At 42.0% G+C, this 60,948-nt stretch overlaps 4 protein-coding genes and 3 long non-coding RNA genes across 11 annotated transcripts; 3 read left to right on the forward strand and 4 right to left on the reverse strand.

Moving 5' to 3' along the window:
- The first annotated feature begins 6,780 nt into the window (after window positions 1–6,780).
- LOC106587941 (C-C motif chemokine 13) lies at window positions 6,781–8,402 on the forward strand. Its single transcript, XM_014176601.3, has 3 exons — window positions 6,781–7,051; window positions 7,311–7,428; window positions 7,671–8,402. Exons 1-3 carry the CDS (start codon window positions 6,988–6,990, stop codon window positions 7,768–7,770), a joined length of 282 nt encoding a protein of 93 aa, XP_014032076.3. The 5' UTR covers window positions 6,781–6,987; the 3' UTR covers window positions 7,771–8,402.
- Window positions 8,403–17,347: 8,945 nt separating this feature from the next.
- On the reverse strand, window positions 17,348–22,174 carry LOC145864284 (uncharacterized). Of its 3 annotated transcripts, XR_014382862.1 has the most exons (6): window positions 22,031–22,163; window positions 21,190–21,233; window positions 20,533–20,643; window positions 20,209–20,313; window positions 18,133–18,217; window positions 17,348–17,827 (listed from the first exon to the last, which is right to left on the reverse strand). It is a non-coding gene; the product is annotated as an uncharacterized LOC145864284 (long non-coding RNA). The 3 variants fall into 3 exon arrangements; XR_014382861.1 differs by having other exon boundaries at window positions 20,533–21,233; window positions 22,031–22,174; XR_014382863.1 differs by lacking the exon at window positions 21,190–21,233 and having other exon boundaries at window positions 22,031–22,153.
- Window positions 22,175–27,427: 5,253 nt separating this feature from the next.
- LOC106593851 (C-C motif chemokine 2) lies at window positions 27,428–28,879 on the reverse strand. Its single transcript, XM_014185237.3, has 3 exons — window positions 28,496–28,879; window positions 28,241–28,367; window positions 27,428–27,687 (listed from the first exon to the last, which is right to left on the reverse strand). Exons 1-3 carry the CDS (start codon window positions 28,560–28,562, stop codon window positions 27,567–27,569), a joined length of 315 nt encoding a protein of 104 aa, XP_014040712.2. The 5' UTR covers window positions 28,563–28,879; the 3' UTR covers window positions 27,428–27,566.
- A 6,007-nt stretch (window positions 28,880–34,886) lies between these two features.
- On the forward strand, window positions 34,887–36,504 carry LOC145864309 (C-C motif chemokine 13-like). Its single transcript, XM_082969915.1, has 3 exons — window positions 34,887–35,143; window positions 35,360–35,477; window positions 35,720–36,504. Exons 1-3 carry the CDS (start codon window positions 35,080–35,082, stop codon window positions 35,835–35,837), a joined length of 300 nt encoding a protein of 99 aa, XP_082826041.1. The 5' UTR covers window positions 34,887–35,079; the 3' UTR covers window positions 35,838–36,504.
- A 5,003-nt stretch (window positions 36,505–41,507) lies between these two features.
- LOC106587976 (uncharacterized) lies at window positions 41,508–46,305 on the reverse strand. 3 transcript variants are annotated; one of them, XR_014382866.1, is made up of 7 exons: window positions 46,159–46,305; window positions 45,318–45,361; window positions 44,661–44,771; window positions 44,337–44,441; window positions 43,061–43,144; window positions 42,293–42,377; window positions 41,508–41,987 (listed from the first exon to the last, which is right to left on the reverse strand). It is a non-coding gene; the product is annotated as an uncharacterized LOC106587976 (long non-coding RNA). The 3 variants fall into 3 exon arrangements; XR_014382864.1 differs by lacking the exon at window positions 43,061–43,144; XR_014382865.1 differs by lacking the exons at window positions 43,061–43,144; window positions 45,318–45,361.
- A 5,056-nt stretch (window positions 46,306–51,361) lies between these two features.
- On the reverse strand, window positions 51,362–52,821 carry LOC123724003 (C-C motif chemokine 2). The gene is made up of 3 exons (XM_045708833.2): window positions 52,438–52,821; window positions 52,183–52,309; window positions 51,362–51,621 (listed from the first exon to the last, which is right to left on the reverse strand). The coding sequence occupies exons 1-3, from the start codon at window positions 52,502–52,504 to the stop codon at window positions 51,501–51,503; spliced, it is 315 nt and encodes a 104-aa protein (XP_045564789.2). The 5' UTR covers window positions 52,505–52,821; the 3' UTR covers window positions 51,362–51,500.
- A 6,007-nt stretch (window positions 52,822–58,828) lies between these two features.
- Window positions 58,829–60,451, forward strand: LOC145864285 (uncharacterized). Its single transcript, XR_014382867.1, has 3 exons — window positions 58,829–59,085; window positions 59,307–59,424; window positions 59,667–60,451. It is a non-coding gene; the product is annotated as an uncharacterized LOC145864285 (long non-coding RNA).
- Window positions 60,452–60,948: the final 497 nt, after the last annotated feature.

Below are 60,948 nucleotides of genomic sequence, written 5' to 3' on the forward strand. Positions count from 1 at the left end.
TGATATTGATATTAATGGGTTGTAACTAGGTCTATTCTACTGATATAGATATTGATGGGTTGTAACTACGTCAATTCTACTTTACTAATATAGATTTTAATGGGTTATAACTAGGTCTATTCTGCTATACTGATATAATTATTAATGGGTTGTAACTAGGTCTATTCTACTGATATAGATATTGATGGGTTGTAACTAGGTCAATTCTACTTTACTGATATAGATATTAATGGGTTGTAACTAGGTCTGTTCTAATGATTAAGATATTAATGGGAGGTAACTAGGTCTATTCTACTGATATAGATGTTAATTTGTTGTAACTAGGTCTATTCTACTGATACAGATATTAATGGGTTGCAACTAGGTCAATTCTACTGATGTAGATATTAATGGGTTGTAACTAGGTCTATTCTACCGATATAGATATTAATGGGCTGTAACTAGGTCTATTCTACTGATATAGATATTCATGGGTTGTAACTAGGCCTATTCTACTGATACAGATATTGATTGGTTGTAACTAAGTCTATTCTACTATACTGATATAGATATTGATGTATTGTAACTAGGTCTATTCTACTATAGTGATATAGATATTGATGGGTTGCAACTAGGTCTATTCTACTGATATAGATATTAATGGGTTGTAACTAGGTCTATTCTACTGATATAGATATTAATGGGTTGTAACTAGGTCTATTCTACTGATATAGACATTAATGGGTTGTAACTAGATCTATTCTACTATAGTGATATAGATATTGATGGGTTGTAACTAGGTCTATTCTACTGATATAGATATTAATGGGTTGTAACTAAGTCAATTCTACTAACACAGATATTGTATTTTTCTACTCTACTTTCAACTGTTGTGCATCAGTCGTTTTTTTAGTAAATGAAGGCTTCTGAAGAATTCTATGATATTCATTTTAGCATTCGATTTTAGTGCCTCTGAACGGGGTATGGTAGTAGGTGCCAAGCCCCCCGGTTAGAGTGTGTCAAGAACTGCCACTCTGCTTGATTTTCCATGCTCAACAGTTTCCAGTGTGTCATGAATGGTCCACTACACAAAGGACATCCAGCCAACTTGACACAACTGTGGGAAGCATTGGACTCAACATGTGGAGGCGTTGTGGTGCCTTCTTCACGACTGTGTTGGTGGGTTTGGACCATGACAGGTCCTTAGCGATGTGGACAGCGAGGGATTTGAACCTCTTGACCCGCTCCACTACAGCTCCTTCCATGTAAATTGGGGGCGTGTTAGGCCCCCTGTTTCCTGTAGTCCACAATCCGCTCCATGATAAACCCTGCTGGGTTTTTCATGCTCAACAGTTTCTCGTGTGAATAAAGAATGGTCCACCACCCAAATGACACAACTGGAGGAAGCATTGGAGTCAACATGGTCCAGTATCCCTGTGGAACGCTATTGACACCTTGTTGAGTTCATGCCCTGTCGAATTAAGGCTGTTCTTAAGGCAGTTCAATATTAGAAAGGTGTTCTTAATGTTTTGTACACTCAGTTGATTGTTTTAAGCCTTAGATTTTTCAACTTTGCCAAAAAGAACACCAAGAAGCACTCAGTTCTATTCCAGAACCCAGATAAAGAACACCAAGAAGCACTCAGTTCTATTCCAGAACCCAGATAAAGAACACCAAGAAGCACTCAGTTCTATTCCAGAACCCAGATAAAGAACACCAAGAAGCACTCAGTTCTATTCCAGAACCCAGATAAAGAACACCAAGGAGCACTCAGTTCTATTCCAGAACCCAGATAAAGAACACCAAGAAGCACTCAGTTCTATTCCAGAACCCAGGTAAAGAACACCAAGGAGCACTCAGTTCTACTCCAGAACACAGGAAAACAACACCAAGGAGCACTCAGTTCTATTCCAGAACCCAGGTAAACAACACCAAGGACCACTCAGTTCTACTCCAGAACACAGATAAAGAACACCAAGGAGCACTCAGTTCTATTCCAGAACCCAGGTAAAGAACATCAAGGAGCACTCAGTTCTATTCCAGAACACAGGTAAAGAACACCAAGGAGCACTCAGTTCTACTCCAGAACACAGGAAAACAACACCAAGGAGCACTCAGTTCTATTCCAGAACCCAGATAAAGAACACCAAGGAGCACTCAGTTCTACTCCAGAACACAGGAAAACAACACCAAGGAGCACTCAGTTCTATTCCAGAACCCAGATAAAGAACACCAAGGAGCACTCAGTTCTACTCCAGAACACAGGAAAACAACACCAAGGAGCACTCAGTTCTATTCCAGAACACAGGTAAAGAACACCAAGGACCACTCAGTTCTATTCCAGAACACAGGTAAAGAACACCAAGGACCACTCAGTTTATTCCAGAACCCAGGTAAACAACACCAAGGACCACTCAGTTCTATTCCAGTACCCAGGTAAAGAACACCAAGGAGCACTCAGTTCTGTTCCAGAACACAGGTAAAGAACACCAAGGACCACTCAGTTCTATTCCAGAACACAGGTAAAGAACACCAAGGAGCACTCAGTTCTATTCCAGAACGCAGGTAAAGAACACCAAGGAGCACTCAGTTCTATTCCAGAACACAGGAGAACAACACCAAGGAATAATTTTCCAGAACCCAGGTAAAGAAGACTAAAACTATCGAGTGCCGATAGACATTCTGACTGGTCTGGATGTTAAAATAAATCTTCCCTGGGATTAGTTTTTACCACTATTTTACAACACATGTATCTTATTGTGTGGTTAAATCAGACCCAGTTCTGATTGTTATTTTGTTGTGTTGAGCGAGAGCTCCCTTGGTGGGCTTCAAGCTCCCTTGATATCAGCGCTACTGTATTAATGTGATGTGACTGAGCTGAAGGCCTGAGCTTCCCTTGCCTCCGCCTCACGTGGGATCTTTTGCCTTCTATGCCAGGTTCATGGACGTTATAGGCCACGTTCCCCTGCTCAGACGTTGCTTGCATCAACCAATGGTTGCGTGCCACGTCATTGACTGTGCCGTTGGGCACCAGACTGCTATAACATGTGGTTAGCTGATAGGTAAAACACCTATCCAGGCGTTGTAAGATCTGCCATGCGTCAGCAACGTCTGGCCAGAGGAACACACCCTTACATAAAGGACAGGCCGCTGAGATAATATGCTACCATGGCAACCTTAATACGTACCATCAGGCAGCCAAAGCTGACCAATCACAGCAGCTTCCTCCTTTCCTATGTTTGACATGGCACATGCGTGATTGGCTGTAGAGGACCAAGGTGGTGTTGTGGGCGTGCCTTAGATGGGTTTTGATTAGAACTCACCTGGGCTGCGTTCAGTTGGGCACCACATTGTGGAATTGTGTCAGCTCTGTTCAAAGCATTTTTATTTGCGGTGTTCAGTGTATTACAACCTGCTGAATGCAGCCCTGCTGAAGGTAGACTTCTGTAGACACACACACACATATGAATGTTGCATAATTTATGTTCTGAAAATAATCTGGGAATTGCAGATTATTTATTAAAACAACACATTAAAACTGACGTCGTCTATAACTTTCTATCATTTACATTTTGGAATGTATTAGATACTGATCTGAGAATTGTTCATATTTTGATATTTAGGTATTTAGATTTCTACTCATCAATCAATCAGAAATCAATACATCAAAAACAAACATGAACAAAAACATTTAAATAAAAATGGTTTATTCTCTTTAATATAGTATTTGTTCTATCCATAGCAGAAAAGAGCCTCCATGCCACTCAGTGCTATTATAGCTCTGACCCCAGGCCAGTGCAGCTCCATACTGACCAACACACATCTCACAGCACAACACCAGTGCCAAACTGACCTGGAGTCAGTCTCTGTATCACATCTGACATCAGGGGATGTCAGAAAACAGGGGAGTTGAGGTGGGTGGGGTGGGGAGCGGGCAGGGATTTCGGGGGGCAGTTCTAGGAGGGAATATCACACCTCATAGCTTGGATCCGATACATTGTGTGTGACTGGGGCCAAGCAACGCTAGTACCCACGTTGTGAAAGATTTAGGTTTTATCCAAGAGTGTTGTGTGTGTTGCAAGTTGACTTCTTGCTCCAGTATGGCTGTAGACTTGGAGGCAGATCGTTTCTGCCACGAAAGGGTCACAAGTTGAGGTAACAAAGGTTTTCCTGGACGGCAAGAAGGAACAGAGACACAATCAAAAGAATGGAAGACTGGGCTTGTTACAATCTGGCTGTTTCTGTGCAGGTATGTGTGTGTGGATAGGTGTGAGAATGTGTACATGTCAGGGTTCTCCTCAGGATTATTTAACAAGGTGGTGCTGCTGAGCAGGTGTTTTCAACACCTGTAAATGACATTTCTTGCAATCTACTCATAAATATTTAAGGATTTTATTTGACATAATGGCGCTGCCAGTCCAGCAGGTGGCGCCCCTCTAACATTCTTTGCAGAGAACTCTGTGTGTCCCCAAAGAAACATAAAAATAGTATCTGCAAGTTCAACTGACTATGGGGAAGTACAGTGCCTTCAAAATTATTCATCCCCCTTGGCATTATTACTATTTTGTTGCATTACAATCTGCAATTTAAATTGATTTTTATTTGGATTTCATGTAATGGACATACACAAAATAGTCCAAATTGGTCTAGTGAAAGCCCCTAAATCAGATCTGGTGCAACCAATTACCTTCAGAAGTCACATAATTAGTTAAGTAAAGTCCACCTGTGCGCAATCTAAGTGTCACATGATCCGTCACATGATCTCAGTATATATATATATATATATATATATATATATATATATATATATATATATATATATACACCTGTTCTGAAAGGCCCCAGAGTCTGCAACACCACTAAGAAAGCAGTAACACCATGCAAGCGGCACCATGAAGATCAAGGAGCACTTCAAACAGGTCAGGGACAGAGTTATGGAGAAGTACAGATCAGTGTTAAAAAAAATATCAGGGACTTTGAACATCCCACAGAACACCATTAAATCTATTATTAAAAAATGGAAAGAATATTTCACCAGAACAAACCTGCCAAAAGAGTGGGCCTCCCACCAAAACTCACGGACCAGGCAAGGAGGGCATTAATCAGAGAGGCAACAAAGAGACCAAAGATAACCCTGAAGGAGCTGCAAAGCTCCACAGTGGAGATTGGTCTATCTGTCCATAGGACCACTAAGCCACACACTCCCCTGTGCTGGACTTTACAGGAGAATGGCCAGAAAAAAAGCCGTTGCTTAAAGAAAAAAATAAGCAAACATGTTTGGTGTTCCCCAAAAGACATTTGTGAGACTCCCCAAACATATGGAAGAAGGTACTCTGGTCAGATGAGACTAAAATTGAATTTCTTGACCATCAAGGAAAACACTATGTTTGGCGCAAACCCAACACCTCTCATCACCCCAAGAACACCATCCCCACAGTGAAGCATGGTGGTGGCAGCATCATACTGTGGGGATGTGGGAAACTGGTCAGAATTGAAGGAATGATGGACGGAGCTAAATTCTTGAGGGATATCTGTTTCAGTCTTCCAGAAATTTGAGACTGGGACGAAGGTTCGCCTTCCAGCAGGACAATGACCCTAAGCATACAGCTACAGCAACACGTGAGTGGTTTAAGGGGAAACATTTAAATGTCTTGGAATGGCATGGTCAAAGCCCGGACCTCAATCCAATTGAGAATCTGTGGTATGACTTAAAGATTGCTGTACAATAGCGGAACCCATCCAACTTGAAGGAGCTGGAGCAGTTTTGCCTTGAAGAATGGGAAAAAATCCCAGTGGCTAGATGTGCCAAGCTTATAGATACATACCCCAAGTGACTTTCAGCTGAAATTGCTGCAAAAGGTGGCTCTACGTATTGACTTTGGAGGGGTGAATAGTTATGCACGCTCAAGTTTTCTGTTTTATTGTCATATTTCTTGTTTGTTTCACAATAAAAAATATTTTGCATCTTCAAAGTGGTAGGCATGTTGTATAAATCAAATGATACAAACACCCCAAAAATAAATTTTATTTCCAGGTTGTAAGGCAACAAAATTGTAAAAATGCCAGGGGGACTGAATACTTTTACAAGCCATTGTACATCAAGGGCTTCATTGCGAAAATCCCGAAGTATCCCTTTAATTGGCAAAATCTGGAACCATCACTTTACGCACTGGGTTTGTGTAACGGCTGTCTGTGGAAGTAGACCAAGGTGCAGCGGAGTTAGTGTTCATCTTTGAATTTTAATAAACGTAAGAGAACACTTTACAAAAATAAACAAAAACGACAGCCAAACAGTCCTTTCAGGAAAAACTCTAAACAGAAACAATCCCCCACAAAACCCAAAGGAAAAACAGGCTCCTTATGTGTGACTCCCAATCAGCAACAACGAACTACAGCTGTGCCTGATTGGGAGCCACACACGGCCCAAAACAAAGAAATACAAAAATATAGAAAAATGAACATAGAACGCCCACCCAATGTAACACCCTGGCCTAACCAAAATAAAGAACAAAAACCCCTCTCTATGGCCAGGGCGTTACAGTTTGAACAACCTAGCAGGTCAATAACTCTTTTAGCTTTAGCCAGCAACCTAACAGGTCTATAACTCTGAAATCTAACCAACAACCTAACAGGCCTATAACTCTGAACTTTAACCAACAAACTATTTTGACAAACTATTTTGATGTCTTGCAAGAATGTTAGAACCAATGCATAATGTACATATGAATGCTGAACAAGCAATTCTCCACCAAAGTTGTTATTGTCAGCAGTGCAGAAGTGAGTCCTACCAGGGAAGAGGAACATAAATTGAGGGAAGGCCACTGGCTGGCAAAGTTGTCTTTTCATGGTTGAGTTGTTATATAATAGCTCTTACTATATAATGAGAGATCAGAACAGAACTCACACACAGAACCAGACCACATCCTCAGAGACCAGAGCATCAGAGACCAGAGCATCAGAGACCATCTCAGACAATACAATCTTCAGCATCTCAACCATCTCTTAACCATGAAGACCCTGACTGCTCTACTCCTCCTGGGACTGCTCTGCTCCCTCCATAAGACGTCTGCCGGTGTGTGTTTGTGTGTGCATGTGTGTGCATGTGCGTGTGAGTGCGTGTGTGTGCGTGTGTGTGCGTGTGTGTGTGTGTGTGTGTGTGTGTGTGTGTGTGTGTGTGTGTGTGTGTGTGTGTGTGTGTGTGTGTGTGTGTGTGTGTGTGTGTGTGTGTGTGTGTGTGTGTGTGTGTGTAGAAGCCATGCTGTGTAATATGCTGTTGGAGACACACCAGGAGATCTTTATGTTAACTGTGGTTTATGCTCCTTGGTTTACAGGTGTCATTGAGTTGGACATGGCACCTTACTGCTGTATGAAATTCAGCGCGAGGATCCCTCTTCAACAAGTGGTTTCTCTCAGACCAACTGCCAGTAGCTGCCCTCGCAAAGCACTGATGTAAGTAACATAGTCTACTGTAAACTGGAAACATCTAGGCTAGCCTGGTCCCAGATCTGTTTGTGCTATCACGTCAACTCCTTGTCATGCCAAATATGACCAGGATTGACAAGGAGTTGGTATGATAGCACAAACACATCTGGACCCAGGCTACATCCAGGCTACACTGTACAAGACAAGATGGAGCATTCATATTATAGACTGGATGTTCTGAGAGACAATGTGTTGTGTATCTGTTGCAGTTTCACCACAAAGAAAGGGAAGACATTTTGTGTTGACCCTTCTGAAGCCTGGGTCCAGAGTCATGTGACCAAGATTGAGAGCAGATCGACTGCTGCCTAGTCGACGATGATGTCATAAACCACCATCACCCCCTAATACCCTAACCCATTGTTGTGCAGTATGCAGGGAATAGGTTGCCATTAGTGACGCAGACCTTGTCAGGCATGTCAATACCCTATCTGAGATTGGCATAGAGTAGGTTCAATGTAATGTGCTGTATGTAATATAGTGTAATGTAGGATATACAAATTGTTTATTTTTCAATAATTGTAAACATATTTGACATATCCTGTGAAAGAGTGGTTCAAATTATTCAATTAATGAATTTAACGATATTAATGGTTCGTAACTAGGTCTATTCTACTGATATAGATATTGATGGGTTGTAACTAGGTCTATTCTACTGATATAGATATTAATGGGTTGTAACTAGGTCTATTCTACTATAGTGATATAGATATTGATGGGTTGTAACTAGGTCTATTCTACTGATATAGATATTAATGTGTTGTAACTAGGTCTGTTCTACTGATATAGATATTGATGGGTTGTAACTAGGTCTATTCTACTGATATAGATATTGATGGGTTGTAACTAGGTCTATTCTATTAACACAGATATTGTATTTTTCTACTATACTTTCAACTGTTGTGCATCAGTCGTTTTTTTAATAAATGAAGGTTTCTGAAGAATTCTCTGATATTCATTTTAGCATTCGATTTTAGTGCCTCTAAACGGGGTATGGTAGAAGGTGCCAAGCGCACCGGTTAGAGTGTGTCAAGAGCTGCCACTCTGCTTGATTTTCCGTGTTCAACAGTTTCCAGTGTGTCATGAATGGTCCACTACACAAAGGACATCCAGCCAACTTGACACAACTGTGGGAAGCATTGGACTCAACATCTGGAGGCGTTGTGGGGCCTTCTTCACGACTGTGTTGGTGGGTTTGGACCATGACAGGTCCTTAGCGATGTGGACAGCGAGGGATTTGAACCTCTTGACCCGCTCCACTACAGCCCCTTCCATGTAAATTGGGGGCGTGTTCGGCCCTCTGTTTCCTGTAGTCCACAATCCGCTCCATGATAAGCTCCAACACTGCTGGGTTTTTTACCTTCAACAGTTTCCCGTGTGTATCAAGAATGGTCCACCACCCAAATGACACAACTGGAGGAAGCATTGGAGTCAACATGGACCAGTATCCCTGTGGAACGCTATCGACACCTTGTTGAGTTCATGCCCTGTCGAATTAAGACTGTTCTTAAGGCAATTCAATATTAGAAAGGTGTTCTTAATGTTTTGTGCTCTCAGTTGATCGTTTTAAGCCTTAGATTTTTCAACTTTGCCAAAAAGAACACCAAGGACCACTCAGTTCTACTCAAGAACACAGGTAAAGAACACCAAGGAATTATTTTCAGAGACCAGGTAAAGAAGACTAAAACTATAGAGTGCAAATAGACTCAATCTGACTGGATGAACAGTATTAAAATAAATCTTTCCTGGGATTAGTTTTTACCACTATTTTACGATGCCCTTTATGAAGCCCTTTATCTACAGCAGGCATGCTAGCAAATACCTATAGACTTCCAGTCATTGTGCTAACGCTAGTTAGCATTGGCTTTCAAAACTACCTCTAACTTCCTTCATACTGGACACAGAAACATAAAAATAGTATCTACAAGTTTAACTGACTATGGGGAAGTACAGTGCCTTGCAAAATTATTCATCCCTGTCACGTCCTGACCATAGAAAGATGTTATTTTCTATGGTAGACTAGGTCAGGGCGTGACAGGGTTTTTTTCCCTATGTTTTCTATTTCTATGTTCAGGTTCTAGTTTTGATTTTCTATGTTGGGGTTTTGTTTGGGATGATCTCCGTTGTCTCTAATTGGAGATCATACTTAAGTAGGGTTTTTATCCACATGGGTTTGTGGGAGATTAATTTTGAGTAGTGCATGTTTTACCTCTGCGTCACAGTTTGTTGTTTTGTCATTCAGTTTATTTATGTATTGCATAGTTTCACAGTATAAATAAAATGTGGAACGACAAACGTTGCACTTTGGTCCGCTCCGCCTTTCGACATCCGTGACAGAATCTCCCACCACAAAAGGACCAAGCAGCGTGCCCAGGAGGAGCAGGGATCCTGGGCCCGGGAGAGGAAAGAGTGGAGGACGTCCTGGACCTGGGTGGAGGTAATGGCAGGGAACAAGACCCTGCCATGGAAGCAGGTGGAGACAGCGAGGGAGATACGGCAATGTTACGAGGAACTAGCACGGCAACGACGGAAGCACGAGAGGGGGCACACGGGGAGATTGGCAGAGTCAGGGTGGAGACCTAAGCCAACTCCCCGTGCTTACTGTGGGGAGCGAGTGAAGAAGCAAGCACCGTGTTATGTGGAGCTGCGCACTGTGTTGCCAGTGCGCCTGCACAGCCCAGTTCGTCCTGTGCCCGCGCCCCGTACTTGCCCGGCTAAAGCAAGCATCAAGCCAGGACGGGTTGTGCCAGCCCTAAGCTCCAGACCTCCAGTGCGCCTCCATGTTCCAGTATATCCTGTGCCTGCTCCACGTACCCGGCCTCCAGTGAGTCTACCCAGCCTGGTACGCCCTGTGCCTGCTCCTCGCACTTGCCCTGAGGTGCATGTTACTAGTCTGGTGCCACCTGTGCCAGCCCCACGCATCAGGCTTCCAGTGCGCCTGCCCAGTCCGGGGTGTCCTGTTCCTACTCCCCGCACTCGCCCTGAGGAGCGTGTTACCAGTCTGGCAACACATGTGCCAGCCCCACGCATCAGGCCTCCAGTGTGCATTCCCAGTCCAGAGCTTCCGGCGACAGTTCCCAGTCCAGAGCTTCCGGCGACAGTTCCCAGTCCAGAGCTTCCGGCGACGGCCCACAGTCCGGACCCTCCAGCGACGTTTCACAGTCCGGACCCTCCAGTGACGTTCCACAGTCCGGACCCTCCAGCGACGTTCCCCAGTCCGGACCCTCCAGCGACGGTCTGCAGCCCAGAGTCTCCAGCGACGTTCTGCAGCCCAGAGTCTCCAGCGACGGTCTGCAGCCCAGATTCTCCAGCGACGGTCTGCAGCCCAGAGTCTCCAGCGACGGTCTGCAGCCCAGGGTCTGCAGCCCAGAGTCTCCAGCAGCAGTCTGCAGTCCGGTTCCCCCTCCGACGGTCCGGTGGCACAGAAGCAGAGGGATCAGCGGGCGGAGCGGGGGTTACGCCCCGAACCGGAACCGCCTCCTCTGTGGGAGGATCCGCAGGATGAGAAGGTTATGTGTACTGCACCAGAGCCACCATAGACAATAGTTACCCACCTTGCCCTCCCTTCGTTTTTTTTTGGGGGGGGGGGTGGGGGGGTTTGTTGTTGCTTTGTTTAGGTGCGGTTGGAGTCCGCACCTTTGGTGGGGGGTACTGTCACATCCTGATCATAGAAATATGTTATTTTCTACGGTAGAGTAGGTCAGGGCGTGAAAGGGTTCTTTTCTCTCTATGTTTTCTATTTCTATGTTCAGGTTCTACTTTTTTATATCTATGTTGGGGTTTTGTTTGGGATGATCTCCAATTAGAGGCAGCTGGTCCTCGTTGTCTCTAATTGGCGATCATACTTATGTAGTAGATTTTTTCACCTGGGTTTGTGGGAGACTAATTTTGAGTAGTGCATGTTTTACCTCTGCGTCACGGTTTGTTGTTTTGTCATTCAGTTTATTTATGATTTGCATAGATTCACAGCATAAATAAAATGTGGAACGACACACGCTGCACTTTGGTCCACTCCTCCTTTCGACATCCGTGACAATCCCCCTTGGCATTTTTACTATTTTGTTGCATAACAACCTGCAATTTAAATGAATTTTATTTGGATTTCATGTAATGGACATACACAAAATAGTCCAAATTGGTGTAGTGAAAGCCTCTAAATAAGATCTGGTGCAACCATTTACCTTCAGAAGTCACATAATTAGTTAGATTGCGCACAGGTGGACTTTATTTAAGTGTCACATGATCTGTCACATGATCTCAGTATATATACACCTGTTCTGAAAGGCCCCAGAGTCTGCAACACCACTAAGCAAGGGGCACCACGAAGCAAGTGGCACCATGAAGATCAAGGAGCACTCCAAACAGGTCAGGGACAAAGTTATGGAGAAGTTCAGATCAGGGTTGGGTTAAAAAAAATATCAGAAACTTTGAACATCCCACAGAACATCATTAAATCTATTATTAAAAAATGGAAAGAATATTTCACCAGAACAAACCTGCCAAAAGAGTGGGCCTCCCACCAAAACTCACGGACCAGGCAAGGAGGGCATTAATCAGAGAGGCAACAAAGAGACCAAAGATAACCCTGAAGGAGCTGCAAAGCTCCACAGTGGAGTTTGGTCAATCTGTCCATAGGACCACTAAGCCGCACACTCCACTGTGCTGGACTTTACAGAAGAGTGGCCAGAAAAAAGCCATTGCTTAAAGAAAAAATAAGCTACAATGATTGGTGTTCGGCAAAAGACATTTGTGAGACTCCCCAAACATATGGAAGAAGGTTCTCTGGTCAGATGAGACTAAAATTGAACTTTTTGACCATCAAGGAAAACACTATGTTTGGCGCAAACCCAACACCTCTCATCACCCCAAGAACACCATCCCCACAGTGAAGCATGATGGTGGCAGCATCATACTGTGGGGATGTGGGAAACTGGTCAGAATTGAAGGAATGATGGACGGAGCTAAATTCTTGAGGGAAATCTGTTTTAGTCTTCCAGAGATTTGAGACTGGGACGAAGGTTTGCCTTCCAGCAGGACAATGACCCTAAGCATACTGCTACAGCAACACGCGAGTGGTTTAAGGGGAAACATTTAAATGTCTTGGAATGGCCTGGTCAAAGCCCGGACTTCAATCCAATTGAGAATCTGTGGTATGACTTAAAGATTGCAGTATACCAGCGGAACCCATCCAACTTGAAGGAGCTGGAGCAGTTTTGCCTTGAAGAATGGGAAAAAATCCCAGTGACTAGATGTGCCAAGCTTATAGAGACATACCCCAAGAGACTTTCAGCTGAAATTGCTGCAAAAGGTGTCTCTAAAAAGTATTGACTTTGGAGGGGTGAAGAGTTATGCAAGTTTTCAGTTTTATTGTCGTATTTCTTGTTTGTTTCACAATAAAAAATATTTTGCATCTTCAAAGTGGTAGGCATGTTGTATAAATCAAATGATACAAATACCCCAAAAAATTAATTTTATTTCCAGGTTGTAAGGCAACAAAATTGTAAAAATGCCAGGGGGACTGAATACTTTTACAAGCCATTGTACATCAAGGGCTTCATTGCGAAAATCCCGAAGTATCCCTTTAATTGGCAAAATCTGGAACCATCACTTTAAGCACTGGGTTTGAACAACCTAGCAGGTCTATAACTCTTTTAGCTTTAGCCAGCAACCTAACAGGTCTATAACTCTGTGAACTTTAACCAACAACCTAACAGGTCTATAACTCTGTGAACTTTAACCAACAACCTAACAGGTCTATAACTCTGTGAACTTTATCCAACAACCTAACAGGTCTATAACTCTGTGAACTTTATCCAACAACCTAACAGGTCTATAACTCTGTGAACTTTATCCAACAACCTAACAGGTCTATAACTCTGTGAACTTTATCCAACAACCTAACAGGTCTATAACTCTGTGAACTTTATCCAACAACCTAACAGGTCTATAACTCTGTGAACTTTAACCAACAACCTAACAGGTCTATAACTCTGTGAACTTTAACCAACAACCTAACAGGTCTATAACTCTGAACTTTATCCAACAACCTAACAGGTCTATAACTCTGTGAACTTTATCCAACAACCTAACAGGTCTATAACTCTGTGAACTTTATCCAACAACCTAACAGGTCTATAACTCTGAACTTTATCCAACAACCTAACAGGTCTATAACTCTGTGAACTTTATCCAACAACCTAACAGGTCTATAACTCTGTGAACTTTATCCAACAACCTAACAGGTCTATAACTCTGAACTTTATCCAACAACCTAACAGGTCTATAACTCTGTGAACTTTATCCAACAACCTAACAGGTCTATAACTCTGAACTTTAGCCAACAAACTATTTTGACAAACTATTTTGATGTCTTGCAAGAATGTTAGAACCAATGCATAATGTACATATGAATGCTGAACAAGCAATTCTCCACCAAAGTTGTTATTGTCAGCAGTGCAGAAGTGAGTCCTACTTTTGACCAGGGAAGAGGAACAGAAATTGAGGGAAGGGCTCTGGCTGGCAAAGTTGTCTTTTCATGGTTGAGTTGTTATATAATAGCTGTTTCTATATAATGAGAGATCAGAACAGAACTCACACACAGAACCAGACCACATCCTCAGACACCAGAGCATCAGAGACCAGAACATCAGAGAACATCTCAGACAATACAATCTTCAGCATCTCAACCATCTCTGAACCATGAAGACCCTGACTGCTCTACTCCTTCTGGGACTGCTCTGCTCTGCTCCCTCCATACGACTTCTGCAGGGGGTGTGTGTGTGTGTGTGTGTGTGTGTGTGTGTGTGTGTGTGTGTAGGTGTGTGTGTGTGTGTGTGTGTGTGTGTGTGTGTGTGTGTGTGTGTGTGTGTGTGTGTGTGTGTGTGTGTGTGTGTGTGTGTGTGTGTGTGTGTGTGTGTGGGTGTGAGTGTGAGTGTGAGTGTGTGTGTGTGTGTGTGTGTGTGTGTGTGTGTGTGTGTGTGTGTGTGTGTAGAAGCCATGCTGTGTAATATGCTGTTGGAGACACACCAGGAGATCTTTATGTTAACTGTGGTTTATGCTCCTTGGTTTACAGATGTCATTGAGTTGGACATGGCACCTTACTGCTGTTTGAAATTCAGCGCGAGGATCCCTCTTCAACAAGTGGTTTCTCTCAGACCAACTGCCAGTAGCTGCCCTCGCAAAGCACTGATGTAAGTAACATAGTCTACTGTAAACTGTAAACATCTAGGCTAGCCTGGTCCCAGATCTGTTTGTGCTATCACGTCAACTCCTTGTCATGCCAAATATGACCAGGATTGACAAGGAGTTGGTATGATAGCACAAACACATCTGGACCCAGGCTACATCCAGGCTACACTGTACAAGACAAGATGGAGCATTCATATTATAGACTGGATGTTCTGAGAGACAATGTGTTGTGTATCTGTTGCAGTTTCACCACAATGAGAGGGAAGACATTTTGTGTTGACCCTTCTAAAGCCTGGGTCCAGAGTCATGTGACCAAGATTGAGAGCAGATCGACTGCTGCCTAGTCGACGATGATGTCATAAACCACCATCACCCCCTAATACCCTAACCCATTGTTGTGCAGTATGCAGGGAATAGGTTGCCATTAGTGACGCAGACCTTGTCAGGCATGTTAATACCCTATCTGAGATTGGCATAGAGTAGGTTCAGTGTAATGTGCTGTGTGTAATATAGTGTAATTTAGGATATACAAATAATAATTGTAAACATATTTGACATATCCTGTGAAAGAGTGGTTCAAATTATTCAATTAATGAATTTATAGATATTAATGGCTTGTAACTAGGTCTATTCTACTATTCTGATATAGATATTGATGTATTGTAACTAGGTCTATTCTACTGATATAGATATTAATGGGTTGTAACTAGGTCTATTCTACTCTACTGATATAGATATTAATGGGTTGTAACTAGGTCTATTCTACTGATATAGATATTGATGGGTTGTAACTAGGTCTATTCTACTGATATAGATATTAATGTGTTGTAACAAGGTCTATTCTACTGATATAGATATCGATGGGTTGTAACTAGGTCTATTCTACTGATATAGATATTAATGGGTTGTAACTAGGTCTATTCTATTAACACAGATATTGTATTTTTCTACTATACTTTCAACTGTTGTGCATCTGTCGTTTTTTTAATAAATGAAGGTTTCTGAAGAATTCTCTGATATTCATTTTAGCATTCGATTTTAGTGCCTCTGAACGGGGTATGGTAGTAGGTGCCAAGCGCCCAGGTTAGTGTGTCAAGAACTGCCACTGCTGGATTTTCCATGCTCAACAGTTTCCAGTGTGTCATGAATGGTCCACTACACAAAGGACATCCAGCCAACTTGACACAACTGTGGGAAGCATTGGACTCAACATGTGGAGGCGTTGTGGTGCCTTCTTCACGACTGTGTTGGTGGGTTTGGACCATGACAGGTCCATAGCGATGTGGACAGCGAGGGATTTGAACCTCTTGACCCGCTCCACTACAGCCCCTTCCATGTAAATTGGGGGCGTGTTCGGCCCTCTGTTTCCTGTAGTCCACAATCCGCTCCATGATAAGCTCCAACACTGCTGGGTTTTTTACCTTCAACAGTTTCCCGTGTGTATCAAGAATGGTCCACCACCCAAATGACACAACTGGAGGAAGCATTGGAGTCAACATGGACCAGTATCCCTGTGGAACGCTATTGACACCTTGTTGAGTTCATGCCCTGTTGAATTAAGACTGTTCTTAATGCAATTCAATATTAGAAAGGTGTTCTTAATGTTTTGTGCACTCAGTTGATTGTTTTAAGCCTTAGATTTTTCAACTTTGCCAAAAAGAACACCAAGGACCACTCAGTTCTATTCCAGAACCCAGATAAAGAACACCAAGGGCCACTCAGTTCTACTCCAGAACCCAGGTAAAGAACACCAAGGGCCACTCAGTTCTACTCCAGAACCCAGGTAAAGAACACCAAGGAGCCCTCAGATCTACTCCAGAACCCAGGTAAAGAACACCAAGGAGCCCTCAGTTCTACTCCAGAACACAGGTAAAGAACACCAAGGAGCACTCAGTTCTACTCCAGAACCCAGGTAAAGAACACCAAGGAGCACTCAGTTCTACTCCAGAACCCAGGTAAAGAACACCAAGGAGCACTCAGTTCTATTCCAGAACACAGGAGAAGGTCACCAAGGACCACTCAGTTCTACTCCAGAACCCAGATAAAGAAAACCAAGGACCACTCAGTTCTATTCCAGAACACAGGAATAGTACACCAAGGAGCACTCAGTTCTATTCCAGAACACAGGTAAAGAACACCAAGGAATCATTTTCCAGAACCCAGGTAAAGAAGACTAAAACTATCGAGTGCCGATAGACATTCTGACTGGTCTGGATGTTAAAAGAAATCTTCCCTGGGATTAGTTTTTACCACTATTTTACAACACATGTATCTTATTGTGTGGTTAAATCAGACCCAGTTCTGATTGTTATTTTGTTGTGTTGAGCGAGAGCTCCCTTGGTGGGCTTCAAGCTCCCTTGGTGGGCTTCAAGCTCCCTTGATATCAGCGCTACTGTATTAATGTGATGTGACTGAGCTGAAGGCCTGAGCTTCCCTTGCCTCCGCCTCACGTGGGATCTTTTGCCTTCTATGCCAGGTTCATGGACGTTATAGGCCACGTTCCCCTGCTCTGGGAATTGCAGATTATTTATTAAAACAACACATTAATACTGACGTCGTCTGTAACTTTCTATAATTTACATTTTGGAATGTATTAGATACTGATCTGAGAATTGTTCATATTTTGATATTTAGGTATTTCAATTTCTACTGATCAATCAATCAGAAATCAATACATCAAAAACAAACATGAACAAAAACATTTAAATAAAAATGGTTTATTCTCTTTAATATAGTATTTGTTCTATCCATAGCAGAAAAGAGCCTCCATGCCACTCAGTGCTATTATAGCTCTGACCCCAGGCCAGTGCAGCTCCATACTGACCAACACACATCTCACAGCACAACACCAGTGCCAAACTGACCTGGAGTCAGTCTCTGTATCACATCTGACATCAGGGGATGTCAGAAAACAGGGGAGTTGAGGTGGGTGGGGTGGGGAGCGGGCAGGGATTTCGGGGGGCAGTTTTAGGAGGGAATATCACACCTCATAGCTTGGATCCGATACATTGTGTGTGACTGGGGCCAAGCAACGCTAGTACCCACGTTGTGAAAGATTTAGGTTTTATCCAAGAGTGTTGTGTGTGTTGCAAGTTGACTTCTTGCTCCAGTATGGCTGTAGACTTGGAGGCAGATCGTTTCTGCCACGAAAGGGTCACAAGATGAGGTAACAAAGGTTTTCCTGGACGGCAAGAAGGAACAGAGACACGATCAAAAGAATGGAAGACTGGGCTTGTTACAATCTGGCTGTTTCTGTGCAGGTATGTGTGTGTGGATAGGTGTGATAATGTGTACATGTCAGGGTTCTCCCCAGGATTATTTAACAAGGTGGTGCTGCTGAGCAGGTGTTTTCAACACCTGTAAATAACATTTCTTGCAATCTACTCATAAATATTTAAGAATTTTATTTTACATAATGGCACTGCCAGTCCACCAGGTGGCGCCGCTCTAACATTCTTTGGGGAGAACTCTGTGTTTGTATGTTACCTCCTCTCTGTCCATCATGTTGCATAGGATCCACTTATTGCCTTGGTGTCTGTGTTGGAGATGGTCTGTTCATTCAGCACTGGATCTGAGGGACACAGAACATGGTAGTCAAGAGATCATCTCTTTCCAATTCACTCTTCATCAGTACAGTTCAAAGTTTAAAGAGATGGTGAGAGATTCACTCTTTATCTGTACAGTCCAAAGTTTAAAGGGATGGTGAGAGATTCAATCTTCATCAGTACAGGTCAAAGTTTAAAGGTACAGAGAGAGAGACAGGGAGGACAGACAGACAGACAGACAGACAGACAGACAGACAGACAGACAGACAGACAGACAGACAGACAGACAGACAGACAGACAGACAGACAGACAGACAGACAGACAGACAGACAGACAGACAGACAGACAGACAGACAGACAGACAGACAGACAGACAGACCAGGGGCGAAAATCTGATATCAACTTTGGAGGGGACAATTACATTACATTTTCTCAAGAGAAATTCCTGAGGGGGACACCAAAAGTAGTGCTGTAACACATAGCCTACATTGTAATATGGTAAATGTATATTGAGGAACCAAAGAAATAAGGTGTTTGCCGTACTCCTAACTACCGGTACCCAAAACTACACAACTAATCACAACAGCAATACCATTGCCTTTAACAAATCTTAGTTCAGTCACCAGTTTAAGTTGAGAGTGGGGGTATCCATGGCATTTTCCAATTATGTTCCTATTTTACAAGTCAAAAAAATTGAGAACCTTTCATAATGTTGCCAAACAAAGACTCAACAAACTTACCTGAGACTCCCTGTCTCTGCCAGTCTGTCCCTGCATATCTGTCCCCAACTCTGCTGTCTGTGTGCCATCTGTTGCCTGCTCTGCCTAATGACATCATTGTGAAACATTTCCATTAGAATTTCATTTCTTTCTTATGAACATTTTATCAACTAGTCTTTGAGATATTAGGCTACTAGGGTTCTTACTATGCGTTTTGGTGTATTGAAAAATACTCTGATGTCCGTCTTTTATTTTTCTGCCATTTTTCTACCTGGCTGGCTGGCTGGCTGGCTGGCTGGCTGTCTGGCTGGCTGGCTGGCTACACACACACACAGTGTGTAGGTTATTTACAGTAGGAGATGGGCTTCTATCATCCTCTATCATTCTATTTGGGCTTCGATCTAAAAGGTAGCTAGCAAATGTGAAACGGATTAAAATGACAAGAGTTGACAGCTGTATGAGTTCACCATTTACACAACATATGCTGCAACCTTTTGTAATTTTAATAGTTTGTTTCATATTGGCTGGCTTCCAACAATAGCTGAATTTGCAAAGCTAGCGAGCACCAATTCAGTTTCAGTGGTGTTTGCTATAATCTTTGCTACCCTGGTTAAATAAAGGTGAAATAAAATAAATAAATAAAAGTTCCCTTGCGACAATTTAGCTTTTGCAACGAGACCATTAAATATATTTAAGACAATGGTAGAAGAGAGTGTAGTTCTGTTCAGTTTGGACTTCAGTTTATTGCTAACCTTATCACAGGGACTTTGAAGCACTAACTTACATCATCTGCATGCTGACCTTGGAATAAATTGACGATAGCAAAGATTCCATCTTTGACGACGCCACATAAATGGAATAGGTACTAGCTAGCTTAATAGTTAATATTTGCGCGCTAGCTCTGCATATTCAGCTAGTGTGTGTGCGCGATTGACTAGATTAACCTCACGTCAGTTACGTTCATTGAGTGCCTTTCAGACAGTAGACACGACCCCTCTGTTACCTTGCCAACTAAGGAACTGGCAGTGGATCAAACCATTGTGAGGCAAAGGGTGGGGGGGTCGCAATCTTTTGAAACTTAAAAACGTGCTATTAAGTGTCTATAATCAGCACAATTGCTTTCATTGCGTATTATTAATATTATTTAAATTCCATAGTTATGTTTCAGTGATATATTGGGGGGGACAAATCATATTTTTCCCAGGATGGGGGGGGGTCGTGTCCCCCCCGTCCCCCCCGGGATTTCCGCCCCTGAGACAGACAGACAGAGAGACAGACATACAGGTGTGTATCTTACAGAAGTATGGATGCTGCATGGCCTCAGCAGCGGTCAGTCTCTGCTGGTGGTCGTAGCGTAGCAGCTTGTCCAGCAGGTCCAGGGACTCAGGGGTCACCAGGTGCTCTACAAATGATTTTAAAATCACAACATGGTTCATTGAACAATATCCATTTATTGATACATCTGTAAACATACTACTGTTGAACATACTAATGTTAGCAGACATATAAATGTGTTGATGTAACAAGGATTAAACCAATATGTGCATCATGATGTATTACAGTGTATGTGGATGTTCACATTGTGTAAGCAGTGTGATGTGTGTTAATAACTAGTGTGTACCTGATAGTCCACTAGCAGCTCTGGTCCTTTAAAATAACGGGAGGCCACCCTGACGTTGTATTCCTGAGCTGGGTGGTAGAACTCAGCCAGACCCCAGGCTATGAGACGCAGCTGAGACACACAGACAGCAGAGAGAGAGAGAGAGATGGGGAGACAGAGGGAGACAAAGATGAGAGAGAGAGAGCGAGAGAGAGAGAGAGAGACAGCAAGAGACAGAGAGATGGAAAGAGAGAGTTCACACTGCCCACAAAATGAGATGAGAACTGAGCTGCACTTCCTAACCTCCTGCCCAATGTATGACCATATTAGAGACACATATTTCCCTCAGATTACACAGATCTACAAAGAATTAGAAAACAAATCCAAATGTGATAAACTCCCATATCTACTGGGTGAAATTCCACAAAGTGCCATCACAGCAGCAAGATTTGTGACCTGTTGCCACAAGAAAAGGTCAAGCAGTGAAGAACAAACACCGTTGTAAATACAACCCATATTTATGTTTATTTATTTTCCCTTTTGTACTTTAACTATTTGTACATCATTTCAACACTGTGTATTGACATAATATTACATTTGAAATGTCTTTATTCTATTGGAACTTTAGTGAGTGTAATGTTTACTGTTGATTTCACTTTTGTTTATTATCTTTCTCACTTGCTTTGGCAATGTAATCATATGTTTCCCATGTCAATAAAGACCTTTGAATTGAATTGAGAAAGAGAGAGAGAGAGAGAGAGAGAGAGAGAGAGAGAGAGAGAGAGAGAAAAAAAGAGAGGGAGAGAGAGAGAACGTGTTAAGGCTTGGTAATTGTGGAGGAGGAATGAGGCGCAGGAAGCAGCGAACACAGGGTAGTGGTGTTTTTAATATACACTCACAAAAAACAAATGTTCCCACACACAGGGGAGAAAATACATGCGGCGTACAACAACGTCGACATGAACACAAGCCGTCACACAAGAAACAATCATTAATCCCGCACGAACAGGAGCGGGCCAGCTAAACTAAATAGCCCCTCTAATGGCTAATTGACCACAGGTGTCACAAAATAAAAAAAGGGAAAAGCAAAAGGGAATCGGTGGCAGCTAATAGGCCGGTGACGACGACCGCCGAGCGCCACCCGAGCAGGAGGGGGCGCCACCGTCGGTGGGAATCGTGACAGAACGAGAGAGAAAGAGAGAAAGAGAGAGAGAGGAAGAGCATTAGACAGATAAATTGTATCATTATTATTCAGCCAAAACCTTTTATTGTATCAGAAAGTCAAGCAAGTTGTTACTATCATAGGTATATATTTTACAATAGAAATAGTTATGTTTCTCACATGCACTCATTTAAAGACTTCATACTGGCAGTGTTCAAGATAAAACTATTATGGCGTCACACAACAGAACACTACAACTGGAACGACACTCTCAGAAACGGAGGCACAAAAAGAAATGTTCAAACCACATTTTAAAATTCTTCTGTTTTTTAATGAACATTTTTGATATTTGCTTACCTGTGCAGTTACTGTCAGTCCCTCCCAGGTTCTACCAGTAACTCTGTGCAGTACTGTGAACTCTGGCTTCAAGTTATTACAAACATTTTGAGAATGACAATGGAGAGAAAACTGCTGCCAATATTTGTTCTTAGAAAACCTGCAGTCATTTGCATCACACGAGGTTCTCATGACAGAATGGGGAAGTGAGAGTTATTTTAAAAAGAGACGTCTCTCATTGCTGAACTGAAACAGGATACTTGGTCCAGTGCGTGTGTCAGCAAAATATGCATCTTCTACTGAAACCTATTAAATTATATAGATAGAGAGACATGGGTCAGTCAGTATGATTGTATAACCAGGTTGGTCAGTCAGTATGATTGTATAACCAGGTGGGTCAGTCAGTATGATTGTATAATCAGATGGGTCAGTCAGTATGATTGTATAATAGATGGGTCAGTCAGTATGATTGTATAATCAGATGGGTCAGTCAGTATGATTGTACAACCAGTCAGTATGATTGTATAACAGATGGGTCAGTCAGTATGATTGTATAATCAGATGGGTCAGTCAGTATGATTGTACAACCAGTCAGTATGATTGTATAACAGATGGGTCAGTCAGTATGATTGTATAATAGATGGGTCAGTCAGTATGATTGTATAATAGATGGGTCAGTCAGTATGATTGTATAGACAGATGGGTCAGTCAGTATGATTGTATAATAGATGGGTCAGTCAGTATGATTGTATAACCAGATGGGTCAGTCAGTATGATTGTATAATAGATGGGTCAGTCAGTATGATTGTATAACAGATGGGTCAGTCAGTATGATTGTATAACAGATGGGTCAGTCAGTATGATTGTATAGACAGATGGGTCAGTCAGTATGATTGTATAATAGGTGGGTCAGTCAGTATGATTGTATAGACAGATGGGTCAGTCAGTATGATTGTATAATAGATGGGTCAGTCAGTATGATTGTATAGACAGATGGGTCAGTCAGTATGATTGTATAACCAGATGGGTCAGTCAGTATGATTGTATAACCAGATGGGTCAGTCAGTATGATTGTGACATCACTGTGACATCACAGCAGCAAGGTTTGTGACCTGTTGCCACAAGAAAAGGGCAACCAGTGAAGAACAAACACCGTTATAAATACAACCCATATTTATGTTTATTTATTTTCCCTTTTGTACTTCAACTATTTGAACATCATTACAACACTGTATATAGACATAATATGACATTTGAAATGTCTTTATTCTTTTGGAACTTTTGTAAATGTAATGTTTACTGTGGCATTTGCTTTGGCAATGTAAACATATGTTTCCCATGCCAATAAAGCCCCTTACATTGACCAGTCTCTATCTGAAATACAGTCTGTCTTCATTGTATTATGATACTGTTGTGTCTGTTATTGTCCCCAACATTGACCAGTCTCTATCTGAACTACAGTCTGTCTTCATTGTATTATGATACTGTTGTGTCTGTTATTGTCCCCAATGTTGACCAGTCTCTATCTGAAATACAGTCTGTCTTCATTGTATTATGATACTGTTGTGTCTGTTATTGTCCCCAACGTTGACCAGTCTCTATCTGAAATACAGTCTGTCTTCGTTGTATTATGATACTGTTGTGTCTGTTATTGTCCCCAACATTGACCAGTCTCTATCTGAAATACAGTCTGTCTTCATTGTATTATGATACTGTTGTGTATACTATTATCCCCAATGTTGACCAGGCTCTATCTGAATTACAGTCTGTCTTCATTGTATTATGATACTGTTGTGTCTGTTATTGTCCCCAACGTTGACCAGTCTCTATCTGAAATACAGTCTGTCTTCATTGTATTATGATACTGTTGTGTATACTATTATCCCCAATGTTGACCAGGCTCTATCTGAATTACAGTCTGTCTTCATTGTATTATGATATTGTCATGTCTGTTATTGACCCCAACGTTGACCAGTCTCTATCTGAACTACAGTCTGTCTTCATTGTATTACAGAAAAACTTAATTGACCTGAAATTAGTATTGAATGCAGGTAAAACTATGTACATATTGTTCTCTAGAGCACATAAAAACAAATACGATGATTTCAGCATATGAACGTTGGATGGTTTTTCATATTGATCGTGTCCCTGCTTACAAATATCTGGGCATCTGGATAGATGAAAAGCTCTCTTTTATAAAGCATATTGATGAGTTAGCTGAGAAGCTGAGAGTTAAAATGGTCTTCTATAGAAACAGGTCCTGCCTCTCGCTAAATAGTAGAAAGCAGATCATTCAGTCGACGTTCCTATCGGTCCGAAACTATGGCAACATCATCTATACTAACGCAGCTGCCACTTCATTAAAGCCTTTAGATGCAGTTTATCATAGCGCACTGCGGTTTATTACGGGTGATAGTTTTAGTACTCATCACTGCATTCTCTACTGTAAAGTTGGTTGGCCGTCTTTGATATCACGTAGGTTAATACATTGCTGTGTTTTCATTCAAAAAGCCCTTATACAAAAATGGCCACTGTACTTAATATCATTACTACATTTAGAAATGAGTCACCACACCCAGTCTCAGGGATGGGTAACTCTGGAAATTCCTTTGGTCTCAACGGAGTTTGGTGAATCAGCTTTTAGTTTTCCTACACTTTATTTGTGGAACAATCTTCAAAGGGTTCTTTAAATGTGATGTTTTGGTGTCTCCAGGTCAATTCAGAAAGCTGATTGAGGACATTATTACTGATGAATGTGATGTTTGGGTGTGAATTCAGAAAGCAGCCCATCTTGTTGTTTTGAGTATATAGTCCATGTACGTTGTATGCTACTTACAGCAGAGCTTTACGAGGGCAACTGCTGGGGGTCGTTGTGACAGAAACCACCAGAGAGACAGGCATCCTGGTGGTGTAGGACTTTAAACAGCAGAAACATCCAGAGAGAGACAGGCATCCTGGTGGTGTAGGACTTTAAACAGCAGAAACCACCAGAGAGAGAAAGGCATCCTGGTGGTGTAGGACTTTAAACAGTAGAAACCACCAGAGAGAGACAGGCATCCTGGTGGTGTAGGACTTTAAACAGCAGAAACCACCAGAGAGAGACAGGCATCCTGGTGGTGTAGGACTTTAAACAGCAGAAACCACCAGAGAGAGACAGGCATCCTGGTAGTGTAGGACTTTAAACAGCAGAAACCACCAGAGAGAGACAGGCATCCTGGTGGTGTAAGACTTTAAACAGTAGAAACCACCAGAGAGACAGGCATCCTGGTGGTGTAGGACTTTAAACAGCAGAAACCACCAGAGAGAGACAGGCATCCTGGTGGTGTAGGACTTTAAACAGCAGAAACATCCAGAGAGAGACAGGCTTCCTGGTGGTGTAGGACTTTAAACAGCAGAAACCACCAGAGAGAGACAGGCATCCTGGTGGTGTAGGACTTTAAACAGCAGAAACCACCAGAGAGACAGGCATCCTGGTGGTGTAGGACTTTAAACAGCAGAAACCACCAGAGAGAGACAGGCATCCTGGTGGTGTAAGACTTTAAACAGCAGAAACCACCAGAGAGACAGGCATCCTGGTGGTGTAGGACTTTAAACAGCAGAAACCACCAGAGAGAGACAGGCATCCTGGTGGTGTAGGACTTTAAACAGCAGAAACCACCAGAGAGAGGCTTCCTGATGGTGTAGGACTTTAAACAGCAGTCTCCAACAGTCCCAGACGATGGATCATTACTCTGCCACTTGACCTCAGAAAACAAATACAAACGAATTGGTGAAGACAAGAAAATCAAGATATATATACACACACACACACACACACACACACACACACACACACACACACACACACACACACACACACACACACACACACACACACACACACACACACACACACACACACACACACACACACACACACACACACACACACCCCTGCAGACGTCTTATGGAGGGAGCAGAGCAGTCCCAGGAGGAGTAGAGCAGTCAGGGTCTTCATGGTACAGAGATGGTTGAGATGTTGAAGATTGTATTGTCTGAGCTGGTCTCTGATGTTCTGGTCTCTGATGTTCTGGTCTCTGATGCTCTGGTCTGGTTCTGGTCTCTCATGCTCTGGTCTGGTTCTGGTCTCTGATGTTCTGGTCTCTGATGTTCTGGTCTCTGATGCTCTGGTCTCTGATGCTCTGGTCTCTGATGCTCTTTTCTCTGATGCTCTGGTCTCTGATGCTCTGGTGTCTGAGGATCTGGTCTGGTTCTGTGTGTGAGTTCTGTTCTGATCTCTCATTATATAGAAACAGCTATTATATAACAACTCAACCATGAAAAGACAACTTTGCCAGCCAGAGCCCTTCCCTCAATTTATGTTCCTCTTCCCTGGTCAAAAGTAGGACTCACTTCTGCACTGTTGACAATAACAACTTTGGTGGAGAATTGCTTGTTCAGCATTCATATGTGCATTATGCATTGGTTCTAACATTCTTGCAAGATATCAAAATAGTTTGTCAAAATAGTTTGTTGGCTAAAGTTCAGAGTTATAGACCTGTTAGGTTGTTGGTAAAAGTTCAAGGTTATAGACCTGTTAGGTTGTTGGTTAAAGTTCACAGAGTTATAGACCTGTTAGGTTGTTGGATAAAGTTCACAGAGTTATAGACCTGTTAGGTTGTTGGATAAAGTTCAGAGTTATAGACCTGTTAGGTTGTTGGATAAAGTTCACAGAGTTATAGACCTGTTAGGTTGTTGGATAAAGTTCACAGAGTTATAGACCTGTTAGGTTGTTGGTTAAAGTTCACAGAGTTATAGACCTGTTAGGTTGTTGGCTAAAGTTCAGAGTTATAGACCTGTTAGGTTGTTGGTTAAAGTTCAGAGTTATAGACCTGTTAGGGTGTTGGATAAAGTTCACAGAGTTATAGACCTGTTAGGTTGTTGGATAAAGTTCAGAGTTATAGACCTGTTAGGTTGTTGGATAAAGTACACATTTATAGGCCTGTTAGGTTGTTGGTTAAAGTTCACAACTTGGAAATGAGGAAGGGAATGTCCACCAATCTGGAGTATGTGACTATAAAACATATATCTTAGTTTTGTTGGAGTTGAGTTGAACAGTTTATTCTGTTTCTGTGTTGCTGACTGTTGACCTCTGTTGTCTTGGAAACAGAGGTCTCTGTAGTTCCATGAGTTGTAACACATGAACTGTTTCCTGAAAGAAGAAACAACCAATATGCTGAATCTGCTGGTTGCTAGTTATGGAGATAGTTGATATCTGTCCATGTAACTGGCAGCATGCCTCAAGGAGTTGTAAAGAACTCTCCCTCACTAAATGTGAAGCTTTAGTAATCAAAGCATGAATACCACAATAAGAATACAATTAACTTCATTAATAAAATGTTGACATTATTTATCTTTATTGCTGAAGTATAAAAAATAATTTGTTGACAAAACAAATCATTTCAAAATACAAGGTAACTTCACAGTATGGTAAATAAATAAGAATTAAATAATATTACTGTATGTACAAAAAATATATAATATTCTATTTTCTTGACAGATCTGACAGCTATGGTAGTTAGTCTGTGGCGGTGGTGGTTGATGACGTCATCGATCTGCTCTCAATCTTGGTCACATGACTCTGGACCCAGGCCTGAGATGGGTCGACACAAAATCGAATATTTTTCTTTGTTGTAAACCTGCAACCAATAAACACACATATATTTATGGGTAACTAAACAAAGCACACACCAAACTCACATGTGGAAGACTACTGTATGGATGTTCCAACATTATTCTGTGTGTATTGTGCATGTACCTACAGTCCTACTGGTTGAGTATGGAGGAAGACAAGTATCGGACCATTCAATTACATTCAGAATCACTATGTCATTATTAGGACTGTCAAACGATTACAACATTCTATCGAGAATATTTCAAATGTATTATGGTTAATCTCTATATATATATTAATATAGAACCTCTATGAGGTTGTAACCATGCAGCCCTAGCAACACAGAGGTTGTAACCATGCAGCCCTAGCAACACAGAGGTTGTAACCATGCAGCCCTAGCAACACAATGGTTATAACCATGCAAGCTTAGCAACACAAAGGTTGTAACCATGCAGCCCTAGCAACACATTTGGACCCGCCCACCAAGGATGTAGAACATGTTATGTCCGTAGAAATCTAAGTGTGTGTGTGTGTGTGTGTGTGTGTGTGTGTGTGTGTGTGCATGGTGGTTAACTTACACCAGTGCTTGGCGAGGGCAGCTACTAGGGGTTTTAGAAACTGAAATCACTGCACCAAGAGGGATCCTCTTTGGGTGGAACTTCACACAGCAGTCTATGGCAGTCATTACTGAAATCCCCATGACACCTGGAAACAAAGAACGATCACACTCACTGGTCAACACAGGCATCTCATGTGGTGCTTCTTCCTATACACTCATATGCATACTGTACACACACACTGTACACACTCACTGTACACAAACACACACGTACCCTGTGCAGACGTCTTATGGAGGGAGCAGAGCAGTCCCAGGAGGAGTAGAGAAGTCAGGGTCTTCATGGTTCAGAGATGGTTGAGATGCTGAAGATTGTATTGTCTAGATGGTCTCTGATGTTCTGGTCTCTGAGGATCTGGTCTCTGATGCTCTGGTCTCTGATGCTCTGGTCTCTGATGTTCTGGTCTCTGATGCTCTGGTCTCTGATGCTCTAGTCTCTGATGCTCTGTTCTCTGATGCTCTGTTCTCTAATGTTCTGGTCTGGTTCTGTGTCAGAAGTCTAGCTGATGCTCTGGTTCTATGTCTGTGGTCTGATCTGACCTGTCTTTTATACAGAGAGCTGGTCCATCAGACCCGTTGACAATTGATGGAGGAAACTCCCCTCCATACCCTCATTCACTCTGAATATAATTCTAAGAACCAACATTCTGCCCTTCAGGTTCCTCTTCCTCAATTCTCTGTAACTCTGTTTCCTCCAGCATGTTCAGCAGCGCTGCTATTTTCTGAAATACGCAGAATACATTTACTGGAGAATTGCATATCAAAGGAAGGCTATTAAAGTGGACTATATACTATGATGCATTACATCAAATACAAGAACAATTAAGATTAAATTAAATTCTCTACATCATAACCAACTAGTTTGTAATTAATACTTGAAGTCAACTATGTATCTTTCAACTTTTAAATGTAGATTTTAGGATGTGTGCATATTGATTTAAAACCTGTAGCATACTATTAACCTTTACATCATAGTGAAAATAAAACACAGAATATTTTTCCATCAATTAATCTCAGATTATTGTGGTGTGGTTCGTTCCCAGGTCGAGTCATAACAAAAGCCCAAAAATGGGACCCAAAGCCTCTTTGCTTGGCACTCAGCATTAAAGGGATAAAAGGGATAATCTGCCATTGTGATTTCATTTTTGGACTTATAAATTAGTTATACCCATTGATTCTTGAGGAATATAACTTATACAGGCGAAGTCGGAAGTTTACATACACCATAACCAAATACATTTAAACTCAGTTTTTCACAATTCCTGACATTTAATCCTAGTAAAATTCCCTGTCTTAGGTCAGTTAGGATCACCACTTTTATTTTAAGAATGTGAAAAGTCAGAATAATAGTAGAGAATTATTTATTTCAGCTTTTATTTCTTTCATCACATTCCCAGTGGGTCAGAAGGTTACATACACTCAATTCGTATTTGATAGCATTACCTTCAAATTGTTCAACTTGGGTCAACGTTTTGGGTAGCCTTCCACAAGCTTCCCACAGTAACATGGGTGAATTTTGGCCCATTCCTCCTGACAGAGCTGGTGTAACTGAGTCAGGTTGGTAGGCCTCCTTGCTCACACACGCTTTTTCAGTTCTGCAAACACATTTTCTATAGGATTGAGGTCAGAGCTTTGTGATGGCCACTCTAATACCTTGACTTTGTTGTCCTTAAGCCATTTTGCCACAACTTTGGAAACATGCTTGGGGTCATTGTCCATTTGGAAGACCCATTTGCTACCAAGATTAAACTTCCTGACTGATGTCTTGAGATGTTGCTTCAATATATCCATATAATTTTCCTGCCTCATGATGCCATCTATTTTGTGAAGTGCACCAGTCCCTCCTGCAGTAAAGCATCCCCACAACATGACGCTGCCACCCCCGTGCTTCACGGTTGGGATGGCGTTCTTCGGCTTGCAAGCCTCCACCTTTTTCCTCCAAACATAACAATGGTCATTATGGCCAAACAGTTCTATTTTTGTTTCATCAGACCAGAGGACATTTTTCAAAAAAGTATGATCTTTGTCCCCATGTGCAGTTGCAAACTGTAGTCTGGGTTTTTTATGGCGGTTCTGGAGCAGTGGCTTCTTCCTTGCTGAGCGGCCTTTCAGGTTATGTCGATATAGGACTCGTTTTACTGTGGATATAGTCACTTTTGTACCTGTTTCCTTCAGCATCTTCACAAGGTCCTTTGCTGTTGATCTGGGATTGATTTGCACTTTTCGCACCAAAGTACATTCATCTCTAGGAGACAGTATGCGTCTCCTTCTTCAGTGGTATGACGGCTGCGTGGTATTTAGTTTGTCCTTTGTGTTCTGTATTCGTGCAGGATTGTTTGTATGTCTACGGGCAGATGGTAGTTAGCGCTGCCTTATATTTCAGCGTGTAACTTATTCTTATTGTATTGCCGGGTTGCGCCCCGTACGTTATAGTTTTGGGAACTATTTTCCCTTTTTGGGTGTTGTGCGCACCCTGTGCCTTTTTCGACTACCTTGTTTACGGTGGCAATAAACTTTGGCACTACCGGACCTCAGTCTCCTGCCTCTTGACTCTGCTCCTTCTTCCTGCCCTTAAGAAAACGTGACAATTATAAGTGAAATAATCTGTCTGTAAACAATTGTTGGAAAAATTATTTGTGTTAGACTACTGTATTCTCTGTATCTCTCCCCACACTCACACCTACTTCACTAGCCTACTGTATTCTCTGTAACTTTCCCCACATTCACACCTACTTCACTAGACCACTGTATTCTCTGTAACTTTCCCCACACTCACACCAACTTCACTAGACTACTGTATTCTCTGTAACTTTCCCCACACTCACACCAACTTCACTAGACTACTGTATTCTCTGTAACTTTCCCCACACTCACACCTACTTCACTAGACTACTGTATTCTCTGTAACTCTCCCCACACTCACACCTACTTCACTAGACTACTGTATTCTCTGTAACTCTCCCCACACTCACACCAACTTCACTAGACTACTGTATTCTCTGTAACTTTCCCCACACTCACACCAACTTCACTAGACTACTGTATTCTCTGTATCTCTCCCCACACTCACACCTACTTCACTAGACTACTGTATTCTCTGTAACTCTCCCCACACTCACACCTACTTCACTAGCCTACTGTATTCTCTGTATCTCTCCCCACACTCACACCAACTTCACTAGACTACTGTATTCTCTGTAACTCTCCCCACACTCACACCTACTTCACTAGACTACTGTATTCTCTGTAACTCTCCCCACACTCACACCTACTTCACTAGCCTACTGTATTCTCTGTATCTCTCCCCACACTCACACCTACTTCACTAGACTACTGTATTCTCTGTAACTTTCCCCACACTCACACCTACTTCACTAGACTACTGTATTCTCTGTAACTTTCCCCACACTCACACCTACTTCACTAGACTACTGTATTCTCTGTAACTTTCCCCACACTCACACCTACTTCACTAGCCTACTGTATTCTCTGTAACTTTCCCCACACTCACACCTACTTCACTAGACTACTGTATTCTCTGTAACTCTCCCCACACTCACACCTACTTCACTAGACTACTGTATTCTCTGTAACTTTCCCCACACTCACACCTACTTCACTAGACTACTGTATTCTCTGTATCTCTCCCCACACTCACACCTACTTCACTAGACTACTGTATTCTCTGTATCTCTCCCCACACTCACACCAACTTCACTAGACTACTGTATTCTCTGTAACTTTCCCCACACTCACACCTACTTCACTAGACTACTGTATTCTCTGTAACTTTCCCCACACTCACACCTACTTCACTAGACTACTGTATTCTCTGTAACTTTCCCCACACTCACACCTACTTCACTAGACTACTGTATTCTCTGTAACTCTCTCCACACTCACACCTACTTCACTAGACTACTGTATTCTCTGTAACTCTACTGACCCATCTGGTTATACAATCATACTGACTGACCCATCTGGTTATAAAATCATACTGACTGACCCATCTATTATACAATCATACTGACTGACCCATGGCTTTCTATCTATATCATTAAATTATCAGGGATCAAGGTAAGACCCAGATGCAGACCGTGTTGAAGTAACAATGTTTACAGCAGAAAAAGGGCCAAAGGTACAGGACGGCAGGCAGGCTCAGTGTCAGGCAGAGTGGTCTGACGGGGCGGGTACAGGGTCAGGACAGGTGGGGGTTAAAAACCAGAAGGACGAGAGAAGAGAGATTGGGGAAGAGCTGAGCTGACACAAAAACGCTGGTTGGCTTGACAAACAAGACGAACTGGCAATAGACAAACAGAGAACACAGGTATAAATACACAGGGGATAATGGGGAAGATGGGCGACACCTGGAGGGGGGTGGAGACAATCACAAAGACAGGTGAAACAGATCAGGGTGTGACATAAATAAGGTTCAATTGAAGATGCATATTTTGTTGACACATGCACTGGACCAAGTATCCTGTTTCAGTTCAGAAAGATTCAAGCAATGAGAGACGTCTCTTTTTAAAATAACTCTCACTTCCCCATTCTGTCATGAGAACCTCGTGTGATGCAAATGACTGCAGGTTTTCTAAGAACAAATATTGGCAGCAGTTTTCTCTCCATTGTCATTCTCAAAATGTTTGTAATAACTTGAAGCCAGAGTTCACAGTACTGCACAGAGTTACTGGTAGAACCTGGGAGGGACTGACAGTAACTGCACAGGCAAGCAAATATCAAACATATTCATTAAAATACCGAGGTATGTCTGTTCAGAGAAGTGAATGAATGAATTAATAAATATATTAACAAATTAATTAATTTATGAATAAATTAATTGAAACAAACTACAGTTACCACGCAGCAAACATGACCCCATTGGCCCCATGTGGGCACAGGCTAGTCCACGCCAAGACCACATAAAGCCCACACCATCCCAACGGCTAATCCACACCAAGACCACATCAAGCCCACACCATCCCAACGGCTAATCCACACCAAGACCACATCAAGCCCACACCATCCCAATGGGCTAGTCCACACCAAGACCACATCAAGCCCACACCATCCCAACGGGCTAGTCCACACCAAGACCACATCAAGCCCACACCATCCCAATGGGCTAGTCCACACCAAGACCACATCAAGCCCACACCATCCCAACGGGCTAGTCCACACCAAGACCACATCAAGCCCACACCATCCCAACGGGCTAGTCCACACCAAGACCACATCAAGCCCACACCATCCCAATGGGCTAGTCCACACCAAGCTCACATCAAGCCCACACCATCCCAACGGGCTAGTCCACACCAAGACCACATCAAGCCCACACCATCCCAACGGGCTAGTCCACACCAAGCTCACATCAAGCCCACACCATCCCAACGGGCTAGTCCACACCAAGACCACATCAAGCCCACACCATCCCAACGGGCTAGTCCACACCAATACCACATCAAGCCCACACCATCCCAACGGGCTAGTCCACACCAAGCTCACATCAAGCCCACACCATCCCAATGGGCTAGTCCACACCAAGACCACATCAAGCCCACACCATCCCAACGGGCTAGTCCACACCAAGACCACATAAAGCCCACACCATCCCAACGGGCTAGTCCACACCAAGACCACATCAAGCCCACACCATCCCAACGGGCTAGTCCACACCAAGACCACATCAAGCCCACACCATCCCAACGGGCTAGTCCACACCAAGACCACATAAAGCCCACACCATCCCAATGGGCTAGTCCACACCAAGACCACACCAAGCCCACACCATCCCAATGGGCTAGTCCACACCAAGCCCACACCAAGCCCACATCAGCCCAATGGGCTAGTCCACATCCAGCGCCAGCTAATTCATAGTGTTCAGGAGGGGGCTCATTAGAATAATTTGGGGCATGGTTTGCACACAGTTCTTCTCCTCACCTGTCTTGGGGCCACCTGCCTTGGGGCCACCTGCCTTGAGGACCATCGTGGAGAAGATGAGCAAATTGCTTGTTTGCAGAATGTGCGCAGCCTACAGGTACCAATATTGTAGCCTACATTATTTATAATTCTTCTAAATAAAAATGACTTTTAATATCTGAATGAATTGGAAATAATACCCACTGTCTGTGTATGGATTTAATAAGCAGTAATATGTTTGAAGGATTTGGCTGTAAACACTGAGGCATTAAAGCACAGGAAAAGGAAGGTGACGAGAAGAGATCTGGGTAGGCAGGATCTTAGAAAGACTACAGAGTGAGTATAGCAATATAGGTTTTTATCAATATGGACACATCCTAATATCTGCATTTAAATGTTGAAAGATACAAAGTTGAATTGAAGTATCAATTATAAACTAGTTGCTTATGATGTAGACAATTTAATCTGAATTGTTATTGTATTTGATGTAATGTATCATACTATATAGTCCACTTTAATAGCCTTCCTTTGATATGCAATTCTCCAGTAAATGTATTCTGCGTATTTCAGAAAATACCAGCGCTGCTGAACATCCTGGAGGAAACAGAGTTACAGAGAATTGAGGAAGAGGAACCTGGCAGAATGTTGGTTCTTAGAATGATATTCAGAGTGAATGAGGGTAGAGAGGAGAGTTTCCCCCATCAATTGTCAATGGGTCTGATGGACCAGCTCTCTGTATAAAAGACAGGTCAGATCAGACCTCAGACATAGAACCAGAGCATCAGCTGGACTTCTGACACAGAACCAGACCAGAGCATCAGAGACCAGAACATCAGAGACCATCTCAGACAATATAATCTTCAGCATCTCAACCATCTCTGAACCATGAAGACCCTGACTGCTCTACTTCTCCTGGGACTGCTCTGCTCCCTCCATACGACTTCTGCAGGTGTGTGTGTGTGTGTGTGTGTGTGTGTGTGTGTGTGTGTGTGTGTGTGTGTGTGTGTGTGTGTGTGTGTGGTGTGTGTGTGTGTGTGTGTGTGTGTGTGTGTGTGTGTGTGTGTGTGTGTGTGTGTGTGTGTAGTAGCCATGCTGTGTAATATGCTATTGGAGACACACCAGGAGATCTTTATGTTAACTGTGGTTTATGATCCTTTGTTTACAGGTGTCATTTCGTTGGACACGGCAGCTGACTGCTGTATGAAATTCAGCGCGAGGATCCCTCTTCAACAAGTGGTTTCTCTCAGACCAACTTCCAGTAGCTGCCCTCGCAAAGCACTGATGTAAGTAACATAGTCTACTGTAAACTGGAAACATCTAGGCTAGCCTGGTCCCAGATCTGTTTGTGCTATCACGTCAGCTCCTTGTCAAGCCAAACATGACCAAGATTGACAAGGAGTTGGTATGATAGCACAAATACATCTGGACCCAGGCTACATCCAGGCTACACTGTACAAGACAAGATGGAGCATTCATATTATAGACTGGATGTTCTGAGAGACAATGTGTTGTGTATCTGTTGCAGTTTCACCACAAAGAAAGGGAAGACATTTTGTGTTGACCCTTCTGAAGCCTGGGTCCAGAGTCATGTGACCAAGATTGAGAGCAGATCGACTGCTGCCAAGATGACAATGATGTCATAAACCACCTTCACCCCCTAACACCCTAACCCTTGGTGGTCTACTATAAAGGGAATAGGTTGCCCTTAGTAACGCAGACCTTGTCAGGCATGTTAATACCCTATCTGAGATTGGTATGGAGGAGGTTCAATGTAATGTACTAGGTTAATACCCTATCTGAGATTGGTATGGATTAGGTTCAATGTAATGTACCAGGTTAATACCCTATCTGAGATTGGTATAGAGGAGGTTCAATGTAATGTACCAGGTTAATACCCTATCTGAGATTGGTATAGAGGAGGTTCAATGTAATGTACTAGGTCAATACCCTATCTGAGATTGGCATAGAGGAGGTTCAATGTAAAATGTACTAGGTCTAGGATGTACTAATTGTTTATTTTTCTATAACTGTAAAAATATTTGACATGTAGCTAGCTATTCAGTAACCTATTTAACATTTTATATTTTATACATTTGTTGAAGATTTCAAACATCCTGTGAAAGAATGGTTCATATTATTCAATGAATGTATTAATGTGTTGTAACTAGGTCTATTCTACTGATATAGATATTAATGGGTTGTTACTAGGTCTATTCTACTGACATAGATATTAATGGGTTGTAACTAGGTCTATTCTACTATACTGATATAAATATTGTATTTATCACGTTCTCCATGTGCAGCTGTTTAAATAAATGAAGTATTCTGAAGAATTCTCTGATATTAATTTCAGCATTCTCAATGTGTAGAGAATATACATTGAGTGCACAAAAAATTAGGAACACCTTCGTAATGTTGAGTCTCACCTCCTTTTTGTCCTCAGATCACCCTAAATTGTCGGTTCATGGACTATACAAAGAGTTTAAAGTGTTCAACAGCGATGCTTGACAGTTGTGTCAAGTTTAATTTGATTTATTGATCCTTTATTTAACTAGGCAAGTCAGTTAAGAACAAATTCTTATTTACAATGACAGCCTACCAGGGAACAGTGGGTTCACTGCCTTGTTCAGGGGCAGAATGACAGGATGTTACCTTGTCAGCTCTGGGATTTGATCCAGCAATCCCCAAGATGGCTGTCCATTGGGTGGTGGACAATTGTTGATACACACGGAAAACTGTTGAGAGTGAAATGTTCCTAATGTTGTTTACACTCAGTGTATGACTACCTCTGTCACACGCCATTTCAAATCCCTGATATAAATATTGATGGGTTGTTACTAGGTCTATTCTACTGATATAGATATTAATGGGTTGTAACTAGGTCTATTCTACTGATATAGATATTAATGTGTTGTAACTAGGTCTATTCTGCTGATATAGATATTAATGGGTTGTAACTAGGTCTATTCTACTGATATAGATATTAATGGGTTGTAACTAGGTCTATTCTACTGATGTAGATATTAATGGGTTGTAACTAGGTCTATTCTACTGATATAGATATTAATGGGATGTAACTAGGTCTATTCTACTGATGTAGAGATTAATGGGTTGTAACTAGGTCTATTCAACTGATATATATATTAATGTGTTGTAACTAGGTCTATTCTACTGATATAGATATTGATGTGTTGTATCTAGGTCTATTCTACTGATATAGATATTGATGGGTTGTAACTACGTCAATTATTCTTTACTGATATAGATTTTAATGGGTTATAACTAGGTCTATTCTGCTATACTGATATAATTATTAATGGGTTGTAACTAGGTCTGTTCTAATGATTAAGATATTAATGGGAGGTAACTAGGTCTATTCTACTGATATAGATGTTAATTTGTTGTAACTAGGTCTATTCTACTTATACAGATATTAATGGGTTGCAACTAGGTCAATTCTACTGATATACAGTGCCTTGCGAAAGTATTCGGCCCCCTTGAACTTTTCGACCTTTTGCCACATTTCAGGCTTCAAACATAAAGATATAAAACTGTAATTTTTTGTGAAGAATCAACAACAAGTGGGACACAATCATGAAGTGGAACGAAATTTATTGGATATTTCAAACTTTTTTAACAAATAAAAAACTGAAAAATTGGGCGTGCAAAATTATTCAGCCCCCTTAAGTTAATACTTTGTAGCGCCACCTTTTGCTGCGATTACAGCTGTAAGTCGCTTGGGGTATGTCTCTATCAGTTTTGCACATCGAGAGACTAAAATTGTTGCCCATTCCTCCTTGCAAAACAGCTCGAGCTCAGTGAGGTTGGATGGAGAGCGTTTGTGAACAACAGTTTTCAGTTCTTTCAACAGATTCTCGATTGGATTCAGGTCTGGACTTTGACTTGGCCATTCTAACACCTGGATATGTTTATTTGTGAACCATTCCATTGTAGATTTTGCTTTATGTTTTGGATCATTGTCTTGTTGGAAGACAAATCTCCGTCCCAGTCTCAGGTCTTTTGCAGACTCCATCAGGTTTTCTTCCAGAATGGTCCTGTATTTGGCTCCATCCATCTTCCCATCAATTTTAACCATCTTCCCTGCCCCTGCTGAAGAAAAGCAGGCCCAAACCATGATGCTGCCACCACCATGTTTGACAGTGGGGATGGTGTGTTCAGGGTGATGAGCTGTGTTGCTTTTACGCCAAACATAACGTTTTGCATTGTTGCCAAAAAGTTCGATTTTGGTTTCATCTGACCAGAGCACCTTCTTCCACATGTTTGGTGTGTCTCCCAGGTGGCTAGTGGCAAACTTTAAACGACACTTTTTATGGATATCTTTAAGAAATGGCTTTCTTCTTGCCACTCGTCCATAAAGGCCAGATTTGTGCAGTATACGACTGATTGTTGTCCTATGGACAGAGTCTCCCACCTCAGCTGTAGATCTCTGCAGTTCATCCAGAGTGATCATGGGCCTCTTGGCTGCATCTCTGATCAGTCTTCTCCTTGTATGAGCTGAAAGTTTAGAGGGACGGCCGGGTCTTCGTAGATTTGCAGTGGTCTGATACTCCTTCCATTTCAATATTATCGCTTGCACAGTGCTCCTTGGGATGTTTAAAGCTTGGGAAATCTTTTTGTATCCAAATCCGGCTTTAAACTTCTCCACAACAGTATCTCGGACCTGCCTGGTGTGTTCCTTGTTCTTCATGATGCTCTCTGCGCTTTAAACGGACCTCTGAGACTATCACAGAGCAGGTGCATTTATACGGAGACTTGATTACACACAGGTGGATTGTATTTATCATCATTAGTCATTAAGGTCAACATTGGATCATTCAGAGATCCTCACTGAACTTCTGGAGAGAGTTTGCTGCACTGAAAGTAAAGGGGCTGAATAATTTTGCACGGCCAATTTTTCAGTTTTTTATTTGTTAAAAAAGTTTGAATATCCAATAAATTTCGTTCCACTTCATAATTGTGTCCCACTTGTTGTTGATTCTTCACAAAAAAATAGAGTTTTATATCTTTATGTTTGAAGCCTGAAATGTGGCAAAAGGTCGAAAAGTTCAAGGGGGCCGAATACTTTCGCAAGGCACTGTAGATATTAATGGGCTGTAACTAGGTCTTTTCTACTGATATAGATATTAATGGGTTGTAACTAGGTCTATTCTACTGATACAGATATTAATGGGTTGTAACTAGGTTTATTCTACTGATGTAGATATTAATGGGTTGTAACTAGGTCTATTCTACCGACATAGATATTAATGGGCTGTAACTAGGTCTATCCTACTGATATAGATATTCATGGGTTGTAACTAGGCCTATTCTACTGATACAGATATTGATTGGTTGTAACTAAGTCTATTCTACTATACTGATATAGATATTGATGTATTGTAACTAGGTCTATTCTACTATAGTGATATAGATATTGATGGGTTGCAACTAGGTCTATTCTACTGATATAGATATTAATGGGTTGTAACTAGGTCTATTCTACTGATATAGATATTAATGGGTTGTAACTAGGTCTATTCTACTGATATAGATATTGATGGGTTGTAACTAAGTCAATTCTACTAACACAGATATTGTATTTTTCTACTATACTTTCAACCGTTGTGCATCTGTTGTTTTTTTAGTAAATGAAGGCTTCTGAAGAATTCTATGATATTCATTTTAGCATTCGATTTTAGTGCCTCTGAACGGGGTATGGTAGTAGGTGCCAAGCCCCCCGGTTAGAGTGTGTCAAGAACTGCCACTCTGCTTGATTTTCCATGCTCAACAGTTTCCAGTGTGTCATGAATGGTCCACTACACAAAGGACATCCAGCCAACTTGACACAACTGTGGGAAGCATTGGACTCAACATCTGGAGGCGTTGTGGTGCCTTCTTCACGACTGTGTTGGTGGGTTTGGACCATGACAGGTCCTTAGCGATGTGGACAGCGAGGGATTTGAACCTCTTGACCCGCTCCACTACAGCTCCTTCCATGTAAATTGGGGGCGTGTTAGGCCCCCTGTTTCCTGTAGTCCACAATCCGCTCCATGATAAACCCTGCTGGGTTTTTCATGCTCAACAGTTTCTCGTGTGAATAAAGAATGGTCCACCACCCAAATGACACAACTGGAGGAAGCATTGGAGTCAACATGGACCAGTATCCCTGTGGAACGCTATTGACACCTTGTTGAGTTCATGCCCTGTTGAATTAAGGCTGTTCTTAATGCAATTCAATATTAGAAAGGTGTTCTTAATGTTTTGTGCACTCAGTTGATTGTTTTAAGCCTTAGATTTTTCAACTTTGCCAAAAAGAACACCAAGGACCACTCAGTTCTATTCCAGAACCCAGATAAAGAACACCAAGGGCCACTCAGTTCTACTCCAGAACCCAGGTAAAGAACACCAAGGAGCCCTCAGATCTACTCCAGAACCCAGGTAAAGAACACCAAGGAGCCCTCAGTTCTACTCCAGAACACAGGTAAAGAACACCAAGGAGCACTCAGTTCTACTCCAGAACCCAGGTAAAGAACACCAAGGAGCACTCAGTTCTACTCCAGAACCCAGGTAAAGAACACCAAGGAGCACTCAGTTCTATTCCAGAACACAGGAGAAGGTCACCAAGGACCACTCAGTTCTACTCCAGAACCCAGATAAAGAAAACCAAGGACCACTCAGTTCTATTCCAGAACACAGGAATAGTACACCAAGGAGCACTCAGTTCTATTCCAGAACACAGGTAAAGAACACCAAGGAATCATTTTCCAGAACCCAGGTAAAGAAGACTAAAACTATCGAGTGCCGATAGACATTCTGACTGGTCTGGATGTTAAAAGAAATCTTCCCTGGGATTAGTTTTTACCACTATTTTACAACACATGTATCTTATTGTGTGGTTAAATCAGACCCAGTTCTGATTGTTATTTTGTTGTGTTGAGCGAGAGCTCCCTTGGTGGGCTTCAAGCTCCCTTGGTGGGCTTCAAGCTCCCTTGATATCAGCGCTACTGTATTAATGTGATGTGACTGAGCTGAAGGCCTGAGCTTCCCTTGCCTCCGCCTCACGTGGGATCTTTTGCCTTCTATGCCAGGTTCATGGACGTTATAGGCCACGTTCCCCTGCTCTGGGAATTGCAGATTATTTATTAAAACAACACATTAATACTGACGTCGTCTGTAACTTTCTATAATTTACATTTTGGAATGTATTAGATACTGATCTGAGAATTGTTCATATTTTGATATTTAGGTATTTCAATTTCTACTGATCAATCAATCAGAAATCAATACATCAAAAACAAACATGAACAAAAACATTTAAATAAAAATGGTTTATTCTCTTTAATATAGTATTTGTTCTATCCATAGCAGAAAAGAGCCTCCATGCCACTCAGTGCTATTATAGCTCTGACCCCAGGCCAGTGCAGCTCCATACTGACCAACACACATCTCACAGCACAACACCAGTGCCAAACTGACCTGGAGTCAGTCTCTGTATCACATCTGACATCAGGGGATGTCAGAAAACAGGGGAGTTGAGGTGGGTGGGGTGGGGAGCGGGCAGGGATTTCGGGGGGCAGTTTTAGGAGGGAATATCACACCTCATAGCTTGGATCCGATACATTGTGTGTGACTGGGGCCAAGCAACGCTAGTACCCACGTTGTGAAAGATTTAGGTTTTATCCAAGAGTGTTGTGTGTGTTGCAAGTTGACTTCTTGCTCCAGTATGGCTGTAGACTTGGAGGCAGATCGTTTCTGCCACGAAAGGGTCACAAGATGAGGTAACAAAGGTTTTCCTGGACGGCAAGAAGGAACAGAGACACGATCAAAAGAATGGAAGACTGGGCTTGTTACAATCTGGGTGTTTCTGTGCAGGTATGTGTGTGTGGATAGGTGTGATAATGTGTACATGTCAGGGTTCTCCCCAGGATTATTTAACAAGGTGGTGCTGCTGAGCAGGTGTTTTCAACACCTGTAAATAACATTTCTTGCAATCTACTCATAAATATTTAAGAATTTTATTTTACATAATGGCACTGCCAGTCCACCAGGTGGCGCCGCTCTAACATTCTTTGGGGAGAACTCTGTGTTTGTATGTTACCTCCTCTCTGTCCATCATGTTGCATAGGATCCACTTATTGCCTTGGTGTCTGTGTTGGAGATGGTCTGTTCATTCAGCACTGGATCTGAGGGACACAGAACATGGTAGTCAAGAGATCATCTCTTTCCAATTCACTCTTCATCAGTACAGTTCAAAGTTTAAAGAGATGGTGAGAGATTCACTCTTTATCTGTACAGTCCAAAGTTTAAAGGGATGGTGAGAGATTCAATCTTCATCAGTACAGGTCAAAGTTTAAAGGTACAGAGAGAGAGACAGGGAGGACAGACAGACAGACAGACAGACAGACAGACAGACAGACAGACAGACAGACAGACAGACAGACAGACAGACAGACAGACAGACAGACAGACAGACAGACAGACAGACAGACAGACAGACAGACAGACCAGGGGCGAAAATCTGATATCAACTTTGGAGGGGACAATTACATTACATTTTCTCAAGAGAAATTCCTGAGGGGGACACCAAAAGTAGTGCTGTAACACATAGCCTACATTGTAATATGGTAAATGTATATTGAGGAACCAAAGAAATAAGGTGTTTGCCGTACTCCTAACTACCGGTACCCAAAACTACACAACTAATCACAACAGCAATACCATTGCCTTTAACAAATCTTAGTTCAGTCACCAGTTTAAGTTGAGAGTGGGGGTATCCATGGCATTTTCCAATTATGTTCCTATTTTACAAGTCAAAAAAATTGAGAACCTTTCATAATGTTGCCAAACAAAGACTCAACAAACTTACCTGAGACTCCCTGTCTCTGCCAGTCTGTCCCTGCATATCTGTCCCCAACTCTGCTGTCTGTGTGCCATCTGTTGCCTGCTCTGCCTAATGACATCATTGTGAAACATTTCCATTAGAATTTCATTTCTTTCTTATGAACATTTTATCAACTAGTCTTTGAGATATTAGGCTACTAGGGTTCTTACTATGCGTTTTGGTGTATTGAAAAATACTCTGATGTCCGTCTTTTATTTTTCTGCCATTTTTCTACCTGGCTGGCTGGCTGGCTGGCTGGCTGGCTGTCTGGCTGGCTGGCTGGCTACACACACACACAGTGTGTAGGTTATTTACAGTAGGAGATGGGCTTCTATCATCCTCTATCATTCTATTTGGGCTTCGATCTAAAAGGTAGCTAGCAAATGTGAAACGGATTAAAATGACAAGAGTTGACAGCTGTATGAGTTCACCATTTACACAACATATGCTGCAACCTTTTGTAATTTTAATAGTTTGTTTCATATTGGCTGGCTTCCAACAATAGCTGAATTTGCAAAGCTAGCGAGCACCAATTCAGTTTCAGTGGTGTTTGCTATAATCTTTGCTACCCTGGTTAAATAAAGGTGAAATAAAATAAATAAATAAAAGTTCCCTTGCGACAATTTAGCTTTTGCAACGAGACCATTAAATATATTTAAGACAATGGTAGAAGAGAGTGTAGTTCTGTTCAGTTTGGACTTCAGTTTATTGCTAACCTTATCACAGGGACTTTGAAGCACTAACTTACATCATCTGCATGCTGACCTTGGAATAAATTGACGATAGCAAAGATTCCATCTTTGACGACGCCACATAAATGGAATAGGTACTAGCTAGCTTAATAGTTAATATTTGCGCGCTAGCTCTGCATATTCAGCTAGTGTGTGTGCGCGATTGACTAGATTAACCTCACGTCAGTTACGTTCATTGAGTGCCTTTCAGACAGTAGACACGACCCCTCTGTTACCTTGCCAACTAAGGAACTGGCAGTGGATCAAACCATTGTGAGGCAAAGGGTGGGGGGGTCGCAATCTTTTGAAACTTAAAAACGTGCTATTAAGTGTCTATAATCAGCACAATTGCTTTCATTGCGTATTATTAATATTATTTAAATTCCATAGTTATGTTTCAGTGATATATTGGGGGGGACAAATCATATTTTTCCCAGGATGGGGGGGGGTCGTGTCCCCCCCGTCCCCCCCGGGATTTCCGCCCCTGAGACAGACAGACAGAGAGACAGACATACAGGTGTGTATCTTACAGAAGTATGGATGCTGCATGGCCTCAGCAGCGGTCAGTCTCTGCTGGTGGTCGTAGCGTAGCAGCTTGTCCAGCAGGTCCAGGGACTCAGGGGTCACCAGGTGCTCTACAAATGATTTTAAAATCACAACATGGTTCATTGAACAATATCCATTTATTGATACATCTGTAAACATACTACTGTTGAACATACTAATGTTAGCAGACATATAAATGTGTTGATGTAACAAGGATTAAACCAATATGTGCATCATGATGTATTACAGTGTATGTGGATGTTCACATTGTGTAAGCAGTGTGATGTGTGTTAATAACTAGTGTGTACCTGATAGTCCACTAGCAGCTCTGGTCCTTTAAAATAACGGGAGGCCACCCTGACGTTGTATTCCTGAGCTGGGTGGTAGAACTCAGCCAGACCCCAGGCTATGAGACGCAGCTGAGACACACAGACAGCAGAGAGAGAGAGAGAGATGGGGAGACAGAGGGAGACAAAGATGAGAGAGAGAGAGCGAGAGAGAGAGAGAGAGACAGCAAGAGACAGAGAGATGGAAAGAGAGAGTTCACACTGCCCACAAAATGAGATGAGAACTGAGCTGCACTTCCTAACCTCCTGCCCAATGTATGACCATATTAGAGACACATATTTCCCTCAGATTACACAGATCTACAAAGAATTAGAAAACAAATCCAAATGTGATAAACTCCCATATCTACTGGGTGAAATTCCACAAAGTGCCATCACAGCAGCAAGATTTGTGACCTGTTGCCACAAGAAAAGGTCAAGCAGTGAAGAACAAACACCGTTGTAAATACAACCCATATTTATGTTTATTTATTTTCCCTTTTGTACTTTAACTATTTGTACATCATTTCAACACTGTGTATTGACATAATATTACATTTGAAATGTCTTTATTCTATTGGAACTTTAGTGAGTGTAATGTTTACTGTTGATTTCACTTTTGTTTATTATCTTTCTCACTTGCTTTGGCAATGTAATCATATGTTTCCCATGTCAATAAAGACCTTTGAATTGAATTGAGAAAGAGAGAGAGAGAGAGAGAGAGAGAGAGAGAGAGAGAGAGAGAGAGAAAAAAAGAGAGGGAGAGAGAGAGAACGTGTTAAGGCTTGGTAATTGTGGAGGAGGAATGAGGCGCAGGAAGCAGCGAACACAGGGTAGTGGTGTTTTTAATATACACTCACAAAAAACAAATGTTCCCACACACAGGGGAGAAAATACATGCGGCGTACAACAACGTCGACATGAACACAAGCCGTCACACAAGAAACAATCATTAATCCCGCACGAACAGGAGCGGGCCAGCTAAACTAAATAGCCCCTCTAATGGCTAATTGACCACAGGTGTCACAAAATAAAAAAAGGGAAAAGCAAAAGGGAATCGGTGGCAGCTAATAGGCCGGTGACGACGACCGCCGAGCGCCACCCGAGCAGGAGGGGGCGCCACCGTCGGTGGGAATCGTGACAGAACGAGAGAGAAAGAGAGAAAGAGAGAGAGAGGAAGAGCATTAGACAGATAAATTGTATCATTATTATTCAGCCAAAACCTTTTATTGTATCAGAAAGTCAAGCAAGTTGTTACTATCATAGGTATATATTTTACAATAGAAATAGTTATGTTTCTCACATGCACTCATTTAAAGACTTCATACTGGCAGTGTTCAAGATAAAACTATTATGGCGTCACACAACAGAACACTACAACTGGAACGACACTCTCAGAAACGGAGGCACAAAAAGAAATGTTCAAACCACATTTTAAAATTCTTCTGTTTTTTAATGAACATTTTTGATATTTGCTTACCTGTGCAGTTACTGTCAGTCCCTCCCAGGTTCTACCAGTAACTCTGTGCAGTACCGTGAACTCTGGCTTCAAGTTATTACAAACATTTTGAGAATGACAATGAGAGAAGACTTCTGCAATGTTTGTTCTTAGAAAACCTGCAGTCATTTGCATCATACGAGGTTCTCATGACAGAATGGGGAAGTGAGAGTTATTTTAAAAAGAGACGTCTCTCATTGCTGAACTGAAACAGGATACTTGGTCCAGTGCGTGTGTCAGCAAAATATGCATCTTCTACTGAAACCTATTAAATTATATAGATAGAGAGACATGGGTCAGTCAGTATGATTGTATAACCAGGTTGGTCAGTCAGTATGATTGTATAACCAGGTGGGTCAGTCAGTATGATTGTATAATCAGATGGGTCAGTCAGTATGATTGTATAATAGATGGGTCAGTCAGTATGATTGTATAATCAGATGGGTCAGTCAGTATGATTGTACAACCAGTCAGTATGATTGTATAACAGATGGGTCAGTCAGTATGATTGTATAATCAGATGGGTCAGTCAGTATGATTGTACAACCAGTCAGTATGATTGTATAACAGATGGGTCAGTCAGTATGATTGTATAATAGATGGGTCAGTCAGTATGATTGTATAATAGATGGGTCAGTCAGTATGATTGTATAGACAGATGGGTCAGTCAGTATGATTGTATAATAGATGGGTCAGTCAGTATGATTGTATAACCAGATGGGTCAGTCAGTATGATTGTATAATAGATGGGTCAGTCAGTATGATTGTATAACAGATGGGTCAGTCAGTATGATTGTATAACAGATGGGTCAGTCAGTATGATTGTATAGACAGATGGGTCAGTCAGTATGATTGTATAATAGGTGGGTCAGTCAGTATGATTGTATAGACAGATGGGTCAGTCAGTATGATTGTATAATAGATGGGTCAGTCAGTATGATTGTATAGACAGATGGGTCAGTCAGTATGATTGTATAACCAGATGGGTCAGTCAGTATGATTGTATAACCAGATGGGTCAGTCAGTATGATTGTGACATCACTGTGACATCACAGCAGCAAGGTTTGTGACCTGTTGCCACAAGAAAAGGGCAACCAGTGAAGAACAAACACCGTTATAAATACAACCCATATTTATGTTTATTTATTTTCCCTTTTGTACTTCAACTATTTGAACATCATTACAACACTGTATATAGACATAATATGACATTTGAAATGTCTTTATTCTTTTGGAACTTTTGTAAATGTAATGTTTACTGTGGCATTTGCTTTGGCAATGTAAACATATGTTTCCCATGCCAATAAAGCCCCTTACATTGACCAGTCTCTATCTGAAATACAGTCTGTCTTCATTGTATTATGATACTGTTGTGTCTGTTATTGTCCCCAACATTGACCAGTCTCTATCTGAACTACAGTCTGTCTTCATTGTATTATGATACTGTTGTGTCTGTTATTGTCCCCAATGTTGACCAGTCTCTATCTGAAATACAGTCTGTCTTCATTGTATTATGATACTGTTGTGTCTGTTATTGTCCCCAACGTTGACCAGTCTCTATCTGAAATACAGTCTGTCTTCGTTGTATTATGATACTGTTGTGTCTGTTATTGTCCCCAACATTGACCAGTCTCTATCTGAAATACAGTCTGTCTTCATTGTATTATGATACTGTTGTGTATACTATTATCCCCAATGTTGACCAGGCTCTATCTGAATTACAGTCTGTCTTCATTGTATTATGATACTGTTGTGTCTGTTATTGTCCCCAACGTTGACCAGTCTCTATCTGAAATACAGTCTGTCTTCATTGTATTATGATACTGTTGTGTATACTATTATCCCCAATGTTGACCAGGCTCTATCTGAATTACAGTCTGTCTTCATTGTATTATGATATTGTCATGTCTGTTATTGACCCCAACGTTGACCAGTCTCTATCTGAACTACAGTCTGTCTTCATTGTATTACAGAAAAACTTAATTGACCTGAAATTAGTATTGAATGCAGGTAAAACTATGTACATATTGTTCTCTAGAGCACATAAAAACAAATACGATGATTTCAGCATATGAACGTTGGATGGTTTTTCATATTGATCGTGTCCCTGCTTACAAATATCTGGGCATCTGGATAGATGAAAAGCTCTCTTTTATAAAGCATATTGATGAGTTAGCTGAGAAGCTGAGAGTTAAAATGGTCTTCTATAGAAACAGGTCCTGCCTCTCGCTAAATAGTAGAAAGCAGATCATTCAGTCGACGTTCCTATCGGTCCGAAACTATGGCAACATCATCTATACTAACGCAGCTGCCACTTCATTAAAGCCTTTAGATGCAGTTTATCATAGCGCACTGCGGTTTATTACGGGTGATAGTTTTAGTACTCATCACTGCATTCTCTACTGTAAAGTTGGTTGGCCGTCTTTGATATCACGTAGGTTAATACATTGCTGTGTTTTCATTCAAAAAGCCCTTATACAAAAATGGCCACTGTACTTAATATCATTACTACATTTAGAAATGAGTCACCACACCCAGTCTCAGGGATGGGTAACTCTGGAAATTCCTTTGGTCTCAACGGAGTTTGGTGAATCAGCTTTTAGTTTTCCTACACTTTATTTGTGGAACAATCTTCAAAGGGTTCTTTAAATGTGATGTTTTGGTGTCTCCAGGTCAATTCAGAAAGCTGATTGAGGACATTATTACTGATGAATGTGATGTTTGGGTGTGAATTCAGAAAGCAGCCCATCTTGTTGTTTTGAGTATATAGTCCATGTACGTTGTATGCTACTTACAGCAGAGCTTTACGAGGGCAACTGCTGGGGGTCGTTGTGACAGAAACCACCAGAGAGACAGGCATCCTGGTGGTGTAGGACTTTAAACAGCAGAAACATCCAGAGAGAGACAGGCATCCTGGTGGTGTAGGACTTTAAACAGCAGAAACCACCAGAGAGAGAAAGGCATCCTGGTGGTGTAGGACTTTAAACAGTAGAAACCACCAGAGAGAGACAGGCATCCTGGTGGTGTAGGACTTTAAACAGCAGAAACCACCAGAGAGAGACAGGCATCCTGGTGGTGTAGGACTTTAAACAGCAGAAACCACCAGAGAGAGACAGGCATCCTGGTGGTGTAGGACTTTAAACAGCAGAAACATCCAGAGAGAGACAGGCTTCCTGGTGGTGTAGGACTTTAAACAGCAGAAACCACCAGAGAGAGACAGGCATCCTGGTGGTGTAGGACTTTAAACAGCAGAAACCACCAGAGAGACAGGCATCCTGGTGGTGTAGGACTTTAAACAGCAGAAACCACCAGAGAGAGACAGGCATCCTGGTGGTGTAAGACTTTAAACAGCAGAAACCACCAGAGAGACAGGCATCCTGGTGGTGTAGGACTTTAAACAGCAGAAACCACCAGAGAGAGACAGGCATCCTGGTGGTGTAGGACTTTAAACAGCAGAAACCACCAGAGAGAGGCTTCCTGATGGTGTAGGACTTTAAACAGCAGTCTCCAACAGTCCCAGACGATGGATCATTACTCTGCCACTTGACCTCAGAAAACAAATACAAACGAATTGGTGAAGACAAGAAAATCAAGATATATATACACACACACACACACACACACACACACACACACACACACACACACACACACACACACACACACACACACACACACACACACACACACACACACACCCCTGCAGACGTCTTATGGAGGGAGCAGAGCAGTCCCAGGAGGAGTAGAGCAGTCAGGGTCTTCATGGTACAGAGATGGTTGAGATGTTGAAGATTGTATTGTCTGAGCTGGTCTCTGATGTTCTGGTCTCTGATGTTCTGGTCTCTGATGCTCTGGTCTGGTTCTGGTCTCTCATGCTCTGGTCTGGTTCTGGTCTCTGATGTTCTGGTCTCTGATGTTCTGGTCTCTGATGCTCTGGTCTCTGATGCTCTGGTCTCTGATGCTCTTTTCTCTGATGCTCTGGTCTCTGATGCTCTGGTGTCTGAGGATCTGGTCTGGTTCTGTGTGTGAGTTCTGTTCTGATCTCTCATTATATAGAAACAGCTATTATATAACAACTCAACCATGAAAAGACAACTTTGCCAGCCAGAGCCCTTCCCTCAATTTATGTTCCTCTTCCCTGGTCAAAAGTAGGACTCACTTCTGCACTGTTGACAATAACAACTTTGGTGGAGAATTGCTTGTTCAGCATTCATATGTGCATTATGCATTGGTTCTAACATTCTTGCAAGATATCAAAATAGTTTGTCAAAATAGTTTGTTGGCTAAAGTTCAGAGTTATAGACCTGTTAGGTTGTTGGTAAAAGTTCAAGGTTATAGACCTGTTAGGTTGTTGGTTAAAGTTCACAGAGTTATAGACCTGTTAGGTTGTTGGATAAAGTTCACAGAGTTATAGACCTGTTAGGTTGTTGGATAAAGTTCAGAGTTATAGACCTGTTAGGTTGTTGGATAAAGTTCACAGAGTTATAGACCTGTTAGGTTGTTGGATAAAGTTCACAGAGTTATAGACCTGTTGGGTTGTTGGTTAAAGTTCACAGAGTTATAGACCTGTTAGGTTGTTGGCTAAAGTTCAGAGTTATAGACCTGTTAGGTTGTTGGTTAAAGTTCAGAGTTATAGACCTGTTAGGGTGTTGGATAAAGTTCACAGAGTTATAGACCTGTTAGGTTGTTGGATAAAGTTCAGAGTTATAGACCTGTTAGGTTGTTGGATAAAGTACACATTTATAGGCCTGTTAGGTTGTTGGTTAAAGTTCACAACTTGGAAATGAGGAAGGGAATGTCCACCAATCTGGAGTATGTGACTATAAAACATATATCTTAGTTTTGTTGGAGTTGAGTTGAACAGTTTATTCTGTTTCTGTGTTGCTGACTGTTGACCTCTGTTGTCTTGGAAACAGAGGTCTCTGTAGTTCCATGAGTTGTAACACATGAACTGTTTCCTGAAAGAAGAAACAACCAATATGCTGAATCTGCTGGTTGCTAGTTATGGAGATAGTTGATATCTGTCCATGTAACTGGCAGCATGCCTCAAGGAGTTGTAAAGAACTCTCCCTCACTAAATGTGAAGCTTTAGTAATCAAAGCATGAATACCACAATAAGAATACAATTAACTTCATTAATAAAATGTTGACATTATTTATCTTTATTGCTGAAGTATAAAAAATAATTTGTTGACAAAACAAATCATTTCAAAATACAAGGTAACTTCACAGTATGGTAAATAAATAAGAATTAAATAATATTACTGTATGTACAAAAAATATATAATATTCTATTTTCTTGACAGATCTGACAGCTATGGTAGTTAGTCTGTGGCGGTGGTGGTTGATGACGTCATCGATCTGCTCTCAATCTTGGTCACATGACTCTGGACCCAGGCCTGAGATGGGTCGACACAAAATCGAATATTTTTCTTTGTTGTAAACCTGCAACCAATAAACACACATATATTTATGGGTAACTAAACAAAGCACACACCAAACTCACATGTGGAAGACTACTGTATGGATGTTCCAACATTATTCTGTGTGTATTGTGCATGTACCTACAGTCCTACTGGTTGAGTATGGAGGAAGACAAGTATCGGACCATTCAATTACATTCAGAATCACTATGTCATTATTAGGACTGTCAAACGATTACAACATTCTATCGAGAATATTTCAAATGTATTATGGTTAATCTCTATATATATATTAATATAGAACCTCTATGAGGTTGTAACCATGCAGCCCTAGCAACACAGAGGTTGTAACCATGCAGCCCTAGCAACACAGAGGTTGTAACCATGCAGCCCTAGCAACACAATGGTTATAACCATGCAAGCTTAGCAACACAGAGGTTGTAACCATGCAGCCCTAGCAACACATTTGGACCCGCCCACCAAGGATGTAGAACATGTTATGTCCGTAGAAATCTAAGTGTGTGTGTGTGTGTGTGTGTGTGTGTGTGTGTGTGTGTGTGTGTGTGCATGGTGGTTAACTTACACCAGTGCTTGGCGAGGGCAGCTACTAGGGGTTTTAGAAACTGAAATCACTGCACCAAGAGGGATCCTCTTTGGGTGGAACTTCACACAGCAGTCTATGGCAGTCATTACTGAAATCCCCATGACACCTGGAAACAAAGAACGATCACACTCACTGGTCAACACAGGCATCTCATGTGGTGCTTCTTCCTATACACTCATATGCATACTGTACACACACACTGTACACACTCACTGTACACAAACACACACGTACCCTGTGCAGACGTCTTATGGAGGGAGCAGAGCAGTCCCAGGAGGAGTAGAGAAGTCAGGGTCTTCATGGTTCAGAGATGGTTGAGATGCTGAAGATTGTATTGTCTAGATGGTCTCTGATGTTCTGGTCTCTGAGGATCTGGTCTCTGATGCTCTGGTCTCTGATGCTCTGGTCTCTGATGTTCTGGTCTCTGATGCTCTGGTCTCTGATGCTCTAGTCTCTGATGCTCTGTTCTCTGATGCTCTGTTCTCTAATGTTCTGGTCTGGTTCTGTGTCAGAAGTCTAGCTGATGCTCTGGTTCTATGTCTGTGGTCTGATCTGACCTGTCTTTTATACAGAGAGCTGGTCCATCAGACCCGTTGACAATTGATGGAGGAAACTCCCCTCCATACCCTCATTCACTCTGAATATAATTCTAAGAACCAACATTCTGCCCTTCAGGTTCCTCTTCCTCAATTCTCTGTAACTCTGTTTCCTCCAGCATGTTCAGCAGCGCTGCTATTTTCTGAAATACGCAGAATACATTTACTGGAGAATTGCATATCAAAGGAAGGCTATTAAAGTGGACTATATACTATGATGCATTACATCAAATACAAGAACAATTAAGATTAAATTAAATTCTCTACATCATAACCAACTAGTTTGTAATTAATACTTGAAGTCAACTATGTATCTTTCAACTTTTAAATGTAGATTTTAGGATGTGTGCATATTGATTTAAAACCTGTAGCATACTATTAACCTTTACATCATAGTGAAAATAAAACACAGAATATTTTTCCATCAATTAATCTCAGATTATTGTGGTGTGGTTCGTTCCCAGGTCGAGTCATAACAAAAGCCCAAAAATGGGACCCAAAGCCTCTTTGCTTGGCACTCAGCATTAAAGGGATAAAAGGGATAATCTGCCATTGTGATTTCATTTTTGGACTTATAAATTAGTTATACCCATTGATTCTTGAGGAATATAACTTATACAGGCGAAGTCGGAAGTTTACATACACCATAACCAAATACATTTAAACTCAGTTTTTCACAATTCCTGACATTTAATCCTAGTAAAATTCCCTGTCTTAGGTCAGTTAGGATCACCACTTTTATTTTAAGAATGTGAAAAGTCAGAATAATAGTAGAGAATTATTTATTTCAGCTTTTATTTCTTTCATCACATTCCCAGTGGGTCAGAAGGTTACATACACTCAATTCGTATTTGATAGCATTACCTTCAAATTGTTCAACTTGGGTCAACGTTTTGGGTAGCCTTCCACAAGCTTCCCACAGTAACATGGGTGAATTTTGGCCCATTCCTCCTGACAGAGCTGGTGTAACTGAGTCAGGTTGGTAGGCCTCCTTGCTCACACACGCTTTTTCAGTTCTGCAAACACATTTTCTATAGGATTGAGGTCAGAGCTTTGTGATGGCCACTCTAATACCTTGACTTTGTTGTCCTTAAGCCATTTTGCCACAACTTTGGAAACATGCTTGGGGTCATTGTCCATTTGGAAGACCCATTTGCTACCAAGATTAAACTTCCTGACTGATGTCTTGAGATGTTGCTTCAATATATCCATATAATTTTCCTGCCTCATGATGCCATCTATTTTGTGAAGTGCACCAGTCCCTCCTGCAGTAAAGCATCCCCACAACATGACGCTGCCACCCCCGTGCTTCACGGTTGGGATGGCGTTCTTCGGCTTGCAAGCCTCCACCTTTTTCCTCCAAACATAACAATGGTCATTATGGCCAAACAGTTCTATTTTTGTTTCATCAGACCAGAGGACATTTTTCAAAAAAGTATGATCTTTGTCCCCATGTGCAGTTGCAAACTGTAGTCTGGGTTTTTTATGGCGGTTCTGGAGCAGTGGCTTCTTCCTTGCTGAGCGGCCTTTCAGGTTATGTCGATATAGGACTCGTTTTACTGTGGATATAGTCACTTTTGTACCTGTTTCCTTCAGCATCTTCACAAGGTCCTTTGCTGTTGATCTGGGATTGATTTGCACTTTTCGCACCAAAGTACATTCATCTCTAGGAGACAGTATGCGTCTCCTTCTTCAGTGGTATGACGGCTGCGTGGTATTTAGTTTGTCCTTTGTGTTCTGTATTCGTGCAGGATTGTTTGTATGTCTACGGGCAGATGGTAGTTAGCGCTGCCTTATATTTCAGCGTGTAACTTATTCTTATTGTATTGCCGGGTTGCGCCCCGTACGTTATAGTTTTGGGAACTATTTTCCCTTTTTGGGTGTTGTGCGCACCCTGTGCCTTTTTCGACTACCTTGTTTACGGTGGCAATAAACTTTGGCACTACCGGACCTCAGTCTCCTGCCTCTTGACTCTGCTCCTTCTTCCTGCCCTTAAGAAAACGTGACAATTATAAGTGAAATAATCTGTCTGTAAACAATTGTTGGAAAAATTATTTGTGTTAGACTACTGTATTCTCTGTATCTCTCCCCACACTCACACCTACTTCACTAGCCTACTGTATTCTCTGTAACTTTCCCCACATTCACACCTACTTCACTAGACCACTGTATTCTCTGTAACTTTCCCCACACTCACACCAACTTCACTAGACTACTGTATTCTCTGTAACTTTCCCCACACTCACACCAACTTCACTAGACTACTGTATTCTCTGTAACTTTCCCCACACTCACACCTACTTCACTAGACTACTGTATTCTCTGTAACTCTCCCCACACTCACACCTACTTCACTAGACTACTGTATTCTCTGTAACTCTCCCCACACTCACACCAACTTCACTAGACTACTGTATTCTCTGTAACTTTCCCCACACTCACACCAACTTCACTAGACTACTGTATTCTCTGTATCTCTCCCCACACTCACACCTACTTCACTAGACTACTGTATTCTCTGTAACTCTCCCCACACTCACACCTACTTCACTAGCCTACTGTATTCTCTGTATCTCTCCCCACACTCACACCAACTTCACTAGACTACTGTATTCTCTGTAACTCTCCCCACACTCACACCTACTTCACTAGACTACTGTATTCTCTGTAACTCTCCCCACACTCACACCTACTTCACTAGCCTACTGTATTCTCTGTATCTCTCCCCACACTCACACCTACTTCACTAGACTACTGTATTCTCTGTAACTTTCCCCACACTCACACCTACTTCACTAGACTACTGTATTCTCTGTAACTTTCCCCACACTCACACCTACTTCACTAGACTACTGTATTCTCTGTAACTTTCCCCACACTCACACCTACTTCACTAGCCTACTGTATTCTCTGTAACTTTCCCCACACTCACACCTACTTCACTAGACTACTGTATTCTCTGTAACTCTCCCCACACTCACACCTACTTCACTAGACTACTGTATTCTCTGTAACTTTCCCCACACTCACACCTACTTCACTAGACTACTGTATTCTCTGTATCTCTCCCCACACTCACACCTACTTCACTAGACTACTGTATTCTCTGTATCTCTCCCCACACTCACACCAACTTCACTAGACTACTGTATTCTCTGTAACTTTCCCCACACTCACACCTACTTCACTAGACTACTGTATTCTCTGTAACTTTCCCCACACTCACACCTACTTCACTAGACTACTGTATTCTCTGTAACTTTCCCCACACTCACACCTACTTCACTAGACTACTGTATTCTCTGTAACTCTCTCCACACTCACACCTACTTCACTAGACTACTGTATTCTCTGTAACTCTACTGACCCATCTGGTTATACAATCATACTGACTGACCCATCTGGTTATAAAATCATACTGACTGACCCATCTATTATACAATCATACTGACTGACCCATGGCTTTCTATCTATATCATTAAATTATCAGGGATCAAGGTAAGACCCAGATGCAGACCGTGTTGAAGTAACAATGTTTACAGCAGAAAAAGGGCCAAAGGTACAGGACGGCAGGCAGGCTCAGTGTCAGGCAGAGTGGTCTGACGGGGCGGGTACAGGGTCAGGACAGGTGGGGGTTAAAAACCAGAAGGACGAGAGAAGAGAGATTGGGGAAGAGCTGAGCTGACACAAAAACGCTGGTTGGCTTGACAAACAAGACGAACTGGCAATAGACAAACAGAGAACACAGGTATAAATACACAGGGGATAATGGGGAAGATGGGCGACACCTGGAGGGGGGTGGAGACAATCACAAAGACAGGTGAAACAGATCAGGGTGTGACATAAATAAGGTTCAATTGAAGATGCATATTTTGTTGACACATGCACTGGACCAAGTATCCTGTTTCAGTTCAGAAAGATTCAAGCAATGAGAGACGTCTCTTTTTAAAATAACTCTCACTTCCCCATTCTGTCATGAGAACCTCGTGTGATGCAAATGACTGCAGGTTTTCTAAGAACAAATATTGGCAGCAGTTTTCTCTCCATTGTCATTCTCAAAATGTTTGTAATAACTTGAAGCCAGAGTTCACAGTACTGCACAGAGTTACTGGTAGAACCTGGGAGGGACTGACAGTAACTGCACAGGCAAGCAAATATCAAACATATTCATTAAAATACCGAGGTATGTCTGTTCAGAGAAGTGAATGAATGAATTAATAAATATATTAACAAATTAATTAATTTATGAATAAATTAATTGAAACAAACTACAGTTACCACGCAGCAAACATGACCCCATTGGCCCCATGTGGGCACAGGCTAGTCCACGCCAAGACCACATAAAGCCCACACCATCCCAACGGCTAATCCACACCAAGACCACATCAAGCCCACACCATCCCAACGGCTAATCCACACCAAGACCACATCAAGCCCACACCATCCCAATGGGCTAGTCCACACCAAGACCACATCAAGCCCACACCATCCCAACGGGCTAGTCCACACCAAGACCACATCAAGCCCACACCATCCCAATGGGCTAGTCCACACCAAGACCACATCAAGCCCACACCATCCCAACGGGCTAGTCCACACCAAGACCACATCAAGCCCACACCATCCCAACGGGCTAGTCCACACCAAGACCACATCAAGCCCACACCATCCCAATGGGCTAGTCCACACCAAGCTCACATCAAGCCCACACCATCCCAACGGGCTAGTCCACACCAAGACCACATCAAGCCCACACCATCCCAACGGGCTAGTCCACACCAAGCTCACATCAAGCCCACACCATCCCAACGGGCTAGTCCACACCAAGACCACATCAAGCCCACACCATCCCAACGGGCTAGTCCACACCAATACCACATCAAGCCCACACCATCCCAACGGGCTAGTCCACACCAAGCTCACATCAAGCCCACACCATCCCAATGGGCTAGTCCACACCAAGACCACATCAAGCCCACACCATCCCAACGGGCTAGTCCACACCAAGACCACATAAAGCCCACACCATCCCAACGGGCTAGTCCACACCAAGACCACATCAAGCCCACACCATCCCAACGGGCTAGTCCACACCAAGACCACATCAAGCCCACACCATCCCAACGGGCTAGTCCACACCAAGACCACATAAAGCCCACACCATCCCAATGGGCTAGTCCACACCAAGACCACACCAAGCCCACACCATCCCAATGGGCTAGTCCACACCAAGCCCACACCAAGCCCACATCAGCCCAATGGGCTAGTCCACATCCAGCGCCAGCTAATTCATAGTGTTCAGGAGGGGGCTCATTAGAATAATTTGGGGCATGGTTTGCACACAGTTCTTCTCCTCACCTGTCTTGGGGCCACCTGCCTTGGGGCCACCTGCCTTGAGGACCATCGTGGAGAAGATGAGCAAATTGCTTGTTTGCAGAATGTGCGCAGCCTACAGGTACCAATATTGTAGCCTACATTATTTATAATTCTTCTAAATAAAAATGACTTTTAATATCTGAATGAATTGGAAATAATACCCACTGTCTGTGTATGGATTTAATAAGCAGTAATATGTTTGAAGGATTTGGCTGTAAACACTGAGGCATTAAAGCACAGGAAAAGGAAGGTGACGAGAAGAGATCTGGGTAGGCAGGATCTTAGAAAGACTACAGAGTGAGTATAGCAATATAGGTTTTTATCAATATGGACACATCCTAATATCTGCATTTAAATGTTGAAAGATACAAAGTTGAATTGAAGTATCAATTATAAACTAGTTGCTTATGATGTAGACAATTTAATCTGAATTGTTATTGTATTTGATGTAATGTATCATACTATATAGTCCACTTTAATAGCCTTCCTTTGATATGCAATTCTCCAGTAAATGTATTCTGCGTATTTCAGAAAATACCAGCGCTGCTGAACATCCTGGAGGAAACAGAGTTACAGAGAATTGAGGAAGAGGAACCTGGCAGAATGTTGGTTCTTAGAATGATATTCAGAGTGAATGAGGGTAGAGAGGAGAGTTTCCCCCATCAATTGTCAATGGGTCTGATGGACCAGCTCTCTGTATAAAAGACAGGTCAGATCAGACCTCAGACATAGAACCAGAGCATCAGCTGGACTTCTGACACAGAACCAGACCAGAGCATCAGAGACCAGAACATCAGAGACCATCTCAGACAATATAATCTTCAGCATCTCAACCATCTCTGAACCATGAAGACCCTGACTGCTCTACTTCTCCTGGGACTGCTCTGCTCCCTCCATACGACTTCTGCAGGTGTGTGTGTGTGTGTGTGTGTGTGTGTGTGTGTGTGTGTGTGTGTGTGTGTGTGTGTGGTGTGTGTGTGTGTGGTGTGTGTGTGTGTGTGTGTGTGTGTGTGTGTGTGTGTGTGTGTGTGTGTGTGTGTGTGTGTGTAGTAGCCATGCTGTGTAATATGCTATTGGAGACACACCAGGAGATCTTTATGTTAACTGTGGTTTATGATCCTTTGTTTACAGGTGTCATTTCGTTGGACACGGCAGCTGACTGCTGTATGAAATTCAGCGCGAGGATCCCTCTTCAACAAGTGGTTTCTCTCAGACCAACTTCCAGTAGCTGCCCTCGCAAAGCACTGATGTAAGTAACATAGTCTACTGTAAACTGGAAACATCTAGGCTAGCCTGGTCCCAGATCTGTTTGTGCTATCACGTCAGCTCCTTGTCAAGCCAAACATGACCAAGATTGACAAGGAGTTGGTATGATAGCACAAATACATCTGGACCCAGGCTACATCCAGGCTACACTGTACAAGACAAGATGGAGCATTCATATTATAGACTGGATGTTCTGAGAGACAATGTGTTGTGTATCTGTTGCAGTTTCACCACAAAGAAAGGGAAGACATTTTGTGTTGACCCTTCTGAAGCCTGGGTCCAGAGTCATGTGACCAAGATTGAGAGCAGATCGACTGCTGCCAAGATGACAATGATGTCATAAACCACCTTCACCCCCTAACACCCTAACCCTTGGTGGTCTACTATAAAGGGAATAGGTTGCCCTTAGTAACGCAGACCTTGTCAGGCATGTTAATACCCTATCTGAGATTGGTATGGAGGAGGTTCAATGTAATGTACTAGGTTAATACCCTATCTGAGATTGGTATGGATTAGGTTCAATGTAATGTACCAGGTTAATACCCTATCTGAGATTGGTATAGAGGAGGTTCAATGTAATGTACCAGGTTAATACCCTATCTGAGATTGGTATAGAGGAGGTTCAATGTAATGTACTAGGTCAATACCCTATCTGAGATTGGCATAGAGGAGGTTCAATGTAAAATGTACTAGGTCTAGGATGTACTAATTGTTTATTTTTCTATAACTGTAAAAATATTTGACATGTAGCTAGCTATTCAGTAACCTATTTAACATTTTATATTTTATACATTTGTTGAAGATTTCAAACATCCTGTGAAAGAATGGTTCATATTATTCAATGAATGTATTAATGTGTTGTAACTAGGTCTATTCTACTGATATAGATATTAATGGGTTGTTACTAGGTCTATTCTACTGACATAGATATTAATGGGTTGTAACTAGGTCTATTCTACTATACTGATATAAATATTGTATTTATCACGTTCTCCATGTGCAGCTGTTTAAATAAATGAAGTATTCTGAAGAATTCTCTGATATTAATTTCAGCATTCTCAATGTGTAGAGAATATACATTGAGTGCACAAAAAATTAGGAACACCTTCGTAATGTTGAGTCTCACCTCCTTTTTGTCCTCAGATCACCCTAAATTGTCGGTTCATGGACTATACAAAGAGTTTAAAGTGTTCAACAGCGATGCTTGACAGTTGTGTCAAGTTTAATTTGATTTATTGATCCTTTATTTAACTAGGCAAGTCAGTTAAGAACAAATTCTTATTTACAATGACAGCCTACCAGGGAACAGTGGGTTCACTGCCTTGTTCAGGGGCAGAATGACAGGATGTTACCTTGTCAGCTCTGGGATTTGATCCAGCAATCCCCAAGATGGCTGTCCATTGGGTGGTGGACAATTGTTGATACACACGGAAAACTGTTGAGAGTGAAATGTTCCTAATGTTGTTTACACTCAGTGTATGACTACCTCTGTCACACGCCATTTCAA

The sequence above is a fragment of the Salmo salar genome, chromosome 26 (assembly GCF_965601325.2).
Source record: "Salmo salar chromosome 26, fSalSal1, whole genome shotgun sequence".
Classification (NCBI taxonomy): Eukaryota; Metazoa; Chordata; class Actinopteri; order Salmoniformes; family Salmonidae; genus Salmo; species Salmo salar.

What these genes read in the sequence shown, in the direction of transcription:
- LOC106587941 (XM_014176601.3), top strand. Translation starts at nt 6,988, where the DNA reads ATGAAGACCCTGACTGCTCTACTCCTCCTGGGACTGCTCTGCTCCCTC. An exon ending in CCTCCATAAGACGTCTGCCG is followed by an intron (nt 7,052 to 7,310) that starts GTGTGTGTTTGT and finishes CTTGGTTTACAG; the next exon opens with GTGTCATTGAGTTGGACATG. An exon ending in TGCCCTCGCAAAGCACTGAT is followed by an intron (nt 7,429 to 7,670) that starts GTAAGTAACATA and finishes TATCTGTTGCAG; the next exon opens with TTTCACCACAAAGAAAGGGA.
- LOC106593851 (XM_014185237.3), bottom strand. Translation starts at nt 28,562, where the DNA reads ATGAAGACCCTGACTTCTCTACTCCTCCTGGGACTGCTCTGCTCCCTC. An exon ending in CCATAAGACGTCTGCACAGG is followed by an intron (nt 28,368 to 28,495) that starts GTACGTGTGTGT and finishes CTTTGTTTCCAG; the next exon opens with GTGTCATGGGGATTTCAGTA. An exon ending in TGCCCTCGCCAAGCACTGGT is followed by an intron (nt 27,688 to 28,240) that starts GTAAGTTAACCA and finishes TATTGGTTGCAG; the next exon opens with GTTTACAACAAAGAAAAATA.
- LOC145864309 (XM_082969915.1), top strand. Translation starts at nt 35,080, where the DNA reads ATGAAGACCCTGACTGCTCTACTTCTCCTGGGACTGCTCTGCTCCCTC. An exon ending in CCTCCATACGACTTCTGCAG is followed by an intron (nt 35,144 to 35,359) that starts GTGTGTGTGTGT and finishes CTTTGTTTACAG; the next exon opens with GTGTCATTTCGTTGGACACG. An exon ending in TGCCCTCGCAAAGCACTGAT is followed by an intron (nt 35,478 to 35,719) that starts GTAAGTAACATA and finishes TATCTGTTGCAG; the next exon opens with TTTCACCACAAAGAAAGGGA.
- LOC123724003 (XM_045708833.2), bottom strand. Translation starts at nt 52,504, where the DNA reads ATGAAGACCCTGACTTCTCTACTCCTCCTGGGACTGCTCTGCTCCCTC. An exon ending in CCATAAGACGTCTGCACAGG is followed by an intron (nt 52,310 to 52,437) that starts GTACGTGTGTGT and finishes CTTTGTTTCCAG; the next exon opens with GTGTCATGGGGATTTCAGTA. An exon ending in TGCCCTCGCCAAGCACTGGT is followed by an intron (nt 51,622 to 52,182) that starts GTAAGTTAACCA and finishes TATTGGTTGCAG; the next exon opens with GTTTACAACAAAGAAAAATA.